The sequence below is a fragment of the Lutra lutra genome, chromosome 3 (assembly GCF_902655055.1).
Source record: "Lutra lutra chromosome 3, mLutLut1.2, whole genome shotgun sequence".
Lineage (NCBI taxonomy): Eukaryota > Metazoa > Chordata > Mammalia > Carnivora > Mustelidae > Lutra > Lutra lutra.
In genome coordinates, this window is record NC_062280.1 from 147,036,429 (window position 1) to 147,104,507 (window position 68,079).

General features: G+C 38.6%; 1 protein-coding gene across 7 annotated transcripts; it reads right to left on the reverse strand.

Moving 5' to 3' along the window:
* Positions 1-5,963: 5,963 nt before the first annotated feature.
* AKAP11 (A-kinase anchoring protein 11) lies at positions 5,964-56,304 on the reverse strand. 7 transcript variants are annotated; one of them, XM_047720015.1, is made up of 12 exons: positions 56,188-56,303; positions 41,998-42,107; positions 37,213-37,329; positions 33,926-33,973; positions 32,374-32,508; positions 30,772-31,036; positions 25,687-30,193; positions 21,715-21,867; positions 16,861-16,944; positions 16,037-16,083; positions 12,708-12,868; positions 5,964-9,878 (listed from the first exon to the last, which is right to left on the reverse strand). In XM_047720015.1, the coding sequence occupies exons 2-12, from the start codon at positions 42,055-42,057 to the stop codon at positions 9,738-9,740; spliced, it is 5,718 nt and encodes a 1,905-aa protein (XP_047575971.1). In that variant the 5' UTR covers positions 42,058-42,107; positions 56,188-56,303; the 3' UTR covers positions 5,964-9,737. The 7 variants fall into 7 exon arrangements, with proteins under 7 accessions (XP_047575971.1, XP_047575976.1, XP_047575975.1 ...); XM_047720020.1 differs by lacking the exon at positions 56,188-56,303 and adding an exon at positions 56,044-56,062; XM_047720019.1 differs by lacking the exon at positions 56,188-56,303 and adding an exon at positions 55,605-55,731.
* Between the last annotated feature and the right edge of the window lie 11,775 nt (positions 56,305-68,079).

Genomic DNA, 68,079 nt, shown 5'->3' on the forward strand with positions numbered 1-68,079 from the left:
ATTAACAAAATCCAAGAAATACACTGACAATAATACAGTAATAATAGGGGATTTTAACACCCCCCTCACTGAAATGGACAGATCATCTAAGCAAAAGCTCAAAAAGGAAATAAAGGCTTTAAATGACACACTGAACCAGATGGACATCACAGATATATTCAGAACATTCCATCCAAGGCAATAGAATGCACATTCTTCTCCAGTGCATATGGAACATTCTCCAGAATAGATGACATCCTGGGTCACAAATCATGTTTCAACCAGCACACAAAGACTGGGATCATTCCCTGCTTATTTTCAGTCCACAATGCTTTGAAACTAGAACTCAACCACAAGAGGAAAGTTGGAAAGAACTCAAATACATGGAGGCTAAAGAGCATCCTACTAAAGAATGAATGGGCCAACCAGGAAATTAAAGAAGAATTTTAAAAATTCATGGAAACAAATGACAATGAAAACACAACTGTTCAAAATCTTTGGGACACAGCAAAGGCAGTCCTGAGAGGAAAGCATATAGCAATACAAGCCTTTCTCAAGAAACAAGAAAATCTCAAGTACACAACCTAACCCTACACCTAAAGGACCTGGAGAAAGAACAGCAAAGAAAGCCTAAACCCAGCAGGAGAAGAGAAATAAAGATCAGAGCAGAAATCAATGAAATAGAAACCAAAAGAACAGTAGAACAGATCAACAAAAGTAGGAGCTAGTTCTTTGAAAGAATTAATATGATTGATAAATCTCGGGCCAGACTTATCAAAAAGAGAGAGAGAGAGGGAAAGGACCCAAATTAATAAAATCATCAATGAAAGAGGAGATCACAACCAACACCAAAGAAATATAAACAATTATAAGAGCATATTATGAGAAACTATACACCAGCAAATTTAACAATATGGAAGAAATAGATGCATTCTTAGAGACATATAAACTACCAAAACTGAACCAGAAAGAAATAGAAAACGTAAACAGACCCATAACCAGTAAGGAGATTAAAGCTGTCATCAAAAATCTCCCAAAAAACAAGAGCCCAGGGCCAGATGGCTTCTCAGGGAAATTCTACCATTTAAAGAAGAATTAATATCTATTCTCCAAAACTGTCCCAAAAAATAGAAATGGAAGGAAAACTTCCAAACTCATTTTATGTGGCCAGTGTTACCTTGACCCAAAACCAGACAAAGATCCCATCAAAAAGGAGAATTACAGAGCAATATCCTTGATGAACATGGATGCAAAAAAATCTCACAAAAATACTAGCCAGGAGGATCCCACAGTGCATTAAAAGGATTATTCACCACGACCAAGTGGGATTTATTCCTGGGCTGCAAGGTTGGTTCAACATCTGCAAATCAATGTGATATAATACATTAATAAAAGAAAGAACAAGAACCATATGATACTGTCAATAGATGCTGAAAAAGCATTTGACAAAGTACAGCATCCTTTCCTGATCAAAACTCTCCACAGTTTAGGGATAGAGGGTACATACCTCAATATCATAAAAGCCATCTATGAAAAAACCATGGTAAATATCATTCTCAATGATATTTTTACCCTAAGGTCAGGAACACAGCAGGGATGTCCACTATCACCACTGCTATTCAACATAGTTCTGCAAGTCCTAGCCTCAGCAACCAGACAACAAAAAGTAATTAAAGGCATCCAAATCAGCAAAGAATAAGTCAGACTCTCATTCTTTGCATATATGATACTTTATGTGGAAAACCCAAAAGACTCCACTCCAAAACTTCTAGAACTCATACAGGAATTCAGTAAAGTGTCAGGATATAAAATCAATGCACAGAAATCAGTTGCATTTCTATATACCAACAGCAAGACAGAAGAAAGAGAAACTAAGGAGTCGATCCCATTTACAATTGCACCCAAAACCATAAGATATGTAGGAATAAACCTAACCAAAGAGGCAAAAAAATCTGTACTCAGAAAACTATAAAGTACTCATGAAGGAAGACCCAAAGAAATGGAAAAACGTTCCATGCTCATGAATTGGAAGAACAAATACTGTGAAAATGTCTATGCTACTTAAAGCAAGCTACATATTTAATGCAAACCCTATCAAAATACCATCAATTTTTTTTCAAAGAAATGAAACAAATATTATCCTAAAATTTATATGGAACCAGAAAAGACCCCAAATAACCAGAGGAATGTTAAAAAAGAAAACCAAAGTTGGCGGCATCATAATTCCTGACTTCAAGCTCTATTACAAAGCTGTAATCATCAAGACAGTATGGTACTGGCACAAAAACAGACACATTGATCAATGGAACAGAATAGAGAGCCCAGAAATGGACCCTCAACTCTATGGTCAACTAATCTTCAACAAAGCAGGAAAGAATGTCCAGTGGAAAAAAGAGTGTCTCTTCAACAAATGGTGTTGGGAAAATTGGATAGCTACATGCAGAAGAATGAAACTGGACCATTTCTTTACACCACACACAAAAATAAGACTCAAAATGGATGAAAGACCTCAATGTGAGAAAGGAATCCATCAAAATCCTTGAGAACACAGGCAAGCAACCTCTTCGACCTCAGCCACAGCAACTTCTTCCTAGAAACATCCCCAAAGGCAAGGGAAGCAAGGGCAAAAATAGAACTACTGGGACTTCATCAAGCTCAAAAGCTTTTGCACAGCAAAAGAAACAATCAACAAAACCAAAAGACAGCCAACAAATGGGAGAAGATATTTGCAAATGACATATCAGATAAAGGGCTAGTATCCAAAATCTATAAAGAACTTATCAAACTCAACACCCAAAGAACAAATAATCCAATCAAGAAATGGGCAGAAGGGCACCTGGGTGGCTCAGTGGGTTAAAGCCTCTGCCTTCAGCTCAGGTCATGATCCCAGGGTCCTGGAATCGAGCCCCACATCAGGCTCTCTGCTCAGCAGGGAGCCTGCTTCCTCCTCTATCTCTGCCTGCCTCTCTGCCTACTTGTGATCTTTGTCTGTCAAATAAATAAAAATAATAAATTAATTAATTAAAAAAATGGGCAGAAGACAGGGGCGCGTGGTGGCTCAGTGGGTTAAGGCCTCTGCCTTCAGCTTGGGTCATGGTCTCAGGGTCCTGGGATTGAGCCCTGCATTGAGCTCTCTGCTCAGCAGGGATCCTGCTTCCCCTTCTCTCTCTGCCTCTCTGCCTACTTGTGACCTGTCAAATAAATAAAATCTTTAAAAAAAAGTGGGCAGAAGACACGAACAGACATTTCTGCAAAGACGACATCCAAATGGCCAACAGACACATGAAAAAGTCCTCAACATCACTCACCATCAGGGAAATACAAATCAAAACCACAGTGAGATACCACCTCACACCAGTCAAAATGGCTAAAATTAACAAGTCAGGAAACAATAGGTGTTGGTAAGGATGCAGAGAAAGGGGAACCCTCCACCCTCCTACACTGTTGGTGGGAATGCAAGCTGGTGCAGCCACTCTGGAAAATAGCATGGAGGTTCCTCAAAAAGTTGAAAATAGAGCTACCCTATGACCAAGCAATCACACAACTGGGTATTTACCCTAAAGATACAAATGTAGTGATCCAAAGGGGCATGTGCACCTGAATGTTTATAGCAGCAATGTCCACAATAGCCAAACTATGGAAGGAACCTAGATGTTCATCAATAGATGAATGGATAAAGATGTGGTATATATACAATGGAATACTATGCCACCATCAAAAAACCCCCAAAATTCTGCCATTTGCAATGACATGAATGGAACTAGAGGGTATTATGCTAAGTGAAATAAGTCAATGAGAGAAAGACAATTATCATACGATCTCTCTGATATGAGGAATTTGAGAGGCAGGGTGGGGGGTCATGGGAGGTAGGGAGGGAAAAAAATGAAAAAGATGGGACCAGGGAGAGAGACAAACCATAAGACACTCTTAACCTCAGGAAACTGAGGGTTGCTGGGGGAATGGGGAGCAGGGATAGGGTGGCTGGGTGATGAATACTGGGGAGGTATGTGCTATGGTGAGTGCTGTGAATTGTTTAAGACTGATGATTCACAGACCTGTACCCCGGGGGCTAATAATACACTATGTGTTAATTAAATAAATAAATAAATAGGAAAAAGGGAAAGAAAAAGGAAATGCAGTTCTGAGAATCTGCTCTCGGTCAACCTATGCTGTCTCTCCTTTATTGTTTACATACATAAAAAACTGTGCCTTTAACAACTATGATGTGTCTTGTGCAAGCAATAAACTCAAGTTTATAATTTCTAGAACCTTCCTCCCCTCTTTGAGTAATCCTGGAGGATGGAAGTGTTGCTAGAATACTGTTCAGATTTTTTCTAAGCACATTAATGATCTCATCAGCTTTCAGTCAGAGACCGCATGACAGAGACTGCTAGGGCCCCAGCAGGCAACAGAAATGGATGAAGTGGATGGAACCGGTCACGCCAGAGGCAAAAAAACCCCCTACTAAGCCCAGACTGAAGGGGTCATCATTATTCAGCTCCTGCCAAAATGTTGCCACACAGGAAGACAGTGTTCTAGAGCTTCTGATTTTTCAAGAGAAGTTGAAATTCAAAATGTATTCAAATGTGAAATCTCCTTCAAGTGTTGATAATGACCTCATGTTGGGCCAAAGCATTTCAATGGGCAGGATTTAGTACCCAGAGATCATCTTCATGGCTCGATTGAAGCTCAGAAGTCTATGCAGGTGTCCTTTTAAAATAGGGTGCCCTAAAAAGTCAAATGTGGGGCTTCGGGTGGCTCTGAAAATATTTGTTTCTTTTAATCTCTTTCCAATCTACAATAGTATCCTCCTTATCCTGGAGCACAAAACCAGGTGATTCCAAAACCTACAAGGAAGGAGAAAAGAATGCTACTGCCATTCCCGATGAGTGAGCTTCACACATTCATTGTTCTCACTATAAATGCAATGCTACAAAAGCTTAGTTTTTTTGTTTTTTTTTTTTTTTTACACTCTTCCCCTTTTTCCACAATAGCACCAACAGCATATTCCTCCTTGGGTATGTGACTTTTCTCCATCTTTCACACTTTGAAAAATCTAAGCTGACTCTTCAAGCCCCATCCCTCATCCTCCTTGCTATCCCAGCTGAGACACAGATGGCAAACAATCCCAATGTGCAAAATTGTTCAAAGGCCATTTGTCACAACTTCATGTTCCTTTTGAGCCCTTTTTCCTTGTGGAATTCCAGGCTAAGGCATCTTGCTTACCTTTTCTCAGCATTTTTGAATTGTTTTCTTGGTGGACTGGGATCCACCACACCCAAGCCACTTTTCCTTTCATTATTTCCTAGTATTTTAGAACATTTACACAAAGCTAGAATATCATTGCCTCATTTCTGGGGTTTATCTACTCAAGACAAGTCATATTCCATCAGCAACAAACAATCAGCACCTAACTGTTAAGTGCCCGATGCTACCTGGCATGACGGAGGTACAGATGCTCTCTACAGCCTCTAAAGGGAGTGCTGCATCCAGGCCAGAACAATTTCCCAACATGCAACCATAATATTCTACCTGGCACTCAAATGCAAAACAGACTGGGCAGACGGCCCTTCAGGTCACTCCCACCAGCATTCAGCATTCAGAGGCACCTGAATATATAGCTAGAGTCCAGCGTTCGGTTAAAAATACCTAGCTTCCCTGGGGCTCCTGGGTGGCTCAGTGGGTTAAGCCTCTGCCTTCGGCCCAGGTCATGATCTCAGGGTCCTGGGATCGAGCCCTGCATCGGGCTCTCTGCTCAGCGGGGAGCCTGCTTCCCCCTCTCTCTCTGCCTGCCTGCCTACTTGTGGTCTCTCTCTCTCTGTCCAATAAAAGTAAATTAAAAAAAAAAAAAAAAAAAAAAAAAACCTAGCTTCTCTAGTTCTCGGAAACCACTTAAGAAGCACAGAGATCATCAGTTCCATTTCTATGCCTTTGTTTAGTTCAGGACAAAGTAGTTAACAAGATACTACAGAAGGAAACCAAGGCCAGGCATCTCTTATGTTTATTGGAGAATTCTTAGTTTGGGAGAGGAAAGATCACAGACAAACAACTCATAAAAGATAAAAGAACAATTAATTGCAAATGATTACAAAGGTAATTTCTGAAATGTTTATTTTGAGCCACTGCAAAAACAAAAGTATAGTGCATCCTGGAGGTTGTATTTCGGTAAATGAACATATCAAAGGACAGAAAAGCCAAAAAAAGTTACTCTTATACAATATCTTAATGTAGTAATTCTGCACAAATAGCTGCAATTACTCAAAGCTGCTCCGGCTATATATATATTAAACAAGAATGTGAAATTACTTTAAACACTGCACAAGTAACCAAAGTTAGCAAATCCAGCAATATTAAAACCTGATATTAAATAGTATTCAAACATTACAACAAAAACAAAACAATGAACTTCTAGAGCTATAATTCTACCCATGTGAAAGGAATGTACATGGATGGTAAAAAAAAAATAATAATAATAATAAATAAATAAAGTGACAAGAGTGACCAACACTGCACCTGCATCTTCAGAGCAGAGATACAGTGAGTAAATGCATGTGGGGTCTTTTGCTAAAAATGGAAAAAAAATGCATTCCACTTTAGTATAATCACAGAATTCCCACTGAAGCTCTAACTGTCTTATGCTGGTGACAGGTGGGCAGGGTTTTTAAATGGAAAAGTATTTTCCCTATACCTTGAGTGTGGATGCGTATTATATATTTTTTAAACTGTGGAAAGTTTCTTTTGAGAAATACAGAATTTAAAGCAACATACTGATGGGAAATTGATAGTTAACCATGAAAGAATACTATTAGCTAAATAATTAACTAAGAAGACATCTTGAGTCTGGACTCTGGTGATGAGTCAGGGTTAAGATTTGCATTTAGGAAATGTGCACATGTCAAAGCCATGTGGATAAATGATCTTTCACTTTATACACGGTACATTTAATAGGTAATTAAAGTCTCCTACCAGCAACACAAAACCCTTATTTAAGCAAAATGGAAGTATTATGAATTGAATTAACTCACATCAAATATCTGAAAGGGTAAGTGGAACATTTTTCAAAGTATAAAGATGTTATCACACATATTCACTGAGTGAATACTCTTAAAGGTTTTATTACTCCATTAAATTCTATCAACCATCCCAATAGAGATTTTAATTTTCATCTGTGATTTATAAATGAATCATTCATTTTGTATAAATCAGGAAATACTTTCAAAATCAACATTAATAATCTCCAAAATATAAATGTATTTAAACTTGGCTTGGGAAAAGAAGAATATGAAAGAACAGCTACATTTCAGTCAAAAATAATGTTCTAAAAAAAAAACCCTTATCAGAGGCCTCATTCACTTTCTTTCCCAAGATCCTTCAAGGGTTCTGAAATTGGTAAACAGAGAATTCAACTCAATGCATATCACAACATGGTAATTTCATAAGGGCCAAAATGCACAGAACGGCAAGATTACAATGTTATAATATAAATATGTCAAGGAGATTTGTAATAAAATGAGATGGGGGTTGGGGAGGGTGGTCCTCTCAACAAACCGAGCAACCAAACAGACATAAGATGTCTTTGGAATAATCACAAAGTGCCTCTGAAGAAAGTAAGTTTAGACTGTCCTTGATTAAGATACTTCTCTCCATGAAAGGAGCTTTACTCACGCTTCTTTTCACATGTGCCAATACTTAATATTTTCCTCTATGCCCCTAAACTGATACAAGGGTAGAGTTCCATTAGAATTCTCACACACATGCTAACACCTAAATACTGGTCTGTCATTACATCGTGGCTACATAAAGGAACTCTGAGTCCCGCACAGCTCCAGGTAAATGCAGAGAAAACAAGGATTGGAGGAAAATCTTACTTCAAAATGATTATTACCATAAAAGATAGAAACATAAAACATTTTCAAGCGCAGAAAGTTTTACAAAATGAATATATTTTCACTTTAGTTTAAAAGAAATTCAGAACTCCATTTGTTGTTAATCAAATCCATACAACGTATCGAAGTTACTAAACACAACTTGATAGTTATATACTTGTGAAAATTCAATCTAAATAATCCATGTTCTAATCAAAAACCCAGTTCCTAGCGTGTACAAACCCAGTCCAGTGCTGCTGCATCTCAAGTTCTGAGAAGCTAAAGACAGAAACCATTCTGGCTAAATAGATCTCCTGCATTTCTCCACCTTAAAAAATACTTGAAGAAACTTTAGGAAAATTTATGTTTAAGGCTTGCTCTATTTCTTTATTTTAAATTGAGAAAAACCAAAGTTTACGCTAAAACCTTAAACTATTTATGTACTTTTGGCATTTTTCTTAAAAGGCAAATTTTACTCTCTCATTATAAAATACACTTCTCTACCATAATGATTAATTCAAATTAATGTAAGTGCCTTATTCCTTGCCCCTAGCTGGGTGCTAGGTCTTCTACACTTTGTGCAGCTTCCAGAACAGTCAGTGCTCAGGAAAAAAGAAAATGTAATGGAGCAAAACCAAAGTCCCCAACAAAAAGTGACTTTACTCTAGATTTATGCTAATGGAAGAACCAAAAATTCACACGGGCATACCCTCACATGTAAAACCAAGACACAGTCTTGGTCCTCTATTCAAGTCAACTTGTGGTTTCTAAAGACAAAGCAGTAGAAAACATGGAGCCCAAAAAACTCATGTCAGGTGACTTTACAAAATAGAGCAGATACCATTTTATTGGGGGGAAAAGGAGGGCTGGGAATCCCCGTTTTCTAGAAAAAGTTTATCCTTGTTAAGCAGAGAGTTTTGTGTGTGTTTTTTTTTTCTTCAAATATCTGACAATGAAAATCATTACTGGGCTTCTTTAAATGCATTTCCGTATTAATATTAATTTTTAAAATTTAAAGTTTTGCACCTTTATTTTCATTTATAGGATAAATTAGGGACCCAAAATAGTCAAAAAAAGAAATAAAAATTCTTACTGCACAATCTTTATAGACATTTTATTTTAAAGCACCTTTTAAACGTCAACAGTGGGTTTCTAACCAAGAAAATAGTAAAATAAAAAAGGGCACAAAAACCCACCAGGCAAGGTTAAAGTACTTCCTTACACACATACACACACACAAATTTCATGCCAGATGGATTGGCAACATTAGCAAATAATGTCATTTGCTGAAAGGCTGGGGAAACTATCACTGATGGCATTTATAGAAACCTAAAATACTAATATGTTTCTAGGAATTAAATATTTTGGGGGATTCAAAAAGCTACTGATAGCTGAGCTATGAAAATAAAATTGACTTCTAAAAATAAGAGGGAAATGCTATGGCAGGGGGGAACCCATTGACCTCAAAGCCCTTTTGTCAGGTTAGTTCTCAACAGAATAGCATGTTTTGCAAAGGAGCAGAATGAGAAGTCTGTCCCTAGAGCCTCCCCTCAGCCACCTCAGTGTGGTCTGTAGCAGCACTATTTGGATGCAAAGAAAGCTGTCAGTCAATGTTCCTGAAAACCTCAGGGTCATACCTTCCTTCATTCAAATCAATGTTCTTAGGGTCTTAACACACTACACAGGTGTAGAGAATAGTGATGAAGATAATATCTGACAGAGATTACAAAAGTATGAACTATATACAACGTGGGATGGCTGAATACGTGGAAAAAGCTCGATTTCCTTCCCTCCCAGTTCACTATCAGTGTTCATATTCAAAGTTTACCCTCTGCACCTGTAACTGTTTCTTCCTCTCCCCAGACGGTAGACTGTACCAGCTGCAGGGCTGTACTACGCGTTTTCCAAGAGCCAGTCAAACAGGGACTGGCAGCTCTCCTGGGTGCCAGGCTTCTCCTGCACTTCGTAATACCGCAACACGGCCTGCAGGACGTCCCCCACCTTCCATCCCTTCTCTTGTAATCGTCGGGAGAGCTGGGGAGAAGGAAAGGCATGTCCCACGTTAACCAAAAACAATCTCCTGACAACAAAGTTCCATGCTTATTTTTAATATCAGAGAACTGTAATTCTCTCATTGTCTGCAGTAAAATATTCTTTCCCAGTTGTATAACAAGGTCTTCTTCCCTAAATTATCATCCCTCTGCACAAATTAAGCATTTTTTCCTTCCTGCCCCTAACAAATACAGCTCCTCCAGAGAATGACACTTGGGATTGTTGAAAACGGAACTGCACAAACCTCCCCCACCTGAGAGTCTGTGTGGGAGTACAGCCTCCATTTCTGCACCAAATTCTTGACCTAAATCCATCTGTCACACCCTCATTTAGGAACATCAAATAATAAAGACAATGTCCATCTTGACAGAAGGATGTGGATTTTTCCTTCCACTACATGCAATGTGGCTTTTTTCTGGAATACACACTCTGGCCTCATTTGGAAACACAGCTAAGTTAAGAAATGTTAATGTTTCAACAAAAAGCCACCAAAAGAGTAAATAAATATTGTGGTGATCATTTCACAATATACCCAATTATCAAATCATGTTGTATACCTGAAACTAATATAATGTCATATTTCAGTAACACCTCAATTTAAAAAAAAGTAAATAAACAAAGGTTTAAATAAGCTCCATTGTCACCAGAATCAGAACATGTCTTCATTCACTTTTTTTCTATTTAGTTCTATAAAAACTACTTTAATTTTATAATATAAATATGCTTAGCCTTGTTAAATACAGTCTTTTTTTTTTTTTAAAGATTTTATTTATTTATTTGACAGAGAGAGATCACAGTAGACAGAGGCAGGCAGAGAGAGAGAGAGGGAAGCAGGCTCCCTGCTGAGCAGAGAGCCCGATGCGGGACTCGATCCCAGGACCCTGAGATCATGACCTGAGCCGAAGGCAGTGGCTTAACCCACTGAGCCACCCAGGCGCCCCTGTTAAATACAGTCTTAAAGAGATACAACTCACAGACCATACAATTCATCCATTTGAAGTGTACTTAGTCAATGGTTTTTAGTAATAGTCGCTGAGCTGAATGCAACCATCACTATAATCACTGTTAGAGCATGTTTGCCACACCAAAAGGAAAGCTCTACCTGTTAGTAAACACTCCCCATTTTCCCAAACCCCTCAACTCTAGGCAATTACTAATCTACTACAGTCTCTAGAAGTTTGCCCATTTGGGCCATTTCATATAAATGTCAACATAAAATGTATGGTCTCTGGTGACATTTCTTTCTCCTAATGTGACTTCAAGATTCCTCCACGGTGTAGCATGTATGCACTTCCTTCCTTTTCAGTGACTAATAGTACTCCATTGCAAAGATAAACCACATTCTATTTATCCAATCTAGGATATTTCTACTTCTGGCCTACTATGAGTAATGTTGCTATGGACATAATGTTTTCATTGCTCCATACCTAGGAGGGGAATTGCTAGCTTACATGATAATGCTAGGTTTAACTGGGTGAGGAATTTCCAAAATGTTTTCCTACTTTACTTGGGGATGTGGATCCCCAGTGGTGGCACCAAGCACCATTACGCTCATGTTCACCTCTGAGCTCTTCCTTAGCCCTCAGTTTATTCAAGACTAAATGACTTGAAAACGTCTGCCTCCCTCCAGTGAGTGCTAACACCTTTCCTACCACCTCCTTCTCTTTGACAGCTCATTTCTTGAGGATCACTTTGTCTTATTTTCTCCTTTTGCCCCAAAACAGAAACATAAACCCAAAAAATCCAAAAAGTCCAAGAAAATACAAATTCAAAAAAAAAACAACATTATTTTTACTGAATATCTTTTTCACATACTTCTTTCAACAATATCTTTGTAAACTCTGAACCAGGAATCAAGAAACTGGACTATTCTTTTTCTGTTATAGATCAATTTACACTGGTTATTCACTGAACTATTTTATATCTTATAACCAAATTAATCAAAATTCTGATAAGGAAGATCCTGGGACAAAAACCTTAAGACTATAAAATGCAAATCTTTTTTTTTTAAGACTTTATTTATTTATTTGAGAGAGAGAGAGAGTATGAGAGTGGTGAGAGTCAGAGACAGAAGCACACTCCCCACTGAGCAGGCAGCCCAATGTGGGACTCGATCCCAGAACTCCAGGATCATGACCTAAGCTGAAGGCAGTTGCTTAACCAACTGAGCCACCCAGGCGCCCCTATAAAATACAAACCTTGACCAACATAAGGTGCTTGGCACACAGTTAAGTTCTCAATAAAATCACCCTATTAGTGCATCGAATCTGATTGTTCTATTATTAGAATCCTACCAAATATTCAAAGTGGTCCATGGTCCCTTATAAGATGTTCAAAGCCTCACTGGCTTTTGAGTATGCTAGTTTCTCCCACTGATAAGACTGGATTAACAAAGTAGGAGGCATACTAATTACCAGGCATAATTATGAATCAATTTTAAAAAAGAATAACGTAATCCTTTCATATGCACACATCTTAGTCATGGAATCTAACTCTGAGTACTTGGGATGTGCCAGGCACTAGATCAAGCTTTTTTTTTTTTTTTTTTACAGTATTATGTTTACTCCTCACAAACCTCTGAACTGTTCTACTCATTTTCACAGTGCAGATGAGGAAACTGACTAGCAAGCCCACCCAAGCTTAGACTACTAGAGTGGCGGAGCTGACGTCCAGACCCACTATGAGACTTTATCGCATAAGCACTTACCCACTCTGCTATCAAGGGGCATCTTACTAGATCAACCATGTGACACAGAACATCATATACGGTTAAACGTGTCCTTACAACCACCCTGTAATGCAGGTACTTACTTGTATGAATTCCTTCTTTGCAGAGTCATGAAGGTAAAGTTCTGCCACTTCGGCTTCAGAAGCAATGAGCCACTGAAGAATAACCCTCAGCTGGGGGTCTACTGCACACGGCTCCATGTCGATATTCGTAATGAGCAGGATCTTTCTGTCTTGCCCCAAACCTAATATTCACATTTAAACAATATAGAGTGAAACTCATCAACTGAACTCTCAATACTCTGGTTTCCAAGGACAGAGAAATATTTTCCATTTCTTAAGATTCCAATCAAAGCTGGGGAAAAAAAATCTGTCTTTTCTTATCCCCACCTTAACTTCAACTGAAACATTTATTTGAAAGGGCACAATAACTCTACAACACAGGAATAACATTGATCATCTACCAAGAGCACAAATACAAAACTCTATTTTGAGGCACTGAATATCAAGTACTATAAATGCATAATTTGTGTCAAATACAGTCCACAGGTAAAGAAAGAGAAAACAAAACTGTAAGGCTATGATTACAATCCAAGTATAAATCTCTTATAAAAATCTCAAATAAATACATTAAATGGACTTGAAGAAAGCTTCTTTTTTTTTTTTTTTTTTTTTTTTTTTTAAAGATTTTATTTATTTATTTGACAGACAGAGATCACAAGTAGTCAGAGAGGCAGGCAGAGAGAGAGGAGGAAGCAGGCTCTCTGCAGAGCAGAGAGCCCGATGCGGGGCTCGATCCCAGGACCCTGGGATCATGACCTGAGCCGAAGGCAGAGGCTTTAACCCACTGAGCCACCCAGGTGCCCCTGAAGAAAGCTTCTTGAACTAAGAGAAGTAACAGACTCCACAAACACTGTAAAGGGCATATTACATCATAAGTATTGTTCTAAGCTCTTCCTATATACAAACTCCTAGAACCCTCACACCCATCCTGTGAAGCCAGAACTACCATCACCTCCATCTCACAGGTGAGGGACGTGAGGCAGAGAGAGATCCAGAGTCTTACTGTGGGGAAATGGCTGAGCCAGGTTATGAACACACGGTCTGCTCCACGTTCTTAATCACTTCATTCTTGAGGCAAGAGAGGGGTAAAAATGTCACATGCAGCTACCCACAACCCAAAAGCCAGACCAGGGAATTTTCTGGTATACCCCTTTATAAATAAGATACTGCTCTCGAGTTTCATTTTCTTTTTTTATGAACATTATGTTCTCAACATAAAGAAGGATGAATCCCTGTTGACTGTAAAACTAATGACGTGGACCGATATCATGTGTTTAACACTCCTGCTTAATAATGGCTGAGCAAAAGGCAGAGCTGAGACAAGGAAGAGCTCTGCCACACAAGAGGTGAGCAGCCGGCCTGCTGGCAGACATCACGCCAATTTGTACCAGTCATGGAAATTTGTTGGCCAATGTCCCTGGTTCTTTTTTTACGATTTGCAGGGCATTCTAGACCACTACTTATCATTTTTAGGATCTGTGTTGGTCCCTAATTTTTTCGCTTAAAAAACGGATCCTCGTCATTCTCTTCAGATAAATGTACTGCCTTCTCCCCCCTCGCCCCCCGACTGACTCTCAATCAAAAATGGGTCTGGTGCACTATGAAAACAAACATGGTCTCTGGGCCATTTTGTAAATCCTGCAGCAGTCCCAGGGTTGGAAGCCACGTCACCCAAGACTTCTCTGTATTACTGGGTTTCTCAGTTCGGGGGGCTCCTAGCTGCCTGGCCTAGGAGAGGTCACTCAACACCAGGGAAAAGGCAAGTGGCTGACCTCCTGCAACTGAAAATACAATGAAATGAGGTTTGTTGCCTTAGGATTTCCATATCTCTGAATCTTTCCATAAACCTCCTATCAATCTCTCCTACTTTACCAATTCCTAATTTAACAAATTTCAAAGCTGGCCAATTTTCTATATAACAAGAGATGACTATGATCTCGAAAGTGGGGGAAGTGACATGTATCTACATACAGTTCATCTGATTTCTATCTACTCACAAAAGAAATCCTAAAGAGTCTGCTAGTGCCAAAAATAAAATTTTAAAATCAATTTCATATTTATATAAACTTTTATTTTCTTTTCTCTTAATTGTCCCTCAGTAAAGTCAGTTAAGTAATGACTAGTTCATTGGAGAAAATACTCACCACATGCATTTACACCATGTACAGTCTTTGGAACAACTTTGCTCACAGGTATTATTTGGAAAAGGGACACAACTTTCCTAGACAAAGTCAACACTCTTTTAGTCAACAAAAAGAAAAGAAATATTACCTAGCTTATCTGTCACTCTAAGAATATTGCCCTACCCCTACTTCATATCTGATGACAAAAATCTACTTCTAAAAGTCTTATATGAAGAATGTTTACTTAAAAAAAAAAGAATGTCTACTTAGCAGAAATATTGGAACTAAAAAATTATCACCTTAAGTCTGAGGATTTTAACTCAGAAACCAGTACATGACTTCCCTAAATAAGAAAGGCATAATTGGCGATAAAACTCATCGGTCACTCAGGTGTTATAAAGTACATTTTGAGAAATTCATTTGGGCAATTTTCTGTTTGTCCACTTCAAAGAAATGATGGGGAAAAAAAAGCACTAGCTCAAAAACAACATCTCAAACAGTATGAATATTTTTAGATGCCACTCTATAGAAGACATTATTGGTATTTACATAATAAAAATAAGCTGTCTAAATACAATGAAAATTCAGCTTCAATAGGGAAAATTTCTACATTCATGCAGACCCTCTAATATTTGAATTAAGGATTACAAAGCATGGTCCAGAACACTCTGACCAAAGGCATCTAGTATTTATATATTTGGAATTATGTTCATCAAAAGAAGAATGAAATATTTTCTTCAAATATGTATATTTATGAGTTTAGGAACAGAAATGAGAGAGGGAAGAACCAATTTTTAATATCTTTTAATTTTTACTTACTAATTTATATAAGATCAACATTAAACACTAATTTGAGAAGTTATAAGTTTAGAAGAAAAAAACTAGGGCACACGCCATAATTATAATAAATTATATCTTATAATGTAAGGGTTTTATGTTTAGAAAAAGATAATTATAGAGAGATTATCATAAATTTCCCTCTCAAATCACTGAATGATTCAGTCTTTACACCAATGGGCACTTCATTAGTTTAGCAATCAAATGGTACAAATAGTTCAACAAAGGACCTGCCGCTGGATTTACTAGTTCAACAATTTCCTGATTTGCAATGTGAATACCCTGATTTGTAATAACCTGGAGCCTCATGAAAACGCACAAAGAGAAGACCCTTCTAGGAAACTGAACAAAAAAACATGCAAACACTTTGAAAAACAAACTGTCAATTACCTTCTCCATCATCCTCGTGATCTTCGTCTTTATCATCTGGCCCATCACTTTTCGAATAAAAGAGCAGAAGCAGTTAAAAAAAGAAAAGCTTTAATTAATAATGGTATTAAAACCAATTCTTAAAATGTGGAAAAGAATGAATGTTACAATATGATATATGGCATTCAAAAAGGGAAGAGATGACAATAAAAAAAAGGAAGCTTTGCTTCTCACACCATTTCACGTTAAAATCTGAATTGTAAATGATGCCTAGACAGGTCATCAATAACCAAGAAGTTCTACCTTACCGTGATAGAAAACGCCAAGTAATTTCATGATAAAATTTATTTTCAAATAATTTAAAGCTAAAATATTCTACTAGTTTGGTTTTGGATAACACAGCATGTGAATTATCATAGAATGCCATGAATAATTATTTATTAATTCCTCTACTGATGCCATGAACATATTTTTAATGCAGTAAAAATACATTTTTCCTACTCTCCTTATATGTGAAATAAAATTACATACAAAAACAACAACAAAAACCAGAAATCCTGTAGGAAGCAAGCTCTTTTTAATGAGATAATAATTGGTAGGATGAAAAATAGCAAGCAGAGCAATACATGCATAGATGGAACATATTTTGCAATTAGAGGTCAGTCTTATCTCAGCATAATTGAAGTTTTTGATTAGATGTAAATTATCGAGCAGAATCATGTCCAAACATAGGAGAAAAGCAGATTGATACATATTGGCACTGTAACCCACGTTCTTTTAAGAATAGGACATCATGCATTAGTGTGAAAGACTCATCAGTTTGTAAGTTTCTGGACTGGACCAACCTGTCTGATGTTGGAAAGGATAAATTGTCCTCATACAAATCTCCTTCTAAACCAAGACTGCTCCAGCTACTGCTGTTACCATTACTGCCAGAAGAAGAAAAGAACAGAGCTGAACCAGAAAACGAATAGTAAAGAAGTCCTCGGTTTATCCTTGGAACAGCTTCTGTTGGTGATAAGTGGGAGGCTGGAAAGCTGCCCGGCGGAGTGGGGCATCCGCTGAGGGAGAGAGACCGTCACTGCTACTGGCTGCTTCGGACATTTGGGAGTTTTCTTACTTGTCCTCCATAAATCAGGAAAACTATTCTCAATTTATATTTATTTTACATACGAACACAACAGAATGACTTTTAGGACAGCAAATGAATGCGTGAAGTAAGAAGTTTCAATGATTAACATCTATGGCAAATCTTGGGATATCATTTGTAAAAAGGCAATATTCTTCAGTTTGGGTAAAATTTTTAAAAAGACCACAGGTTAACATTCTCTCAGCTCTTTAGACAACGCAAACACTGACGGGTTTGGGGGTGGGAATGAAATGACAGGCAGCAAAACATAGTCCCAAATAGACCTTTTCTAACTACTTGGAGAAAAGATGTTTTATGATTTCAAAATACTTTTACTATGTCAATTACTTTCATTTCATACATTATGTATAATTCAGTAGGTGGCAAATAACATACATTTTCTTCAGAATATTGAGTAACCAAGGCTTAACATACCTGTCTGGTGGGCCAGTCACTAATGCCACACAGATACCTTCTTAAAGTACTGAATCAAAAGAAGAAAGCAACTAGATTCTAAAACTGCGGCAAAGCAGGAACAAACAAAAAGCGACTGTGTTCAGAAACAAAACTAAACTTAAATTTTCAGACTAAAACCTAAACATGCAATTTAAAATTCTAGTCATTTAAATAATTAGTAAGCACATTAGTTTGCAGTGTTAAGCAGCTTATATTTCCCCCACATTAGGCAATTATAGAATTATTATAAAATTAGGCAATTATAAAAATTAATATGTACATAAACCAAAATTCTGGTTCTAAAAACTGAATTAACGCAAAATCATCTTCTGTGCATCAGTAAATGTTGACAGGGTTACAAAAAAAGGATGATTATTTAAAAGTTCTAAAGAGTTTCCAAGCAATTTCAAAAATTTACATATCCATGTTTCCTCTGGCACTAGCAAGCTGTCACAAACTACACTGTGTTAGAAAAGTTAAAACTGAGCAGTGACTTTTCAACCTACATTCCAACAAATATAGCTCTATTACAAAACCATGAAAACAGCCAGAGTTTTGCCTATGTAGCCTGTTGTCAGACAGATCAAAGATGGGAAAACATGGAAATACGAATGGACAGACAGCTGTGAGCCAAACAGAAAGGAAAAACTGAGGATCTCAAACATTGCATTTATCTCTATTAACAGAACCTCTATTAATAAAACAGATTTTCTAAACAGACAAAAATACTACAAAATTAAAATTGTTACCCATACGCTGACAACAATAATGATTCCTTTTAATTAATTATCAAAATCTATCAAGTTTAGGTGAACATGCAAAGAAATAACACCTAAAAATCGTGAAGACAAAAGATTCAAACTCCCTCCATTTAACCTCATTCCCCCCTCTTCCTTTTGTCCCTCAAAATGGGTCAGATTTCAAGTCAGTTATTTATAAAACACCACTAACTAGGGTGCCCATATAATTCCTCATTTAGCCAGGACACTTTCGGAAATGAAAGAAGTCACCATTAATTATACCAGAGCAGCGGAAGTAAATCCGGACTATTCTAGGCAAACTGGGAAGTACAATCATCCTCCATTAACCAGACATAAAATAACTTAATATCTTCACTTACCAGTGTTCCTATTTCATTTTTTTTTCCTATTTCATTCTTGAACACTGCCTTGCTTCCATCATTTTCTTTTAAATCTTTTCCTATTTCCTATCTATTCCTATCTGTGTATTTTCCATCTCTTTGTATTTCCTAGGTCTTAGAGCAGGTATACCTCAAGCCAGTGGGGGTCAAGGGCTAGGACTCTTTTTTTTTTTTTTAAGATTTTATTTATTTATTTGACAGAGAGAGAGAGAGAGAGAGATCACAAGTAAGCAGAGAGGCAGGCAGAGGGGGGGGGGAAGCAAGCTCCCTGCTGAGCAGAGAGCCTGATGTGGGGCTCTCACAGGACCCTCCGACCATGACCTGAGCCAAAGGCAGAGGCTTAACCCACTGAGCCACCCAGGGACCCCAAGGGCTAAGACTCTTTATCATGGTTTTCAGTCACATGAAGACTACTATTGATTTTGACATATCTCGTAAATATTATCTCAAAAATTCTGTAAGCCCGATCTCATCTCTTACCTAATCTACTACATAACTTCTAAAAAATTCACAGACCGCTTGAAATGCTTAAGACACACATTCACAGACCAAGTCTCTTTCAGATCAAATAACTATACACTCCTCATAAACACCTGTGAAACTCTGAAATTATTATTTCTTTTTTAACTGTTGCCCTCTACTAAACTTCCCACTTGGGAGTAAAAGCACATGAAGTGTCCAAACCACTGAAGTCTTGTATCTGATCTCTGTACCAGGAAATTGCAGTTCCTACCCCAGATGTCATCAAAAGACAAAACATGTGCAGCCATGTATCTTACATGTGGTCGCTGAACCACCTGCATTAAAATCATCTGAGATTCTTGGGACCTCCAATGACCTACTGAATCTTAATCTCTCTTAATCTCTCGAGAAACTGTATGTTCAACAAGCTACCACCAACCCTGGATAAGCCCTACACTTTTTCTTTGTGCATGAACCTCAATAACCACATAGCATAATCATTCTTATTATTTACTATGTTCAATTAGAACTACAGGTGTTTTTCTGACAAAATGCTGTGAAACCAAGTTATTCCCCAACCTGAATTCAGTTATTTTTCTGAACCAAATCCATTTAGCCATGTTAAACATAATTCTTTTAGTCTCCACCTGATTTGGTCTTTTTGAAACTTAGTTCTGTTAATGAGATGATCTTTTCATCTTTGTTTTAAGTCATTCACAATAAAGAGCACAGCAGCCCCTTCTTATCTGCAGAGGATGCATTCCAAGGCCCACAGTGGATGCCTGGAAACCATGGACAGTACCGAAACCTACATATACTACTTTTCTCTTTACATACATACCTATGATGAAGTTTAATTTATAAATTAGGCACTAGTAAGAGGTTAACAATAAAAACTAATAATAAAAGAGCAATTATAACATTATAATACAAGTTATGTGAATGTGGTCAGTCTCTCTCAAAGTATCTTCTTGTATGTACTTACCATCCTTGTGATGATGTGAGATGATAAAATGCCTACATGATGAGATGAAGTGAGGGGAATGACACAGGCCCAGTGACATAGTGCTGGGCAACAAGTGCCCTTCTGACAACACGTCAGAAGGAGGGTCATCTGCTTCTGGACCTCGACTGACCATGGGTAACTGAAACCACAGAAAGCAAAACCGCAGATAGGGCGGGCAGGGTAGGGTGATTACTTCTTCTCTGTTACTAATAAAATGCTAAAGAGGACAGAACCAAGGACAGAGCCAACCAATCAAACAACATTTTCCACAGAGCTGTTCAACTGGCTACAGACCCCTTAATGCCACCCACCACGAACCCTAGTTCACCCATTTTAATACCAGGATTTCCTAAACAGCAATGTCAACCCTTACTGAAATTCTAGAAGCCTGTGTTTCTCCAAGACAAGAGAAGAATTTAAGTGTTAACATTCTATTCCAGGTAGATTTATGGAAAGGGCCAAAAGATGTTTGTGATATCACCCCTACTTCCCACTACCAGTTTTAAAGATGGTCTTTGGACCCAGATTTTAAGATGTATTGATGGTTTACATATAGCATTTTAAGAAACTATGACAAAATAGATGTTTTATAAAACATTACTACTACTAGTTAATCTAAACATCAGACAAAATGCTCTGAGATGATGTGCTCTAACAGGTGAAAACCCATTTTCTTCCCTTCATTCCTTCCTCCCACAGTTTTCTCACATACTCCTCTTGGTAAGTCAATTCCAAGGGTTCTGTTCTACTGAAGCCTCACAGGGTCCTTTCCAGAGGCTGAAACTACGAAGCCTTTCCTCTCCCTAGACTCAACCCTGGATGGCATTTAGTATTTCCAGTATCAATTAATGTGGATAAAAATTTATGGTGTTTTATAGTTTAGTCAGGAATGCCTTTAGAGAGTTAAGAATATGAGACAAATGTATCAGAATAAAATATGTGGAGGCTGGTATTATAAACAAAATAAACTAAGACAAGTTATATATGAGGTAAGTGCCTTCTGCTGTACCAAACCATATTTTTATAAGGAATTTATATATTTTCAGTCATTCAAATATAAATGCTCCAAGTCATTTCGTTCCTGAATAGCAGGGTAAGTGAGGAATCCTTCCCAAAAAAGATATTACTTTCACTAATAACAAAAAAATTACAGAATCATTTAGATACCTTTTATAGATCACTGTCTTTTTTTTCAGCCTCTAAAGAAAAAAGGTACCCTCTTTAAAAAGTGAGAAATACAAAAGTCCAGGAAAATCCTAAGGGTATAAAATCAAATGTATGCAATATTTTTCATATCAACTACTGGCACACCTGAAGAAGCTTAGCTTGGCTAATTATTGTACCTAATAAATGTGAAAAACCATTAGAACCACATTATGGAGAATAAAATACATTGCACAAATAATGAAAGATTTTCAAATTCATGATTTTTAAACACCCAGTCTAAATTTACTTCTGAGGTCTGAGGACCTGAACTATGCAATCACATGCACAATTTTAGTTACCTTTCACTTAGGTGATGAAAACTGCTACTTTCATCCTGATGCTCATCTTCGAAACTTAAATTGGACCAGCTGCCAGTGCTGTCTTCAATACTGAGATTCATCTGCTGGCTGCCAAAAGACTCCGTTGACTGAAACTCTTCTATTTCTTTTGGACTGAAAAAAAGGAAAAAAAAGAAGGAAGGGAGGGAGGGCAAAAAGGAAAAAAAAAATCAATCCAAAGTCATCAGATTCTGAATTCTAAGACTATCACTTTGATGATAAAGATTATAAAAACAAGAATTGACATTCACAGCCACACCAGTGGCCCATCCAACCCTTCGTGTCTGCTAATAATGAGACTTTGAAGGAAAGCATACTACTTTCCAAGTCAACTGAGCTGTATCTATTATAGATCCATCCCAAGTGCTCTATTATCTAAATTCTCTTTAAAGCAATTCATAGTTTCAACTGGGACCACTACAGAAGAGCACAAATTCCTGTTTATCACCTACTTTGTAAGACAGTACTTTAATCTGTACTGAGAGGAAGCTCCTTCTGGCTTTAAGAACAAAATCAGTAGTTCAAAGAATTCTAGTACTGTCAATCAGGCCTAGAGTCAAACTAGCCAAAATCTCTTTAAGATTTTGAGCATAGGATCATAACCCTTCTTATTTTTTTCTCAATGAAAAAGAGACATTTATATTTTTATTCCATCTTCACAAGAAAGGCCAGTCACTATTCAATTACTGTAACTGTCCCTCTATATTTAATTTTCGACATTGCAGTTTAAAATGATACTTTCAAAGACGAAGAGTAAAAATGTTAGCCTTGTGATCAAAATCTTCTAGCGGCTCACACCAATCAGAGTGAGGGTCCAAATCCTTATAATTTGCTGATATGATACCTTCTCCTCGTCTCCATCATGTCCCACCTATTACTCTCCCCAGCCTACTCACTGCAGCCACGCCTGCCACTGTGCGCCTTCCCCAACACACATGATCCTATCCCTTTGCCTGGAACTCTCCACCCCAATTCCCATGTGACTTATTCTCTCTTCATCTTTGGCTCTTTGCTCAAACGTTATTTTATCAGTGTTGCTTCCCCCTCTACCTATTCAAAACTGCAAACCATCCCCACCTGCTCCCCCCTGCCCCCACTATCCCCCCCCACACCTCCCTACTTGCTTCAATTTTCCTCCAAAGCACTTAGCGCTGTGTGGCGGCACACGCGGCTATTTTACTTATCTTATTCTACCATAACATAAGCTCCAGAAAACAGATATTTTTGACTATTTTACTTATTTCTGTATCCCCAGTGCCCAGAATAAGTCCTGAACTGCCCCACCCCTCTCTGGGGCTATCCTCATTTTATATTTAAGATACAGCAATCAGAATTATCCTGGACAGGCACATTATAGTTTTGAGCTGTAACAGAGCTCAACTTTGTTCTTTTAAAAATTTTTATCACTTTCTGGAATGTGCTGAAATCTAATGGTTTTTTGGCTGAAATGACCCACTAGATGAGGTCCAGAGAAGAGTTTTAATGACTGCTGGGTTATTCTGGCTCAGAAAGAATAGCTCAGAATACAGTTCAGACGTTTGCTCTGCTAAAAATAAACTACCATATAATTCCCCGTTTGACACTCACATACCACCCACATACCACCCTTCTGTACATTACAGCTTTGTAAAATATTTATGGTTATTTTCATGAATCAAACATTTATAAGAAAGGGGACACCAGGAGTGCCTGGGTGGCTCAGTGGGTTAAGCCGCTGCCTTCGGCTCAGGTCGTGATCTCAGGTTTCCTGGGATCGAGCCCCGCATCGGGCTCTCTGCTCAGCAGGGAGCCTGCTTCCCTCTCTCTCTCTCTGCCTGCCTCTCTGCCTACTTGTGATCTATCTCTGTCAAATAAATAAATAAAATCTTAAAAAAAAAAAAAAAAGAAAGAAAGGGGACACCAAATGATACCCTTAAAAATAATCCATCTGAACAAATCCCTCTAAAGTTTGAAAGGCAAACCATTTAAACTTCAGAAATAGAAAATGGGAAACAGGACCCTGAGCGAACCAGAGCCAGCTCTTCATAATCAGCATTTACGGAACCCTACACCATTGTTAAGAAGAGAAAAGGGAAAAGAACTACAAAGTAATATTCTACTGGCCTTGGTAGAAAGTTGGACCAGAACAGCACTAGCTTGTAGGAATACTCCAGAGGCCTACTTACTCACCCAGGGATTAAGAAGGAAAAGTGAAAATATGGAGCAATCAATAGCACCTGCATGAGCCAGGCCCTGGGAGGGATATCTTAGAGAGTCTAATCCAGGGCAGAGTCTTTTTTCCTCCCAGGGCCTTAGGGGAGGCACAGGGAGAAAAAGTTAAAATAGCCTGAGGCCAGTTCTGCTTGAGGAAGGTTGCTTCAGCTGTGGAAAGGCCTAGTTTACTAGCACTTATTCTTTCATGTATTTACTAACCACTTATTATATGTCTGCCATCGTATTAAGAACTGACAGGTAGTTGTGACAAAGAAAATGCAGGTCTGCAAATGTTTACTGTATAAAGGGTCAAACAGGGGCACATGGGTGGCTCAGCTGGTTAAGCAGCTGCCTTTGGCTCAGGTCATGATCCCAGAGTCCTGGGATTGAGTCCTGCACTGGGCTCCTTGCTCAATGGGGAGTCTGCTTCTCCCTCTGTGTCTCTTCCCTCTCATGCCCTCTCTCACTCTCTCTGTCAAATAAATAAATAAAATCTTTAAAAAAAAAAAGGGGGGGGGAGAGAAAACACTTAGGCATTGTTGGCCATGTCTCTACTTCAGCTACTCACCTCTGCCATTAAAGCATAAAAGCAGCCATAGACAATACATAAATGCATGAGAACAGCTGTGTTCCAATATAACTTTATTTATGAACATTAATATTTGAATTTCATATAATTTTCACATGTCACAAAATAGTATTCTTTTGATTTGTCAACCACTGAGGAAATGTAAAAACCATTCTTAGTTCACGGACAATAAAAAACAAACAAATAGAGCCCAGATTTGGCCTGTGGGTTATAGTCTGCCAACCCCTGCTCTAGGAGAAAGAAGGCTACACAATTACAGCAAAAAGAGACCTCCTTTGGTTCACCAGAAACATCACAGGAGGATGCCATGGAACAACTGGCCTCCAGAGTCCTGGCCAAACTCCATCTCCTTATTTTAAGATGGCTAAGAAGAGAGGTGGTCCTTGCCATGGCTTTGACAAAAACTTCTAAAAAATCTGAGGAATCCTGTGACACTGTTAAATTCCACCTCAACTCTAGGAACTTTCTCTGTCGTGGGACTAACAAAATCCTACAAACTAATAACACAAATTGGTTCTGATACTTTCCAGGGAAAAAAACAGTTAAACTAAGGTGTTGGTTGGAATCCCTGAGCTTGAGGCACAGCTACTGAAGAAGAGGACATTGTGAGACCATCGGAAAGAACTTGGATAGGAACCCATCAAGAGAAGTGACAGCAGTAAAGGAAATCTTTGGAGAATTTTTTTTAAAGCTTTCCTCCTCACAGCAGTTTGGTTAAATTATGCTCTTTATAAGAAAACTTATCTTTGTGAAGGGAAAGAAAACACCGTAACAAAAAAATTTTAATCTCAGAGCAGTTAATGATCACAGTAACACTACATTTGCCATCTAAAACTCTCTGGTGTTTCTTCAATCCAGCTTTACTTACTTCCCAGCTCTGCGAATGGGGGCAATACGACTATCCTCCCTAAGCCTCCTCTTCTAGTTCAGGAAATGGTTAACACCTTCCCTCAAAGGGCTGTTGGGGGGATAATGAGACAACAGAGATGGAGAGTAACGTATGGGATATGAAACCCCACACAAATGTAGTAGGGAAAATGTTTTTGTTAACTTGGGGTTAAAAATAATTGCACCTTTCTTAACAGGACCTAAGACACATATGATCGAGTTTAACTTTTATCGTAAAGACCCAGAAGGAATCTGAAACTCACCTGCTGACCGCACGTCCAACATTCGTCATTGCTGACGTCATTATTTCTGTGGTAAGGCTCTCAGCAAAGCTAACGCCATCTTGTCCAATTCCACTATCAGCCGCCAAGCTGGTATTGCTCAGCTCTCTCTCTGCTTTTTCAATAGCTTCCGCAACGATCTTCTCAGCAAGCACTGTCTTCTTATCGAGACCAATGTGAATTTGTGGGACATCAAGATGAAAAATTCTAGATTCCTGACAGACGTTGCTAAGTTTTGAATTAGAAACTGGCTTACTACTAGCAGGTGAATCCTGTCTGGAAGCGTGCAGAGATGAATTTCCAGTGCAATCGTGTAGTTCTTTACGGTCACAGTATCTGCAAGCTTGGTTTATAAGAGGTGACAACTTTTCTGCATACGTGACCCTATCAGCTGCTTTTGTGGACTCAGACCCATGGAAAACTGTGGATCCTAAACTGAGCCCTAAAGTGTCATCCACTACCTTCTTGGCATACTGCTCTATAGCTTGAACAACACTCTCTCCATAACCAGACCCACTTAAGCTGCCCGTACTGTGGTAAAATCTGTGACTTTGTGAGGAAGGCTGAAGAGACTGAAGAAATTCTGGCTCGATGTGAGACTCAGTGTCTTCATCACGTCCAGACTTTTCATAAAGGCAAGAATCTGTTAAGGATTTTGGCAAGCCACCTGCAGACGCTGTCAGCTCTTTTGTAACATCTCTTGTTATGCTGTGAGCAAGAGAGGCTGAAAAACTATACAGTTCAGAGCACTCATTTTTATGTGTGTCCTGCGTCCACTCACCAGTTTGATTTTTACAAAGGTAACCTCCGTTTCTTTTACTTGGCCGTTCTTTATCTGCTTCTCGGTGGTGTTCTCTATTCAAGAATATGAACAGTTCGTTCTTGGTCTTCACCTGTGAGCTCTGCATGGGGAACATTCTTGAGCTGCACTTTATTTTGGCTGCCTTAGCGGCTTCTTGCAATCCTGACTTAACAGACCGATAAGCAAGTCTGTTGGCATACTGGTCCATTAACAACTCACGATTGCCGCCTTCCTGTTTCAGCACTTGGATAATGTGACCTGCATACTCGTCTGTCACGCTTTCACAGCTGGGATACTTGTAGGTCAGACCGGACATACAGGAGCCTGGTGGTAACGAAAGAATGAATGGATCCACTTCTCTCGAGTGGGCTACAGCCTCTCTATCCAGCTTCTCTTCTGATAGATCATCTCGGCCCCCGTCAATGTAACTATTCTTTCTTTGCCTGAAAAGCACACAACTTCTAACTTTTGCTATCTTCTCAGCTTCCGTAATGACTTCCGCTGCCAGATCACCCGCAAAGTTGCGTAATGTTTGTAAATTTTCCTCCGAGCGATTGAAAACGGTAGGTGACACACTTCTTTGACTTTGTGCATTTAAGCAAGGGCTTTTCACCCTGGGATCCTGAATGACTTTATTATCCAGGTGGGAAGCTGCCATTTCCGTGGCAAGAGAGACAATGTGGGTAGCTAACAATTCTGCAAACTGAACTTTCTTCCCTGAGTGCTCAGGCTTCACATCCACTTCCGGATGCCCTTCATCTTCACTACTTTCAACTTCTTCTGAAAGAGATCGCATGAGTTTCAACATGAACTCTTCTTTTTCTATGGTATTTTGTTCATTTTCAGACAAACTGCCCACAGAGGAGTTGTGAGGTGTAGAGGGAGGTGTAGCAGGTGCAAATTCTTTTGCTAATTCCCCCTTGAGTTTTTTGGTTAACTTCTTGATATCCCATTCAGAACCAGCCCGGGATGGTACGAGAGGAGTGGAGGGAGGAGTATCAGGTATTACATTTCCGTCTCTAATTTTCTGTTTGTCTTCCACATGCAAACCATCTACACATGGAAGCACTGTGGATGAGAAAGTATGTGAATGAGGAAAAGGGTGCTCTTGCCCAAAAGACAAGGGCTCAAGTGCTGTATTATTCACATTATGTTTTGTCACAGGTTTGTCTTTAGTAGCTTCCTTCAGATCAGGTTTCTGACTGGCGGTTGTTGGACACGGTGGGAGTGTCTCTACAGAAGAGCCATGAGCCAAAGAACCTTTACATTCGGGAGCACAATCCTTTCCTGTTGAAAGTGAACAGTGAGTTAAGTGATCTTGAGCATCAAGAAATTTGGGGAACTTTTCCAAGGTCAACTGTGACTCTTCTCTGGAAACAGGCAAGCTTTCTTTGGGTCTGGCATTTTTATCTACACTTGGCGTGGTTGATTTGCTTTTATCTATGGAATGTTTAATAACAGATTTAGATAACTGATCGGCAAACATGTCCTTATTGCTAGCTTCGCTCTGTTGCAGTGTTGCTTGATCAGAGTGGAAGGGAAGGGGTTTTCCCTTTACTGCTATAGTTACACAATCCGTGTGTTCATCAACGGTTTTTGTACCTTTGAAGGATGTCATTGACTCTAATGTTTCATTTACAATCGTGTGCACCACTGAGGCGGAAAAGTTGCTAATAATCACAGGATCGCTTGTTAATTTTGAAGAGCTCTGCATTTCGATATCATTAGTTGGTTTAAAATCTTTCTGGTTACCTGGATTATGGTCTGAGGGTAAACAAATATTTCTGAGACATGCTACTTCCTCTTCTTTGCTCTTTGTGGTAACATGTGTCTGGGTAGAATCGCTATTCAAATTACTATCATCAGACGACTGAAGAGACTTTGCCTGATATATGTTAGATGAAATATGGTATGGGAGAAGGGCACTTCCTGCCAAGGGCACTGGTATAGAAGTAACAACTCCAGATGTACAAAACAAGGCCTGCTGTACTGTGTACTCCTTTTTATAGTCCTGCATGGGTCTTGTCGCTGTTACGGTCTGATTGTTCCAAGCAGGGGAAAACGTGGAAGTCTGTGTCGATGGCATTAAATTTTCTGTGCTCACACACTTTATGTTATCTGTAGAAACACTAACTGCTGCCTTGGTCGTGAAGGTCACATCGACTTGTGAAAGCTCAATAAATGCTTCCTGTATAACAGACTCAGATAAGTCTTTTGCATAGGACTTTACTACTCTGTCCTCACAGTCTGACGACCACCACTGTGGAGATGCGGGTGTTGGAGGATAGGAAAACTGACACACTTCCATGATGCCTTCAAAAACAAGCTCTTCAGCAAGATCTGCAGCAAACCTAGCAACCGTGTTAGTGAATATCTGCTTTTTTACGTACTGTAAATCCTGTAAAGCACTTGCTAAAGCTTCACTCACCAAAAAATTAGCCAGCCCGCTGATGGCACGTTCTCTCAGTGAAAACGCACACTGCCTTCTCAGTTCATTAAATGCCACCTGAAAAACAGAGGACGTCAATTTGATGGCTAAGTGACACAACGCGTTGGTACATGAAGAGACTCCCTTCTGTAAGTCTTTAAATGCACTGCCCAAACTTTTTTCCACAAGATCAGATGCAAATTTCTGAATGCTATCTTTAATCATCAAGGATTTATTGTTAGATTTACTTTTTTGCTCAAGGTTTTCGTTCTTCAGAACTATGGTTTTATTTTCTCCTTTTTTAATACTCTTCGTGTCTGGGGTTATGTCAGGGTGTTGGGTATGAAGAACAGAGCTCAGCACCTCACATGAAATGCTATGGGCATAATCCTCATAGGTGTAATAAAGAGAATCATGACTCTCATGAAGCCGAGCTCCACCGATATCTGTTTGGCAAAAACACTCAGCAGGAGGACAGCCTCCAAGAGGACTAAAGGCAGAGGATCGAACAGGGCTAAACAAGCCGCTGTCCTCCCCTGAGGCCTTCACTGGGCGTGGTGAATCTGGAGCATCACACAGGTTGCTGTAAGGGGATTCTGGCTTACGAGGAGTTGGCTTTCTAACATTAGCTGGGAGGGCTGGACGATCAAACTTGAATTTCTGAGGATTCATTGCAGTGGTTACAGAGCAACATTTTGCATGTTTGTGCCCTTTCTTTTGTGATGTCTTTCCTAGGACAGGATCTTTTGGAAACGGACAGGAAGTCTCTAAAGTTGGCTCGAGTTCATCAAACTGATCAAAACTATCAAAAAATTCACTCACTTCTGAGTCCGAATCCTCTATATCATCTTTCATCACAGGAATTTTAGGTAACTCAAGTTTTGCTTTTAAACTTTTCTGATAACCCTCTTCATCCAAGAAAATAACAGGACTTGGACTGGAGCATTCAGATTCAGAGGAGTAGGCAGGCGAAGAAGAAAAAAACGTTTTCTGTGCATTACCACCTTTATCTGAAGCATTACATGACCTGTAGAAACTCTTTTGGATCCAGGGCTCAGTAATTAATGTAGTCACTGAAGTTTTCACAGAAGGTAGTTCTTTATGTCCCAGAATATTTATTAAGGAAGTTGAAGGTTTAGCCAATGACTTCTGCCTCCCAGAGCTGACGAGAATCCTTAAATCATGGGTTTCTACCTGGTGACCAGAAGAAGTCTGAGAAGCAGCATCACACTGGCTCTTTAGTGCGTTAATATTTATTCCTGTAGAAAAAAGAATAAAATGATCAAATTATTCGTGAACAGAATCTTTTAAAAATTAAGTTATATCAGTGGGAATAAGTAGACTTTAAGCATGAAATATTTATTTGTAACATGTCTTCTACACTGTATGGTTTACCAGATTCACCCCAAATCATACTTGAGAGCTAATATACTTTTTACTAAAATAATTTCATTTTACCTGACATCTGGAAACATCTGGTCTATGAAATGGTTAGCTTCTTGTCCTATGTGTTAGAAACACTAATGTGGTATCTCTACCAGGTAACTCTTCTCAAATTTGAACCCAGGATGGTCCAAATACTTAATGTACTGAGATGAACAGTGCTTGAACAGGACAACCAGAGTAAGAACAGAAATAGCAAAACCAAGAACCAGATAACAATGAACTTAAAAATCACAAGAGAATGAATTCCTTGCACAATCAAAAAAAAAAAAAAAAAGTTAAAATGTTTAAATTGCATATAATTTCTAATTGAACAGCTCAGCCTGAAAACTTTTAAAACTGAACGCTAAACTTTAATATCCCTTTTCAAGAAAACGTTTAGAAAAGAACAGACCATCATGGCATGGCTTTGAGGTCTCTTCTTCCTCTAAGTGCTCAAAAGCAGTGACAAAGTCATCCTCTATGGAAGACACGGACTGATTGGTGTCATCATCATCTTCCTTAGCAATCTCAAGTTGGCGCTTCTGATGCAAGTACGTGTCCAGGGTATATCTTATACCAGTAGCATATTTACTTAGGAGACTAAAGATGAAATCAATTCTGAGTCTTGGCAACGTAGGTGACACTCTCATGACACAGAGCATTCCGGAATGCTGACTCTTAGGGAAGATGAAAGATGATAAACATAATTCAACTTTCAAAACATACATTTAAAGCGTATTATCTGGAAGTGAAGCCTAGAAATAACACAATCTGAGGGGAAAAAAAAGAAATGCATGCATCCCAAGAGGCTCCCTGATTTTGTATTGTTAAATTCTTTTCTTCATTGATTCTCTACAACATTTCTCACTTCCCATTCTCTTTCTCCCAATCTTTTTCTCATCAATACTCAAATTCTACCTGTCCTATCTCCGAAATGTTATGGAGCTTACTATCCATATCTCTGGCATGTCTTCCAATATTATTATATAGCCTCATGAGTTTCCTCATTCATTAACTGAACTCACCAACTACACCGTAAACTGCTAGAGGGTAGGAACCAGGTTCTATTCTATTTTTGTATCCCATTTTCCAGTAGCTTCCAGCAGGACACCACATTCCCTTCTACCATAAAAGAATCTTCCCCTCCTTTTACCTAAATGTCCCTAGTATTACAATTTTATAACATTTATAGCTCTGATTAAAAATAGAAATCATCAGTTTTTTGCCATATATATTACCTTTAAAAATGCAAATACTGACAAATGACTTAGTGAAAAAAGGTGGAAATCAAATATAATAGCTAATCACGTCTTGTAATCCTAGCAAACAAATCAAAGTAAATATAAATGAAAAGCATAATGAAGAAAATGAGGCAAGCAGTTCTACTTTTACCTGTAGACCTCATAATGAACACAGTAGTCTTTTATACTTGGGATAAGTAACCCAAACTTTAAACCTACTGATTCAATTTTTAGGAGGTAAAACATGCAAAGCACTTTTCTTTGACGCATTATCAACAAAATAATACTTACTAAAGAACTAAAGGCTGAATGTTTTAAAACTAACTACCTGTCTGAAATGGTGAGAAGTCAACTTTATAATGAATTGTTTTTTAACAGAAAACACGTTAAACTATGTCCTCTAAAACACTGAATGCAATATTCATATAAATTTAGAACTAGCCATAAAGGGGGGAAAGATTCTATAGTTTAAGCAAAGGTAGAAGAAATTCAAGAAATCCAGAAATGAATTTTCAGGAAAAAAATTCATTAATATGCACTTGCATATCATTTAGGGAACTTCACACATGAAAAGATCAAATTTAAAGCTATGGTCAAAATTATTCTATACTTCAGTGATTTCAAAGCCTCCTGAGTTCTGTTTTTTACAAATCATATTTCCTTGAGATAGCATTAAAAAAAACTTCAAGCATTTAAGAGTTTAACATTCTCCGTCAAATGTCACTGTAAAATTTGCCCTGAAAAACACATTAGAAATGATATATAAAAGTTACCTGACTTAGAGGACTACTGTTTGTATCTGATGATTTACTTATATCCTTCATACAAATAATTTCATTTTCATTTAGACTGCAGAAGTGCAGTGAATTCAGAAGATCTGGAAGTTCCAAAGAAACTGCAGCTAAGTCCTAATTTAAAAAAGAAATACAATAAATAACATTTTTGTTTAGATTCCTATAATGTGAGCCTTATTCAAAAACCATAAGGTCTACTGGTTAATATACTTTCAGTTCAAAATAGTTAACATATGTAGTTTATCGTAATTTTTTAACTCAAAAATAAAATGTACTAAAATATTTTAATACCTGCTATTTCTATAGCCTTTTAAAATACTGACATCAAACTCTAAAGTATTTTTACATGGTACCTCATACATTCATGACAACTAGCCTTTTAACAGTTTTTAGCTGCAAATGTCAACCTGCAATCTTCAAGTTAATCATGGAATATTTCCCACATATAGGGATTCTTCCCAGTAGAATGTGCTTCTTAGAGCTTAAGTTTTTATATTTGTAAAATACATATCTGTTTTTCTGCCTTTCCCGTCCAAAGTATTATATTAAACTCTGGCTGAATATTTTGTGAAGATATTAAAGAAACATTTTTTTTTCTCATTTGCCCTTTTTATGTAAAGACTTTACCCAGTGAAAGAATTAATGTCTTTGACCCCACCTAGAGTACTTTCCTTTATAAACATGACTTTATCAATAACTCTTAAATAAGAGGAAGTAGACTAAGAGAAATACATTGTAACACTTCTCTTTGCAGCCTTATGTTCTCAGGAGTATATCTTCTCTTGTGCCTTCTGTCTAAATAGTTTCCTTCAGGCAAGGGCACAATCAAGACACACAGCAATTTTCATTATCACCTGACAGGCATTATTCATAAAGAAATGAACAGTACTACTTTTTCTTTTGGGAGACACTTAACTGCCATAAAAGGAAAAACATGGCAATCATAAATATTAAGCAGCAGCACAAGGTAGGGGGAAAAAAAAAGATGCCTATCACATCTACACGAGCTTCAACCTTCTTTATATAACGTTAACCTCTCCTTTGCTGATCATAATCTCAACTACCAGTTTCTGTGTAAACACCTGCCTAAATCAGGCTAAAAATTTTGTACTGGTTAATCATTATTTCTTACAAATTTCACCTTTTAAATTGAACTCTATCTCAGTTAAAAATATAATGATCTGATGAAGTCAGATTAGGAAAACCATCCAAATTGAAAAAAAAAATGAAGTCTCATTTCCTACATTATGCACAAAATGGAGGAAAGTTAGCTTGTGGTTGGCAACCTTCTCAGATAAATTACTTCTGTGGTCTCCTAACCTAAAACTACTTTCTGTAACAAGAATACTCTGAAAATGCTAAAAGTGAAAATGTCCAAAGCACACTCAAGAGTCATCTTTTAGCTTTAAATAGGAATGATTTAACAGAAGAGTTAGTGTAAATTTTGGGCTAATCAGGCAAATTTCATGATCTCAAAATCTGTTCCAAATAATCTCCCATGGTCTTTCCCAGTTCAATAAATTGACCATACCTGAATATGAGCAGCATCTGTTTCTTCATTAAAACCGAGAAATGTGACCTGAATAAGGAATAAAGCTCCATTAATTTGAGTTTTTTAAGTCTTATCACAATTAGATTATTGACAGAGCGGAGATACAGAAAAAAGCACAGAAAACTTTAAATGCTGACTGTTACATACAAATGTTGAAGCATCATGTAGTGTAGCTGAAACCAATAGGTTACATGTCGATTATACCTCAATTAAAAATAAATACATTTTTTAAATGCTGGCTGTCTTGGACAAAATGATTCGTTTTTTTCAAAATCATCACAAAGGTTTTTCACCAAAGATTTGGTTCCATAATGCAGCTCTTCAACCTTCCCCACATCCACTTCATTAACAAGTTCAATCAATTCTACTCCACAAACCTATCTCCTGTAATATCGCCCTCACTCCACACCCCCTGCCCCCATTTCTCATCTGCATGATGGTCCTATCCCACCTGGTCTCAGTAATAATCATGGCACTCCCCTGTCAAAACCTTTCCATGCTTCCCACTATGAAGTCCTAACCAAGGTCCCTAGGCTCTGGGTTAGCCGGGGCTTTCAACCTTCCCTCACATTTATTCATACACATGGGCCCCCTTTCTGGGTCTAGAACATGCCCAGTTTGTTACTGTTATGCAGTAACGCCCCCACAACCTGTGTCTCTAGACCTTGGATGCTTACACGCCTTGGTCCTCCTCATTCAAGATCCAACTTAATGTCACCCCCTCAGAAAGGCTTTCCGGAGTACGTCTCCAAGACCCCTTATTGACTTCCTATGATATTATCACTTATTTCCTTCAACATCCTTATATAGGGATTTCTCTACAGGAGTTTATATGAATTAAGTTTCTAAAAGAATATCTAACGGCATGAAAAAAAGTCACATTTTAAAATAAAATAGTAAAAAGGCCAAGTTACAGACAAAAATGATACAAGGTATGCACACAATTTCAACCTTATTTTTAAAAACATATGCATGAAAAATAGTACTGGACGGCAATACACCAAGCTATAAGCAGCGATTAATTCTAGATGATGGAATTATAAGTGATGTTATTTTTTTCCTACTTTTTTCATGTTTCTTCCCCTTAATTCATGTTTCTTCTTTTCATGTTTCTTGCCCCTAATTCATAAGATTAATGATAGGCATGTTCTTTTTTTTTTTTTTCTTAAGGTTTTGTTTATTTATTTGTTAGAGAGAGGGAGGGAGAGAGAGAGAACTCGACAGAGCGCGCAAGCACACACAAGCAGGGGGAGCCGGCTCCCTGCTGAGCAAGGAGCCCATCCCAGGACCCCTGAGCTTAACCTACGGAACTACCCAGGCATGCGGATAGGCATTTTCTTTTTGATACTTGCAGTATTTCTTATTTTTCTACAAGCATCATGTACTACTTTTGTAACCCCCCAAAAGTATTATTTTTAAAATTTATATTCCCTTTATGTCTTTGACATCATAGGAAGAAAAATCTTCCATTTGAAGACAGAATGGTAAACTGTCAACTAAGCAAGTACTGTGACTAAAAATACAAAATACTTAAATTATAGCAATATGGAAAAATCCATTCTCAAGAATTAAGGGAAAGCAGCATAGTTAAAATATAAAGAAACACTGACTATACTTTTGATCTCTTTCTGATGACTCACAAACAAGTCAGAATATTACATTAACCCAGGATCGTTATTCTAATTATGGTTATCACTTCCCAAAAGTGCTACAGTTAATTTCCAGGTCTCTGGGTAAACTGTTAGGCTCTAGGAGCCAGTCTCCTCATCTGTAAACCTTGGAGCAATACAACTCCTCTTCCACATTGTAAGTGTTAATTGGAAAACGTGGAGGAAAGTGCCTTGCATATCATAGACAGTCAATGACAAAGAAGCTCAAAAACAAACTTCTTTCTTTTCTTCACAAAACACTTAGAGACAGGCATACCCTCAAGTGAGACAGAAATTCCTTCTATTCTTTCAAGTTTCCTTTTACTGAATACAAAAGAGAAAATAAGCTGACATGCGGTTTTGAAGATGCCAGTAGTTTTATATTTCCCATTGATCGAGGAAGGCCTCACCAAAGAATGTGGGCTCGGAAAGGCACTACGTAAGCAGCTGGAGAGATACAGGCTGGAAAACTGTTCGAGGGCAGAAGGACACAGGAGATCTGTCATACTTGGCAACAACAGAGGAGATTAAGAGAGGCTCAGCTTTACTAAAGTAAAGCAGAAGCGATAACAGAGAAGATAATAGTCAAGAGCCACCGAAATTAGCTGACACAAAAGGAAAAGGCTCAGGTCAGAGAACACTGTAGCCTGAAGGGTCTGCTCACCACACCTCTGGAACTACTTCAAATATAGTTTCACAAGGAAGATGAAAGAAAATCCTTCCTCAAAATAAGAATACTCGATATTTTTTTTTAATTAGATCCTTGGTTTCAAAAAAAAAATTTTTTTTTCAACTAACATACTTAATTAGCACTTTTGAGCTTGAACAGCCTAATACCTTATTTCTCTTATTTGGTGACATGAATGTATTGATGGGACTGTGGCTATATTATAGGAAAAAATGTACTTCTTTTCATATAGTAAGTCCAAACAAAGACTGGAAACACTGATGTCGCACAGAAATAGTTGAGCAAGTACTATATCCTGAGTAGTAAATATGTTAATTTCAAAGTACTTTTATCACTACTTTTTCATTTTGTATCAAAGTACTGAATTTAAATAATCAAGAAAATAAAAACAAACAAAAATAAAAGCATAAAGAAAACAGTATATGACATCTCAGCGGCTCAGTCGTTAAGCATCTGCCTTCAGCTCAGGTCATGATCTCAGGATCCTGGGATCAAGAACTGCACTGGGCTTCCTGCTCAGCAGGAAGCCCACTTCTCTCTCTCCCACTCCCCCTGCTTGTATTCCCTTTCTTGCCATCTCTGTCAAATAAATAAATAAAATCTTTAAAAATATATAGATACATTTCATGTTTAAGAGTAAAAATTTTAGTATAAAAGTATCAATTTACTGAATATAGCAGGAATCATCTAATACAGTGCTGTATGTCCATGACTGTGAACAACAATGCCTATCCACTAAATTAAACTTGCTCACTATAATACACTAAGACAACTAACTATGTTAGCCAATATTTAAAACAAGTACTTCTCATACATGTATTAATACATACAGATTTTAGGCAATTTAAAAATAGATGGCACAGCTGTACAAAGAAGCATGAAAATACACTGTTTTAGTAGGAAGAGATATAGAAAGTATTATGTCAAACCTCAGTCAAATTGGCATGTTCATCCTGCTTTAAGCAATCCTCTGCTGATATACTGCATAGTTCCTTCTCACTCTGTAATAAAGACTTGACAGACTGGAACACATCTTCACTGAAGCTCTGAAAATAAAAGATATTCTTAATTTATTTAATTCTAAGACAAGGTAAAAGATCTTGGAGATATTCTATTTTTAAATGCAGAGTCACTAAATCTCCAATTAATATTCATTTGGCACCTGTGAATATATACAGACCTCAAATGAGCTGAGAGAAAGAACCAGCAAAGGGCTTAATCATGTAGAGTTCCACCTGCTCAAAACACACACATCACAGCCCAGGCATTCAACCTACCAGAAGCTCATGAGGCCCTCACTCTGGGTTCGCTTACTCTTACTCCACACTAAAACCCAACAGACTGCATACCTGATTTCCAAGTCACTAGCAGAACAGAAGCAGCAACTATATAAGGAAGAAGGTGATGTAGACACTGTGATAAAGCATGCTAACAAAAGCGATTACTCTCATAATGAAGGTGGAGATGGAAAAAAGAGATAACAACCTGAGCTAAGACTTTTCAGGGATCCTAGGGCAGCTATATGATAAAATGAGGGAAGGTTTTCAGAATTTCGTAGGGGAGAGGTCACAAACACAAAAGAATAGAGGGAGGAAAAAAATTACATGAAGAAAATAATAAGTATTACAGTGAGACATAAAGAGAACATTAATTTCATTCTACCTTCTTCTCCTTCTACTGATTTACTGATCTGCTCTTCTATTAGAAATGTCCTGATTTCCTAATCTTTCCCTGTAGAAATTCTACCGAGCCCAAGACCTGTGAAGATTTTCCCACCCCTCAGTCTAATAAATCAAAGTTTCTACTGTACTATCTATACACTGAGATCATTTAATCCACATCACAACATACTACCATTTCTGTTTTTGTATATATTGGTCTTTCCTACTATTAAACCAAATTATTGAGCCAGAGACTATATTTGATTCAGTTTGTTTCCTTAGATTTCAGTACCTCACATACTGTAGGATATGAACTCAACAAATGTTTGCTAATTTAATAAGAAGTTAGCAAAACTCTTTGGTTTAAAAGACAAGATACATAAGAAACCAAAGCAGTAAAGAAAAAAATATAATATTAAATTTGAATATGAATTATCAATATGAACTCATGATTCCTTAAACACATTAAAAACATTATTTAAACTACTACATTTTTCCACTGAAACATCACAGAAGCAATGACCCTCAGTAGTAATGCACCCAGATTTTGGTTTCTAAATACCATTTTGCCAATAAAAAGAATTAGCGCTCCTGGGAAAATGGTTGGTTCCAGGCTGGAGGCAGAGAAAGTATGCCATATGGGCGGGGCATCTTAATTGTGACAAAGCAAGGAAGTGCTCAGAAACTAAATGGGTCATTTCAAAAGAACACAGCAGGAACAGGTGAAGCGGATTAAGGGCACATTTACTGCGATGAACACTGAGTAATACAGAAGTGCTGAATCACTGTATTGTATGGCTAAAACTAATATACCACTGTATGTTAACTGTACTAGAATGAACATTTTTGAAAAAAAGAAAATAGAAGCCAACCTGAAGGAATTCCCACTGGAATTTAGGCATCAAAAGAATAAAAATGGTAATGAATTATGATAACTGGATTTTTTTTAAACCGAATCCATTAAAAGAGACAGATAAAAGGATGAGGGAAGAACACTTGTTTAAATAAGAATGCTGAATGACAAATATGGACAGGATGACAAAATTTATAAATGCCATTTGTAAATTCCAATGTAATTACTGATTTAGGGAAAGATTATCAATGTATCCATATCACTGGGTTCAAAGCTACTGGGCAACAGGATGCTCACTCTCTCCCAGCATCACCCTACAGATTACTTATTAATTGTACCAATTATAAAGGATACATGTCTTTATGTTGGCGATATTTGGTGATACTGGGTGGAGATGAAAGAAACACAATACCCAAATAAAGCATGAATCTTGACTAGATCCTAGATGAAGAGCAAGGTAAAAATAACAAAGATATTTGAGACAATTAGGGAAATTTGTATATGAAATGCACGTTAGATGATGTTACTGAATTAACAATTTTTCTGAGGAGCGGTAATGATGCCGATGTTCTTAAGAGATGTCTGCAGCCAATTCTCACGTGGTCTCAAAAGGGAAGTGTGTATGTAGATGCGTGCATGTGTGTATACGTGCACATATGTGTTTGTATACACACACAAATAGCATGGTAATGACAAAATGTTAACAGACGGTGAACCTCAGTGAGGGGTATGTATAGTGTTCATTGAACTGATTTCTTTTCTCAACTTCTCTGTAGGCTTAAAAATATCCTAAATTTTAAATGATTCTGTTTTCATTAATGAGTGAAGGTTTTTAGGCTGAGATACAAACAACTCAAAAAATTAAAAAAAATATGAAATCTGAACCTAAACTATTAATATAAATTCACGACACTGAAGGAGCAGTGGGCACTCCTAGTACCCAGAGTACCTGGCTTCTAAATACTAGAAGGGGTTCTTTGGAGAAAAGCCAATTCCAAGTCTGAGAAAGGGAAAGTAGAAGCTGAAACTGGGTTAATCTGTTATACTAGAAAGTACGGAAGCAATCAAAGAATTAAGAGCCTAATACAAAAGGATATAGGCACCAGCTTAGAGGGGACGATATCTGAGACCCCTTGAGCAACTTAAGTAAATGAATAAATAACTATAAATAAATAAAAGATTGTAAAACATAGAATTTTAAAAATCCATGAATCCAGAGCAATATAAATGAGCAAATGAATGGAAATAAACTCACTTGTTTATTCCACCAAATTATTAATCTGAAAATTGGTAATTCAAAGGCATTTACCCAGGCTTTATGGGAGATACTGTAGTTCATTAAGATTAATGAGGGAAGGCTTTTAAGAATTCTAGCTAATAAATGTAAAAAGAATGATAGCATTAGGAAAATCTTCATTTCGCAGCTTTTAGGAAATAACAGATTCAGGAAAGGGTCATCAAGGATACCAAAAATATTAGATAAAAAGTTACTGGAAAAAAACAAGATATTTACACACAGCAAGTATCATCTCATAGATTATTTAATAACTAGAAAATGGAAAACACATGTTTAAAATGGACATTTCTGGCAGCATTACTACTCTCATCAACTGAGTAATTCTTGCATCACTGATCACAGGAAAACCTGAAATTCTATCTTAACATCATCCTGTAGGGTATTCTTGCTAAAAATGTTTAACCTGAATCTAACCAAGCTTTGACACCTAACTTCTAGAGTCTGTGAAATGTAGAAGGGAGAGGAGTAAGTTAAATATCACAGATCTAGCATGTGGAACATTGCACAAGAAACTGGCCTGGCCTGTTCAAGAAGTCAGTATTGAATGGATGAATAAATAAATAAATAAACAAACAAACAAATAAATAAATAAATAGAAGAAACTCTCAGACCAAAAGTAACATAAATAAGTCAGAAGCATCAAAGGCAACTTAAGGCTTAGGAGTCTAGTCTGAATCCAAAGTGGGAGTGTGGTTAGAGGTGGGGAAGACTGCAAAAGACTTTTTATGGGTAATAAAGGAAGCCTGAGTACATCTGGGTATTGGGCATTAGGGAATTATAATTTTCTTGAATGTGATAACTGTATTATTGTTATGTGATAAGTGAATTATTATGTGGGAGGATATGGTAATCCTTGGGAGAAGTACGCTCAAGTATTCAGGAGTAAAGAGACATTAAGACTGTAACTTTCAAGTAGTTCTGCCAGAAAGTAAACACGTGCGCGTGCACACATAGAGCAAATAAAACAAAGTACAGTCGGCCTTTGAACAATACGGGTTTTAATTGCATGGGTGCACTTACGCGTAGTTTTTTTCAGTGAACAGTTTACTGCTATGTATTTTCTCTTCCTTATGATTTTCTAATAACATTTCCTTTTCTCTAGAATTTACTGTTAAGAATACAGAATATTATACATATGACATACAAAATATGTGTCAATTGGCTGTTTAAGTTATTGGTAAGGCTTCGGTCAACTATAGGCTATTAGTGGTAAAGTTTTTGGGGAGCCAAAACTTACACATGGATCTTCAGCTGCACAGGGGGCTGGCACCCCTAACCCCCCATTACTCAAGGGCCGCTGTATGCAAGTTTATGTTTAGGAGTGCAATGATTTTAACTCTTCTGTATGCTTGAAATTTTTCATAATAAAATGTTAGAAAAAAGAGGTCAAGAAATGGAAGGGTAACCAAATTCTCTTAAGAGAAGGAGAGGGTTCTTCCACAGACTAGAAAGAGGATCGGAATCATATTTAATTTGCTAATTATCCAGTACCTAGCACAGAACCGGTACCTAGCACAGGGCCTAGCATAAAATAAACACTCAAATTTTTATTTGCTGATTGAATAAATGAATAAATGGCAATATCTGGGGGTAAAGGTACATAAGAAAATTCATACCTGCTGCTTCTATTGTTAAAAGATGGGGGAGATTTTGAGATGACAGAAAACTATCTGCTGAGCAGAAATAGGGAGGCACTGTGATCTTTGGGAAATAAAGTTGATTTACTTCATATCACTATTTTCACATATGCCAATCTTACTAATATTATTACAATATTACTAATTACAATATTAAGATTCATTTAAAAACAAGAATATCATACAACTGCTTAACAAGATTTTAAAAAATGATCCACATTTTTATTAAAACTATCACTGAAAGGAATCTAATACAGTGAACTTACTCTTCTGACAGATGTTCTAGTCTTCATGTGACTATTTCTCAAAGTTTGGAAGGTCGCCATAACGATATTGCTGTTGTATGTAATCAATGAAGAATTAATCCATAAAATACCTAAGGAAAACATATTAAAAGAAAACAACTAATTTACTGATTTTAGTGATTCAGGCAGACATTCTGTCCTAAAATAACTTCTTTAAATTCAGTCATTTAAAAAGAAAAACCTTAAAATTCTGAGACATAAAAAATTATTTTAAGCAGTTTGCCTTTATTCAATCTCACTGCCTTTGTGTTTTGTTTTGTCTTGCTTTTTACAAATAAGAAAGTATATGAAAGTCTTAATAAGAAATGTTTGGAAATCCTTTTAAAATCTAAAATAACGAATATCACAAAAGAATCCCAGCCTTCTTGCCTCCCAAAAGGCACTCAAACCCTAGGGCCACTGTGAATGTGTGAATGCTCCACTCCTTATTTCCTGGGCAGAAAGATTTGATAATATGCAAATGACACTACAAAATCTGTATTTATCAAATAAAATCCCATAAACAATAACAAACTCCTTATTTAGGAATCTTAAGAGCACCAATGACTAGAGTTCAAAAAACATCTAAGTTAAATGATTAAGAGTACTTAAAAAATGCATGCACACATACACATGCATGCACACACACAGATACACAGACAAACATATACACAGAGACCTTGGAAGAAACTCTAAAATTAAGAACTTAAACTTTTTATCAATGTCTTTAAAAAGTACCTTTGAAAGTTTAAATCAACTTGGGCATTAAATACTCAGTATTCACATCTAATCACAGTACCTTGCCCATTCAAAATCTACTTGTGCTCATGCTATGGATACAAGGAGAACAAAGCAATACAGCCCTCTTGGGTTCAGAGACTTGGAAGGAAAGTATTTCATTATAGTAAAGAATGAGAATAGGAACTGAATTCGAAATCACTAAATAACTCAAAAATCTGAATGAATAAAATTTAAGAATGGGTTTCAATCAAATTGGCCTTACCAAGAATAACCTAGTTGAGGCTTTTAAAACACCTGATTAATATAAATTTACACTATGGAGAGATACATACGCAAAACCAAACGTGAACCTACTTTCCATCAGGAAGGCAAACCAATTAAATGTTGGTGGAGTCCTAATTTTATATTCTTTCACCGTAGAGAGAAAACTGAAGTGTATATACATGCACCCACACATACGCACCTCCCTCTAGAGATTTCTAGATTGTAATTTTTAACAAAGAATTATGATATCCTATTCTGAACCAGAATTAATTCTAGTTGTCTCCTTAACAATAAAATGTGATTGACTAGGATTGAAACAGGCTTGTGAGAAAGGCAAGGGAGGCTCCAACAGCACAAGATAAAGAACAATATACCAGTTCTCAGAAGAGTACCATTTGTGTCCCTATTCTACCTCTTATTAGCTTTGTTTCCTCTAGGTAAACTGCAGTATCTCTGGATCTGTTTCCTCAAAGTAGATATCAACTTACTTTCTGGAGATGTTTACCATAAGAATCAAATGGAAAATAATTTACAGGAGGTACTTCAGAAACTATACATCGTAAGTAAAAGAAAAGCTAAAATATTTACTTATGGACCAAAGTGATCAAGGGGTCAAATGCTCAAAACAAGGTATAAATATAAAAGTTTATGTGGCCAAAGCAAGACAATAATCTTTTTATTTTTCCCAGGCCAACTCTCTCCTTTTTCCCCACAGAGTTCTCTTCAACTGTCAGAAACCCTGAGAGGCAAAGGGACTTGCCTTAAACGTTACAGAAAGCTTATAAAATACAAAGGCCAACACAAGGGTTCCAGAAAAGCAGAATTCTCAAATGCAGCAGCTGAGTCAAATGGCACCTTCCATGTGGGCAACCATGTAATACAGATCCAAACCTCGAAAATCTTCCTCTGCTATAAAACAGTAATCCTCCTCTGGGAATTCATCAAAGAAAGCAATGATCCTGAAGCATCTAGGGTCCAAATGAGAGCTTATAAAGCGCCCAGTGCTTTGCTATGGAATTTATGCGAACATCTCATGTAATCCCCAGGACGGGTAGAATGGTATTCCAGCTTTACAATGAGACAAACTGAGGCTGGGGGAAGTTAGGCAATTCGCCCAGGCCCACACAGTGAGCAGTAGAGATGAGATTCAAATCCAAACCAAACTCTAACACCCAGGCTTCTAATGACTCCTCTGGAGTGTATAAAGGTCTGAAAAGTGGCTCATCACACTTTACATAGAAATGAGCAGCCTACTAGGTGCCAGAAACAGGAGAGTGACTGAATAACCTGGATGTGGTCCCCCATGATGCGATCGCATTCAAAACACTGAAGGACAGAAAAGCAGCACACACAAAGCATCTTTACTTTCTAACTACTGAAAGGGTGAAATCGGGGAAAGAGATGGGAAACAGCAATCACCTTTGCAGCTGCTAACTAAAGTCCACAGGAGGAAAGATTACACACTGACTCAGAAGAGAAGCGGGCCAATTATCTAGATGAGCCGGTTACAGGAAGCTGCTGTGACAAGCCATGCCCCTGAAGCACAAGAGACTGTGACAAGGAGGCTGGGGACGGGCCAGGGTGCTCGGAGACAACATCCTGTCTGGATTTGACACCTCTAGTTACCCCAGTGCTCTACCGACAATACTCCTAGAGAGAACACTCTCTTCACAGTTGAGTACTAACGCAAATGGAACCCAACGTTCAATAGACCTATGAAGGAACACTAAAAACACAAAATTAAAAAAAAAAAATACATATACACTAAAGAAAGAAAAAAAAATCCAGATAAATATTATCATGCCACCCAAAACTCCTATTATCTATTTTCAGAATGGTACATCAGAATTTATATTAATAAGAAAGAAACTATATTTAGTTCCATATCTTCACTCATTTTGAGTTCTATTCCATCCCTTTGTCTTTAACACATAAGTAAAATACTGTCTCACAAAGGGAAAAATCTATCAGAGAATCATCTTTGCGACAGTCCATTCAAGTGAATCCAACCTGAGATGGTATGACTCATACCCGGTAAAGCGGATCTTTGGAAATGAAGCAAAGACAAACGGGGGAGAAAGAACAACAGAGTAGGGTTACTTCACCATCTTACATAATGAGAGAGAATGTAGTTTTAAACAGACTTCACAAGAGGGGCGAAACTATAGTATTTTCCCCTAAACACCTTTGTGTTATGAGAATAAACTTCCCACTAAATGCTTTTTTGATTTGTGCCCTGTTATAGGTAAACAAACAAGATTCCCTTGTTATGAGAATAACTGTGTTTCTTTACAGTCAAGAAAATTAAAATGAAACTAGATCATTCTTTTGAAAGATCAGAGACAGAAGTACAGATAGACAAGGCAAACAACTGAAAAGAAAGCTGGTAGAGGAGCTCAATAAAAATAGAGCATATACAAACAACACCTTGAAATAGGGGCCCTTAGGTGGCTCAGTCAGTTAAGCATCTGACTTCGGCTCAGGTCATGATCTCAGGGTCCTGGAATCGAATCCCTTGTTGAACTCCTGCTCAGTGGGAAGTGTGTTTGTCCCTCTCCCACTGCCCCTTCCCCTGCTTGTGTGTGCATGCACTCTCTCTCTCCCCCTCCCTCAAATAAACAAATAAAATCTTTAAAACTAAACAAATACGTCATAAATTAAAAAATAAAAATACCATGAAATAAATGAAATCCCCTTAGAAGCAACCAAAAAGCAGAATGGATATTGCTTAAAATACTGAAACGCCAACAAAGTCTTAAGAAATATCACAGGATAAAAACAGATGAAAGCATTAGAGAAACAATTATAGAGAGTATAGAAAACAGACATATGGGACACTTTGAATAAATTACACTTATCTTGGATCCTGTGATTTCCTTTCCTAAAATTTATCCTACATATATACTTGCACAAAATTCATGAAGATATATGTGAAAGAATGTTCACTAAAACAAAAAAAAAAGCTAAAAATAATCTAGAAGTCCATCAATTCAAATAAATTATACTACATTTGTATGACTGATTATTACCAGCTGTTGGAATTAGATCAATACACACTGATGTGATAGCATGTCCATAAAATATTAAGGTAAGAAGCAAGTTGCAGAACAGTGTACACAATATGTGTTCCCTGCATGGCTTTAAAAAATAATTACATACACATGCAACCCTGTGTATATATTTGTACATGTCTAGGAGATACTATAATGGATATAGACTAAACTTATGACAGGGGTCATGCATGACAGCTGGGACTTTTTAAATATTGTGAAATGTCATGTAACTATAGTATGGGAAGATGATACATTGTTAAGTAAAAGAAGACAAGTTTCCACATGTTCACAGTATCCCATTTTTGTATAAAATTTATATGACTACAAGTGTGTATTTATATAAGCAATGTAAAAACGAACATCTACGACCTGGGTAAATACAATTATAAGAGTTTTATTTTTCTGGATGTGCATAAGTTCTTTCATAATCAGAAAACAAATCCTTATAAGTCTTTGCTCCCCTCTTCTGGCCTAAGATATTTTCAAGTTGACATCATCTATTTCCTGACCTTTTTATAGCCTGAGTTAACCAAGCCAAGGAGTCTCTGAAACACCTTCCTTGTCTTCTACCAGCACTCTTATCCTATCTTGACTCTCTTCCGATGGCACTGGTTCTCAAACTTCAGTACACATGTGGGTCAGCTTATTTCTAACACCCCTCTCACCCCCAGTGATCCAGATTCAGAGACCTGAAACCTGGATCAGAAACCTGAATCAGACCTGAAACCTGAAACCAGAGATCCAAAGACCTGGAACCCTGAAATCTCTATCTTTAACGAGTACCCTCTCTAGTTTCTGATTGAGAAACACCATATCTCTCTAGCCACTACATTAGTCTCTTTCCCTAAATTTTTTCACAAGTTGGTTACTCAAATGTTAACATTTCTAACCTCCATCCTTGTCCTTTGTGGTACTCATTCTACCTAGTTTTCCAAGGATAGTTAATCTCTACCTTTGGTTTTAACTGTGCAAATAACTCCCTCATACCTATCTCTAGTTCAGTTCCTGCACCTGAGTTTCAGTTCCTTAGTCCAATTCTCTTTTTTCTTTTTTAAAAATATTTTATTTATTTGAGAGAGAAAGAATAAGAGAGAACAAGCATGAGAGGAGGAAGGTCAGAGGCAGAAGCAGACCCCTTGCTGAGCAAGGAGCCGGATGCAGGACTCAATCCTGGGACTCCATAATCATGACCTGAGACATCCAGGTGCCCCCCTTGGTCCAATTTTCTACCAAATATTTCTGACAAAATATCCCAGTTACTCCAAAATCGGAATGTCCAAAAATTGAATAAAACTTTCTCTCTAAACAATCTTCTACATTCTGTTAGTAAGAGCCAGTAAACCAACTGAGCCAGCAGGCCAATCTGGAAACTGGCTTTTCCCTCAATCCCTATAGATTACCGCATCTAGTCAATCCTCAATCCCTCCTAAACTTCCCGCCAATCTCCCCTCTCTTCCACCAGTTGAACGGCTAGTTACTCTTCATAGATCAGTTCAAGGACTTCCCTCCTTGAGGAAGACCTGGCACATCTCATCTATCCCTCTTTGCCCAAACAGTAGCCACATCCTTTATGTTCACAAAGTGGTTTGTCCTTTATTCCTTTGGTGCCATTGTTTGGATGCTTCCTTCCTTTTGTGAATTCCTTGAGGACAAAAATGTTTTACTGTATTTGTATTCTAACACAGAAGGCATTCAAACATCTACTGAATTAATAAAATAAAAAGTCTTTTAAAAAGAAAGTATATCTTTAAATGTATACACAGGTATTTCTACATTTAATGAATTATTTGTGAAAATATAGAAGTTTTCAAGAATTTCTAATTCTATAATATTTGATAACATATTTATAATAAATGCTCCAAAAACATGTTGGCCAAATTCCAAATGGCCAAGTGTTAAAAATTAATATTCTGTTATATATAAACACAACAAAGTAGGGCAAGATATATGAAACATGAGTTTTCAGATATCAGACAACAGGTAACCCAGGCCTATGACAGCTAAAAGAAGGGTAACACTAGCTGCTGGCTATTTCCAGGTCACAGCACAGAGAGAAGAAGGCCAAGCAGTCCAGCAGTCTCACCAAGTTGCAGAGACAGATCAGAGTCTGGGAAGGCCAAGAAGGCTAGAATTTGCAGGGCAGTGCACTGGAGAGAGAGCTCACAAAGACTGAAAGCATCAGAGAGTTGCAGATGGGTTCTTCTAGGGTCCTTGGTCAGATACTGATCTGTGCCAAGTATCAGAAGTTGGGGAAATAATTAACTACCAAAGAGCAGCAGGCCCAACAATACCTGGAGCCAGACAGGGCTTGGACAAATTTGCACTTCCACCAACCAGAGTGGGAAAAACCTTGTAGTATGTCAGGCAAAGGATGGCCTCCATAGCAGGAAATCATGTTAGTTGTGGGACTAAGTCAGCACTACACCAGAGGCTGTTCTGTCATCACCCTAACAAAGCTTAAAGGCAAGCCTCAACACAATCCAACAGGTTCCAAATAACCTATAAACCCCAACTATATCCAGCACTCTTAAAAAAATACAACAAAATCAAGCAAGCAACAGCATAAAACTCAATGGCTAGCACAAAGCCAAAAATTACCAGTGGAGGAGAAAAATATGACCCATAACCAGGAAGAAAAACATCATTAAGTGCAGATCCAGAAATGACAAAGATGATGGAATGAAGAGAAAAGATGTTAAAACTGTATTACAAATATGTTCCATATACTCAAGCAAGAAGAAAACATGATCATAAGGAGAGAAACAGAAAATACAAGAGAGCCAAACCAAACTTCTAGAGATAAAAATAAATCTAAAATAAAATACATACTGGGTAGAATCAATAGCAGATTAGACAGCAGCAAGAGAATGTGAACTTAAAGACGTAGCAATAGAAGCTATCCAGAATGAAGCACAGAGAGAAGAAACCCACAAACAAAGCAGTCTCAGTGACTGACTGTGAAAGGTAATTGGAATCCCCAAGAATGTGGGGGAGAGAAGCACTACATGAAGACAAAATGGCTCAGAATTTCCAGAAATTGATGAAAACTGTAAACTGACAGATGCAAGGGATATCAACAAACCCCAAGAAAAGTAAACAAAAAGAAAACCACACCAAGGTACATCATAACACAGTTTCTGCAAACTAGTGATAGAAAAACCTTAAAAGAAACGAGAGAAAAGTATACATTACATACAAAGGAACAAAGAAAGACAGCAGACTTTTTGGCAGAAACTATGCTGGGCCATAAATAATTGAGCAACATCTCAAAAAAGTGTCAACTAATGAGGTGTCTGGGTGGCTCAGTCAGCTGAGTGTCTGGCTCTTGATTTTGGCTCAGGTCATGGGTTAGATTTCATCTAGGGTCCTGGGATAGAGCCCCGCATGGGGTTCTGTGCTCAGCAGGGAGTCTGCTTGAGGCTCTCTCTCTCTCTCCCTCTCCTTCTATCCCTCCCCACACTCGTGCACATGTTTTTTTTCTCTCTCTCTCAAATAAGTAAATATTTTTTTAAAGTGTCAACTGAGATATCCATACCCAATGAAAATTTCTTTCAAAAATCGAAGAAAAATAAGATTATTTGAACTAAAAAAGCTATGAGAATTCATCAGCAGCCAACCACCACTAGAATAATAGGCAAGAGAAAAACACCAGATGGATGTCTGAACCTAAACAAGGAATTTAGAATGCTTGAAAGGGTAAATATGAGGGTAATACAAAAGATATTTTATTTTATTTTTTTTTAAAGATTTTATTTATTTATTTGACAGAGAGAAATCACAAGTAGGCAGAGAGGCAGGCAGAGAGAGAGGAGGAAGCAGGCTCCCTGCTGAGCAGAAAGCCTGATGTGGGGCTTGAACCCAGGACCTGGGATCATGACCTGAGCCGAAGGCAGCAGCTTAACCCGCTGAGCCACCCAGGCGCCCCACAAAAGATATTTTATAGAGATGTTTTCTCCTTGTTTATTTATCCCTTTAAAAAATAACTATTTAAACTAAAAATAATAACAGCATATAATGGGGTTTACAACATACACAAGTAAAAGGCATGACAAAATAAAGCACACAGTGTGGTGGGCTAGAGTTTAAAAAAAATGCTGTTCCTACAGTATACCAAAAAATGATATTGATAAGTTAAAGTTATCTCATAAACCCTAGAGCAACCATTGGGGAAAAAAAAAAAAGACTAATACCTCATAGGAAAACAGTGGCATAAAGGTGATGCTATCTCCCGTTTCTGCAAAATCAGGAAGCTAAGGCTCACCTTCACAGATTGCTATAAGAATGCAATTACATAATATATGTACAAACAGAACCTGATAAAGCAGGAATTGATACAGCAGGAATTCAAATGTTTGCTTCTTCCTTAAGAACAGACTTGCCGTTTGACATAAAACCTAAAATACCACAGCTATCAGTTATTACTTTGTTTTCTCTTTCAAAACAATAATCAATCATAAAAAAAGACCTAACTTGTTTATGATCTAAATGATTACCTATTAAGATCCTTGCTTCTCTAGTTTCCTGTATACCAACAATAAACACAGCTTTAAAAAAAAAAAAAAAGAAAGAAACCCTAAAATCTTCAGGCTGTGCTTTTCAAAGTGAATACACAGCTTAGAAGTTTAAGTAATATTGTTAATCTTCTATAAAACCCCCAATTACAAGATTATTTTAACAAAAAATATGTTCAGAATTTTAACCCAGGAAAACATCTCTTTATCATTGGCATCTACGGCATTATGAATCAAAGAATATACTGTTGAAAAGACATTTAAGTAGCTCCTGCAAATAGTAATAAGGCTCTACCCTAATCTGCCAGTAGCAGGTATGAGTGAATGGGTCTGCTTTGCCAATGGTCCAGTACTTGGTACCTATGAGGCATTCCCAAAACCCTGTGCAAAACCTATTAACTGATGGGATATATAAAGCATAAAAAAGAAAGAAGAGTGTGAAAGATAATTTTGAAGTTTCAAGCTTGGGGAGCTGGAAGAAAAGTGGAGCCTTTACCAATTACAGGGTAACTGGAAGATAGTTTTATGTTAACATAGTATCGAAAAATACCTAAAATACATACATTTAGTTGGGGGTGGTCAGAGCTACAGTTGTTATTCCAGGAACCATCTATACATACAGAACTTGAAAGCTGATCCTACAGACTAGGAAAGAAGATCAAGAAAGAATGTAAGGGGACAACCATGATAAAGGGTTGCTGGGCAGGTAAGCAAATACCACAAATATGGGGCAGTTGGAAAAGCAGAAGAAGTAGAGATTTAGAAGATTTAGTATCACTGGAAACAAGAAATAGTTTTATGTCTGGAACGGTCAGTATTAAAACTTCCAAACTCCGGAGGGTAGAGATGATATTCTTCCATCTCTGAATGCTGCAGGAAACTGAACCACAGCACACAGTCAGTAGAAGTAACACCACATCCTTACATTGTGCCATGCAGGCACTGCTTAACTGCTGTTAAACAGAATTAACATTTCTTTTTTTTTAAGATTTTTTTTAGTTATTTGACAGAGAGAGACACATCACAAGTAGGCAGAGAAGCAGGCAGAGGGGTAGGGGGAAGCAGGCCCCCGCTGAGCAGAGAGCCTGATGCGGGGCTCGATCCCAGGACCCTGAGATCATGACCTGAGTTGAAGACAGAGGCTTAACCCACTGAGCCACCCAGGCACCCCCAGAATTCACATTTCTCACAACAGAAATTGGTGTTGTTACACCCACCTTACATATAAAGAGACTGAGGCACAAAATGCTTACATAATTCACCTTAACTTACAAACCTAGAAGATTGTCTTGAAGGAGATCATTACTGAGAGCACGTTCAGTGTAGTACTGGGGGGAAAACTCAAACGGCAGGATGTTAAAGTACACCAAAGTACATTAGAGTACAAAGTACATTTCCTGTCTGTCCCCTCTGTTAAAAACTTGCAGTAAGTTCCCAGTCTAAAAAAGTACAAACTGGGGGCACCTGGGTGGCTCAGTCTTGGTTAAGTGGTTAAGTGTCTACCTTTTGCTCAGGTCAAGATGCTGGGCTCCCTGCTAAGCAGGGAGTCGGCTTCTCCCTCTGTCCTTCCACTCCACTGACGTTCTCTCACTCACTCTGCTTTCTCTCTCAAATAAATAACTTCTTTTAAATCTTAAATGAAAAGTACAAACTGAGGCACACCTACACTTCTTTCTCATCCATTTTCCCATTCCCATCTTTCTCCATCCTCTGCCACAGGGACTACACAAGTTGATACCTGGGCCACAGGGCTATCTTTTCAGAAATTCAGAATGAAGATAAGGAGACACCTGTTGAGAAGCATGCTGCAAACACAAAGTGAGCTGCCACCACAGCAAAGCAAAGTTTTATGCAAACTGAAGTCAGAGGGAAGCAGGAACCAAGAGCTTTAAAGAGAGCCAATTTAAAAGAAACTGGAACAGATAGAGTCCAGAGTAGCAGAGACAAGACCATGTTCCAGAGAAAAACTGGAACAGTAACTAACTGCCTAGAGATTTTTCTAGTTCCCAGGATCCTGAGCTGGACTTCATGCAAGGGACTTCAGAGGCAGTCCTCCGACGGTTATGACAAATGCTTTTTTTAACTAAGTTCATTCAAATGGATTTCTGACTCTTGCAGCCAAATAATCTTAAAGCCATTAAAAGAGGTCAAAGGAAAAAGACTGAATAAGCAGCCACTATGTGCTTCAAAATAACTTTGAGGTATTTTGACTCTTCACCATCACGGGTGAGGAAATGGAGGCTCATCTATATTAAGTAGTAGTCTGCCTTACTCCAAAGCCCAAACTCTATATTTTGCCTTATTTTCATTCAAGTTACATCCCATCTATTCCAGACGACCATACCACTTATTTTTTTTCTCATGAAACATTCTCAGAATAATCCAAAAATGTTAACTTTTCACCTTTTTTTTTAAGATTTTTTTTATTTATTTATTTGACAGAGAGAAATCACAAGTAGGCAGAGAGGCAGGCAGAGAGAGAGGAGGAAGCAGGCTCCCTGCTGAGCAGAAGCCCGATGCGGGGCTCGAACCCAGGACCTGGGATCATGACCTGAGCCGAAGGCAGCGGCTTAACCCACTGAGCCACCCAGGCGCCCCAACTTTTCACCTTTTAACCTGTTCAGCCTCTATACACTTCAACCACCTTTACTCTATCTAGTAAGTATTTAACAATAAAATGATGTTGTATATGCAAATATGAGCAGCAGAATAAAGACATTCGGATCTTTTTGGTCTGTTTCGAAACTGATAGAGTATTTTTTCTTTCCTTTCCCTACCTTACCAGTTGATACTTGACCCTTAAGTCAAGCCTAAGTGTAGCTCTTTTCCTGACCTGTCCCACCTTCCCTCCCTCCAAGTGGTTGACGTTATTACTAAAATGCAGGCCACCTAACAGAAAAAGAATACATTCGGCTTACCTAAATAATTAACCTACCTAAAATTACTTCATTACTTTTCTTGTTTAAAGATTTTATTTTTAAGGAATTTCTACACCCAATGTGGGGCTCAAACTTACAATCTCGAAATCAAGAGTCACATGCTCCACCAACTGAGCCAGCGAGGTACCCCCCCTTCAATTATTTTTCAAAAGCAAGACAAAACCGACAAATATCTACATGCTAAAAGCTTGAAATCCTTACCAAAAGGCTATAAAGACTAGCAAAAAATTCTATTTTTCTCTCCCTGAAAATCAGTTTGCCAAGATGGAATGGTAGGGAACTTTTAAAATCTAGACCAGTCTCTTTTGCCCATTCTCAAAAAGATGTTCCGTAAGTTTTCCACATTTTCTTCGAGAATGTATCAGAACTTCACTGCCTATTTAAATAAGTGGAAATTTCCCTAAAAATGACCTAAAGTGTAACATCTGGCTTGATTTCTTTTACAAGACAGTAAATTTCTGGAATTAAAAAAAAATTTTTTTAATGTACTATCCTTCTACCAGCCTCTAAAGGTAAAGAAGGATTTTTTTTTTTTTTTTTTAAGATTCTAGATTTATCCCAGAATTTAGAAACTAAAGAAGCTCTTACTGTGGGTTCAGGGTCTTCGGCAAGGCCCCTATCCTCAACAACTCAGAAATATCACTTGCCTAGGAGTATACATCTAGGCCCTTAGCAATACTGCAGTTATCTGGATACATCCACTAATCACTAGTTACCAATTTAGCCTGGGAATCCATTTGTTCTGACTGCCTTAAATTCTTTGATCTCTCATAAATTGCTCTGCTACTCACAGCCACAACTAACAGTGAAATTCACTGTCAACCGTGGGTATTTCTGCCAGAAGGAACATAAGAAAGTAAGAAAAACCATGGTACTACTCAAAAAAGGTAACTAGATGTTTAAAAAGGTTCATTAAAATGCACTATTTTAACTGACACTATTCATGCCAGGAACTGTGTTGCCAATTACTCTGAAATCATAAACAAGACATTAAAACAATCTTTGCATTACTGAGTACCTTATATTTTGAGTACTCTGTATTTTCTGAGTATTTCCAGACATGCCAAAATCAGTGTCAGTCAATGTAACTATAACATTCCTCACATGGTGAGAAGAAGCCAAGGAAACCTTACATGTTTTGCGAGGGACTGAATAATTACGAAGCTGAAAAGAGAACTAGAATTTTTAACTCTGATTTGCACTAAAGCCATTAGGTACGTGTTAACTGTATTTCTCAGCCTGAAATTTCCTTAACATCTTAAGCCTAAACCACCTCCAGTTTAATAAGATTTTGGAAGAGACGGAAAGCAGAATTGCTACCAAGCTATACCACTGCCATGGTTTAGACTCCACTGCCATTGCCATTTTACGAACGTGTTTAATACTTCGGTCACATCCACATATTTTCGTGCAAAGCCAGAGTAGGTGCCTGGTATAATAAAAGTATACCCAATCCATTCAGGATATGGATGGCCAGCATTTAACCATTAACAACAAACAGCCCCAGAGAAAATGTGACAGCAAATCCAAACACCAACATTCCGAGGAGCTGCTTCTCGCCTTCCGTTTCTGTCACAAGATTTGGGTTGCGCTTGGTTCCAAGGCTCTGGGGTTCTGACAGCGAAGGATGCTGCTCGGGGACAAAGTGCAACGTCCTCCTCCGGCATTAGCTCCGGTGCGCGCACCACCAACACAAACTAAGCACACGCTCCGCGACGCACCGAAGATACCCGGCTCTGAAGACCGTCCTGGGGATGGGAACTGAGCTTGTCATTCAAAGGGGCCGCAACTCCGCCACTACACTCTGGACCCCAGGGGACCCGTCTCGAGCCCGAGGACACCCCCTCCCCCCAGGCCCGGTGCTGCGGGCTTCCTTCCATCGTCCAGCTCCTGCCGCCCTCCTCCCACCCCCGAGCCAAGGCGCAGCTCTGGGCAGCCCCGAAATCAGAGCAGGGACTGCGGGCCGGCGGAGAGGCTGGGGCACCAGGAGCCGGACCGCTCCACCGACCACGGCCCCGCACCATGCCGCCACCCCAGCCAACGCGCGGCTTACGCGGCAGGCGGATCCGCAGCCGCCTCACCTGGGGCCGCAGCCTCCGCAGCTCACAGGCATGTCACCGGCCCGCAACGACCAGTCGCGCGAGCCGCTGAGCAGGCGGGCACCCCCTCCCGCACCGGCCCCGGCCCCCCCCCCCCCCTCCCCTCCCCGCGGCCCGCCCCCGGACTGCCCACCCCCGGCTTCCGCCGCCGCAGTTCCAGTAGGCAACACCACCTAGTCCCCACGCCTCCCACTCACTCTCGCGAGAGGGTGCGGCACCTCTCGCGAGAAGAACTCTGTGACCAAGCCCGCGCAAAAGTGGGTGGGCTTTTAAAAAATGAAAGGAGCAGAAAAAACCTTCCCACGTGCTCTGGGGCAGCTAGCGGATCGGCCCCGCGCGTCACGTGAAGGGAAGCCGGCCTCTCTATTGGCCAGAATCCGCTCAGCCGTGGGAGCTTTAAACGCCTGGCTGACCTACGAACCTGCGGCGAACGTCTTGCGCGCTTCCTGATCCGTTACCTTGGAAACGGTTTAACCCTTTCCTCTGGCAAAATACCCAATCGTTGGCTGGCCCTGCAAGTTTGGTTTCAGGCCCTTCCTCCTTTCTTTGGACCCCTTGGTCTTACCGCCTGGGGTCTGCTGGGCTTCTTCGCCACAGGCTAGCTTTGCTGTCTTCCGACTGCCAGGGCTCTTCCCAAAGCTGCAGCCCCGGCAGATCTGACGGCCCAAGGAAGGCTCATCCTTTGGAGTAGCTCCGCCCCTTCTCCCCAGCATCTCTAGGGAGGACCACTCACAGCGCACCAGGCCGACCGCCCCATCCAAACCTCAACAATTAGCATCAAGGGATCTCCGGGCCCTAGTGCTCACCCTTACCAATTCACGCGGTATTGGAATCAGGAAGTAAAGTATTGGTCACGGAGAAACCAAGCCCCAGACGATAAACTAATATGTGATTATTTACATTTAGAATCGTAAGGCCTAGCCCAGTCAAGGTGCACAGTCTCCCCATGAACATCTATTCAAGGGTGGAAATACCCGATAGATGAGAAAGACGTTTTGAAGTTTATCCTCATTATGAGTTTTGTACTGTTTGGGGGCTAGGGGGCAGGGAACAACGGGTGCATTCTTACGTTCACGTCTTCATTCAACAAATTTTTGTTGAGCTACTACAAATGTTAGACACTACTCCAGGCCGTCGATTGAGCAGTGATGATGACAAGTGAGTCTAGGTTCTAGAGTGCTTATGGGGAGGAGGGGAGAAAAAAGAAATGTTTGTTGGCGTTAAGCTCAATGAAGGAAAATACAGTAAATGATGTGATGGTGATTGTGATTGGGTGGCTGCTTGAGGGACGGAACTTTGGGAGAGACACTTAATGAGTAATTTGCATAACAGGCTTGCAAACCTCAGAGGGAAGGGCATCCCAGGCAAAGGAAACAGCTAAGTCAGAGGCCTTAAATTGGCTTCGAGGGGGAAAATATGAGAAAGTTAAGAAGAAATAAACTTGGAGAAGTAAACAAACATGGGCCACAGCCTGCAAGACTTTGTAGGCTAAGAAGGTAATAGTTGGGAATTTAAATGCAGGGAATCTTCGGAAAATTCTGAAGGAGGGAAGAGACACCTACGCTTTACCCTTTTGTGTTTAAAGCGCTTCCCTGCAGAAAATTGATTTTAAGAAGGTCACAGAGGAAGCAAGGAGATTGAGACTTGTAGTGCAAGAGAGCCCAAATCCTGAAAGGCTTAATTTCCAATGACCTTGACATTGCTTTTCTAGACTCCCATTAGGTCAGAGCCCTGGTGCTGTTTGCTCCCTTTTGTTAAAAACATCTGGATACATCTTCAGTTACTGCTATTTAATTACAGTAAGAGAGATAAATGGAAATTTTTTTGTTACTTGGGAGAATGAACTTCCCAAAAGGAAAGTCACGTTTGATTTTTTCCCTCCACATACACCACTCAGATAACCATCTCTTCTGTCTATTCCTAAAGTTGGTTCTAGAGAAAAAAGCAACATAAAGTGGTGTTCAGTGCAGATATTTATTTCTAAGTATAAGATTTTAAAAGACAGAGGTTGAAGGCTAGAAAACTGAAAATGTTTCCCTACAAGAAACAGAAATCAGGGGACAAATTCCAACTGGAAGACCTCTCATTAACTGGTAAAGCAACCAAATCAAGGTTCCTTATCATTCCTAAGTGTCAGCTTCCTCATAAATAAAACAAGACAATTTAACTAGCCTACACACGGAGTGGTTAAGCTTGAATTACACTTTGGCATGCAGGCACCAGTAAGACGGAAGCTGGAAAGGAAAATGAAATTTTTGTAAAATCTAAGAGTCAGCAGCACAAGCCAAATGAAATTGGATGCGCCTGTACTTGAACACACACACACACACACACACACACACACACACACACCAGCTGAGGAACTATGAGACTGGTTAATACAGATACCAGGAATGCTTCCCTAAGAAACCTTGGCCTTCTCAGAGTGTGAAAACGGAAGCATTGCCACCTGCTCAACCTCATATTCCCTGTAGCTATTTTGAATCTAAGTAGTATTTAATAAATAATGGTTCACATATTCCCGATCGAGATTGAAGAAATAGAAAATAATTCAAGGATCGGAGGCAACATTTTAAAGTTAAGCTAACACTTTAATTTTAATGAAAATAAGATTTCAAGAAACATTTTGGGGTTACTTTTCAAAAGGAAAAATGCTAAAAAGAGAAAAGGCATTATTTTAGCAAATTAAGACCTTTTTTTAAATGCTGGAAAAAATGGAGTGCTCTTTTCAGTTCTGTTTGCAGTCCTCATAATGATTAACCGAAACAGCTGCTTGGTACTGCTAATTTAGATGAACAATGGGCTCAATTCTATCATTTTAACATGTATTAATAGAGCCATAAATCCTCCCAACTCACCCGAGCAAGACAGTCATTGTGGTGTCTTTTGCTAACTACAATTATTTGGAGTACAATGAATATGAAGCAAGAGAAATTTAGGATTGAGATGCATTTCTACATATGTCCCTAGTGCCTGGATTCTCTTTAAAATTATTTTCTGTTTTAACAGCTTTATTGAGATATAATCCACATATATCCATATAATTCACCCTTTTTAAAGTGGGCAATTCAATATGTTTTGGTATATTCCTGGAGTTGTGCAATCATCACAAAAATTTAATTTTAGAATAGTTTTGTTTCCCCTAAAAGAAAGTCCATACCTATTAACAGTCAATCCCCCACCTCACACCTAGCCCTGAGCAACCACTAATCTACTTTATGTCTATACATTTGCTTATTCTGGACATTTCATATATACGGAATTATACAACATGTAGTCATTGGTGTCTCCATTCACTTAGCATAATGTTTTCAAGGGTCATGCATATAGCTTATGTCAGTATTTCATTTCTTCTTATTGCCAAATAATGATTCCATTGTATAGATAAAGTGCATTTTATTTATCCTTTTATCCATTAATAGACCTGTGGATTGTTTCCACTTTTTGGCTATTATGAATAATGCTGCTTTGAGCATTTGTATACAAGCTTTGTGGGGATGGTGATCATTCTTTTTTAATACTTGAAAATAAAATTTATCTAGTTTACAAAATCCGTATTTCCTTTCCCAGCACAGTTACTTCGCTCCTAGCTTTGTCTTTTAGATCTGCTATTTGAAGTACGTGCTCTCTCCCCACTGGGCTGGCATTTCTCCTTGGGCAGCTCCTATCTGACAGTGTCACTCCTGTTTAAAAACCTTCGGTGGTGTCTTATGATTCCACCTGTGATCTACTTTATTCTGCTATTAGTTCTCCCTCTCAGAAAGTCTTTCTTTCAGTTTCTCAAAATAGGGCCAGACCCTCTCTGCTTTGGAGCCTTCCCAGGAAGTTTTCCTTCAGCATCAGTGTCTTCCTCTGTCTACCCCCTGAGCCTCTGGATGCCTGTGACTCCTTCAGCATTCGGCTGTATTCTCTTTTCCTTAAGAACTCTTGTCCTAAATCCCCAGACTAGGTAAGCTCCTCCCCATCTGGACTCTACTTTTTCTTCAATGCATTTATCAACTTATAATGATCTTTATTTGATTGATTATTTGGTCTTTTCCCTCTGCTAGACCATAGAATCCATGAGCAGGAACCACATCTGTTTTTACTTACACATGACTGGCACATAGTGTTATTAGTTACTTAATAGCTGTTCGTTGGAAAGAAGGAAAGAAGAAAGGGAGGAAGGAGGAAGGGAAGGAAGGGGAAAAAAGAAAAGAGGAAGAGAGGTAGCCTCACAGCTTATTCCATGTTCTATTTTTCTCTCCCTTGCTAGGCGGTTCAAATAAATTTCTAGGCCCAAGATGGCACTGCTCCTGGCCAGGGTACCACCTCAGCAAACCAAAACTTAAATAACTTTCCTGTCTATGTAAATGCTCCTCAAGACCAAAATGACAGTATATCTGGTCAGCCAATCCCCCCAAACCAAGCCAGCTCTGGGCTCTATCCTTATTTCTTTGTTCTTTCTCAACTCCAAACAAAGTTGACCATGTGGCCCCAGCCAGTACGATATTTTCTATTTTTCTTGTCCTTGTCCTTGTCCTTGTTTTGTTTTTGTTTTTGTTTTTCCTTCATTCTAGAAAAGCTTCCTGATGTCTGCCCTACTTCGCAGCTCTGGAGACTGTCCACTTAATGAAGTGGGAAATAAAGTTTCTTTATATCACCTAAATTGTTTCCTTTAATCATTTTCTAACCTTAGGAATCTTCAGTAAAGTCTTGATAAATCTTATAAATCAAATCTGCTCTGTGGCAAGGGGGTTTAATGGAAGGCCTGTTCTATGCCTGGGATGGTGTCGGAGCCCGTGCTCTCTATAGAAGGGGGTGTGGAGAGAGAAAAAACAGTGGTGTACTAGAGAGCCAAGGCACCAGTGTGACAAGTCAGAGAACACAGGCTCTGTCTAAGTGCACCTAAAATTGTGCTGGGGAACATCTCACATGTCCCCAGGGAACATTTTAGTGAGCTAATTTCTAGTAATCATGTTGGTAGTGTTTCCTCCAAAGTAATTTTGCTATTTAATGGAAATGTTACTTTCATTTGTTTACATAGTCTAATGGAGCCAAGACACTTGGGTTATATGCACACAAAAGAATTATGGCCTGGCAAGTTTGAATGATTTGTTCTAGATCATGTAGGAGCACTAAATGCCATAGTTCAGACTAAAATTAGCTGGTTGTCTGGTTCTACCTATCAGTGGAACTAAGCATACTACACAAAGCTAGCCTTTCAGCTTAATCCCCCCTAATGACCTTTCGACTACAAAGGCAGGCATCATCTTTCCCCAGGAGCTTTACACAAGCAATCTCTGACAGCCAGAAGCAGATTCCATGTCGCTTCCTGTTGGAAAACTTGAGTCTCCCTTTGGCCCACTCGCTGAATTCCTGTTTCCTGCCTGAGTGATGGCCCCAGCTGGCAGTTCTTATAAGAGAGGGAAGTGGAGTCTTTTTGTCACAATGCTCAGTTTTTGGATTTTGGTTTTTTCTTTTGTGATGATAAATCCATACACACTCCTGCTGCAGAACGAGGGGCAATACGGGAAAAGATAATGGGGCAGACCACCTTTTTGGGAGGATGCTTACATTCATTATTTAATAAGCTAATGTAAAACATTCTGAAAATGGAAAAAATGTGGACATTATAATTTCATTAGCCTTTTAATTGTGTAAAATGCTTTTTAAATGTAAAAGATAAATTATCTCATCATGCCTTTGTCTTAAAAGTATGTATATTATAGCACGGTCTGATATACTTCCTAACTTACATAATTTACCAAATTATTTTGTAGTGAATCTCTTGAAGGACAAAAGCATATCTCAACCATTATAACATGATACAAAGTGATGGTTTTGTATATCGCAGGTCTTCATTAAATGCCCAGTGACTTCTAAAATCACAACTATAGTTATTAGCAAATAGTACAGATGGTAATTCAGAAGTGCCACTCCAAATTAAAGACTTCTGAATTAGCAAAATAAGTTTGAATGCTACTGTATATCATGCTCAAATAGAACAAGTTTTCTGATTTAAATAGTCAGTCATAGCTAAAATTACTGACTTAACTTCCAATAAGTAAAATACAGATGTGCTGTATTTTAAGAAAATGTAATATATTATTGCCTGAAATTCAGAAAGAATCATGCATAAATATAATTACTGAATAAAAGAGTCCTAATGATAACACTGCCCTACTGACTTCAAATTGTTGGTACAGAGTTAGTTATAAAATAGAAGCACCGGCGCCTGGATGGCTCAGTCGTTAAGTATCTGCCTTCAGCTCAGGTCATGATCTGAGGGTCCTAGGATCTAGCCCTGTGCTGGGCTCCCTGCACAGTGGGGAGTCTTCTTCTCCTTCTCCCACTCCCCCTGCTTGAATTCCCTCTCTCACTGTCTCTTTCTCTGTGTCAAATAAATAAATAAAATCTAAAAAACAAAAAAAAAAAAAAAGAAGAAGAAGCACACAATTTTATAAAAAAGCTTATGTTATAGGATGCCTGTGACCTATAGTTGGAGGAGCATGTGATTTTTTCACTCATGACCCAGAAGTCCTGAGTTCAAGCCCCACATTGGGTGTAGAGATCACTTAAATAAGCTTAAAAAAACAAACAAACAAACTTATGTTACAGACATTTCTAATTCAAAGCAGAAATGTAATTGAACATTTCAAAAGCCTTTAGTATAAGTAAATTGTAACTGCTTTAATTTACAAAAAAATATTATACACAACTTCAGAGAAATGTCTTTTGCAAAGGTGAAATACACTTCCTTTTCGTGTAAGCCAATGGCATACATGCTTACTACTTAAAAAAAGATATTAGATAACTTCCCCTGGATTAGGTATCCAAAAGGCAAGGGAAGTCCTTTGAATATTGTCTTAAACTTATGACAAGATAACACAGATCCTAGAACAAGCTGTTCCCAGGTCTCTCATTCCTCATTGTTTGGCTGCTTTGCTTTTCAAATGAAACATTAACATGCAGATAAGAATGTCTTTATTTATTAGTTAATTCACATGAAATTCAATAGAAATGTCCTTCTGTGATTAGATCTTTAAAAGTAGGTAATACTCAACTCATGCGGAGCATAAATATTGGATGCCACTTATGGGTCAGGAAGCATTAAACACTGTGATAAAAATCTAGGCTGTAAAGTAGCAGAACTTTTAAGATACCTTGAATTCTTCCTGGGCTTTAAGGAGTCCGTCTTCTACTTGATGTTTTAAGATGTTTAAGCCCTTAAACTATGTTAGAGAGGTCTAGTGTAGCCCCATGCTAATGTTGATTCTTATTTGTATTTATATGTATATTTCCCGGGATACAAATTGGAACATCCTGGAACAAATTGGCACCCCTTCCCCACAATGGAACTTGTGATGTCAGCAACCTTGTGCAGGACAAAGTTGGTTTCTTCGGAGCCAGTCCTCATGAGCTCTCAAGTAGCTGACTACCTCTGGTTTCTGCTTCACTGGCCTACATCATTTCATGGTTAGGACGATCTCCTTCCTTTGTAGTATGTGGCTGCCAAAGCACAGCAAGAAGTGAAACCTTAGGCCACATGAAAGCCAGGATGCTTGCAGAACAAAAGAGGCGGTGGCCCTCCCTTAAGCTTGTTCAGTCCACATCTGCATTCACCAACTGAAATGTGACCAGAGGGGTGGGGACTAGAAAACACGAATAGGTTAAACTGAACCTGTGTGGATTTCACTGGGAGAAAGGAAAACTCACAGGGATAGAATAAACTCCAGTTGAAAGGCTACAAAAAACATCTTAGGCTTCTGTTCTTCCAGAGGAAAGGATGTGAATTTGGGTTCACGTATCAAAGGGGGAAATAATCAGCATTGGCTGAAAATGAAAAAGGTTATCTTTATGAACAGTGGGTATCAAATTTCTTAGCATCTATACAATTTATTTTTAAAACACCCTTTGAGAGCTCAAATATTTAAGGTCCTAATCTCTTTTTCATATTCTGCTCCTACCTCTAAATTGATTTTAAAATTCTTCTTGTGAAAGTGTGTCCTTATCTCACATTTGATGATACAGGTTGCTATCCTTATCAGTTGCTGTAATAAGATTCTTACAAAGATCTTGTTATCTTGAAACATCACACCTATAGGCAGAGTAGAATAGGTGTAACAAGAGTCCTACAGAACTTCCATTTAACAGTTTAATGGCCTATAATTTTCTCTCTCTCTTTTAGCTGCTCAGTAGCTATTTTGAAATTGCCATATAAACTCCTGATGAAAATAGGTGTGCCATAAAATAAAGTCTGATAAATCTTTGTGTCGGGTTTGAGGAAATGTCAATTTTGGGGGGGAAACAGAAGTCAACATTTTACAAGGTGCTGCTTGGGTTTTGGTTTCAAATCCTGTGCCATTCAAACTTTAATATTTGCCTGCCTTTTTTCATAACTTTTAAAATTATCATGAACAGTTCTTCTTCCACTGTACTCTTTATGTAATTCTAAGAATTCTCAACTAAGTTCCAGGAGGAACTAAAGTCCTCAGTTGAAGGCTGCTGAAATGTACATTGTGCTATCCAATTTTTTAAAAGTTTATTATTAGTAGTATTATTTAGTAATCTCTATATCAAACGTGGAACTCAAACTCATGACCTCAAGATCAAGAGTTGCATGCTCTTCCAACTGAGCCAGCCAGGCACCCCATCCTATTTGATTCTTAATCATCATTACCTCTCCACACCAGACACACTAAAGTGCTTGCATTTTACCTGGTCTCAGTAAGGTCAATGTTGTTTTCTGCTAGAACATCCTCTCATTAAAACGTGACTGGACAATGCCATTTTGCAAAGAGACAACTTTCTCCAGAAATAACACTTGTTTCTTAGATACTGTACAGAATCCATCAGTCCCTCCTGCCAGGACATGGCAAATGTGTCCTCTCCTTGTTCTCAATATTCTGATTCACCGTCTCCCTTGGGAACAGGGTTTTGTGACACCACAATGTTCCATCCTCTGTTCCAGTTTGTATTGGACTTCTTGTCCCTCATCGGAAATGGCAAGTAGCATATGAAAAGGCCAGGTAGAACCTCCTCTTGCCCTGAAAGGGAGGTTTCTCTCAAATCACCTGCATGTCATAGAAGATTACTATGAATTTTGTCCTCTGTTCACTTGTTCACTTTGGCCAACTTAAGGGTCTATTTTTTTCTTGTGACTTTTTTTTTTAAGATTTATTTACTTATTTTATTGAGAAAGAGAGAGAGAGAGAGCAAGCCTGGGTTGGGGAAGAGGCAGAGGGTGAGAGAGAATCCCAAGCAGACTCCACACTGAGCACAGAGCCCCTCATGGGGCTTGATCTCACAACCCCAAGACCATGACCTAAGCTGAAATCAAGAGTCAGAAGTTCAACCAACTGAGCCACCCAGGTACACAATTCCTTGACTCATGACTTTTGATGACCACAGGTCAAAATTGAAAGTGATGGAATGTGATGATGTACAACTATACGCAAGAACAAATACCTGCTGGGAGAAGCCAAAGGCTCCCTGTGCCCCTGCCAAGCATTCAGTTCCCCTGGACCACTTTCATAATGGATTTCCTCACTAAGCTCCCTGCCTTTCAGTAATATTAAACCAACTTCATGGCGGTTCCAACAAGTGGCTGGCTCACTTCCACCTATGCCAGAAGCCACTGGGATACTCGTGTTGGTCATCTTTTACCTCCACAAAGGCATCAACAAGATTGCTCTGGTCTGGAGACTCCCCTGTATTTATATTCAGGGCGGCTTTATATCCTATTTTTATCTGGTATGATCACATACAATCCTGGTACACTCACAGTTTTTACCTATTGTTAGCACCTCTTTATCAAAAATATCTGTTTAGAAAATAAATTATAATGACATTTATATCCTGCCATAGACAGAGTCTCTTCTTTACCTGGCCAGGTCAAAATGGGCCAGGGCCAGGATACCACCCAGACGGCTAACTGGACAGAAATAACCAGCCAAACCCTAAAGCTATTATCTTCAGCTCCACTCTCCCCACTACCAAGATAACCAACTGGTTGTTTTTCCTTTCCACCATCTAACTCATGTCATCCACTGTTATCTCAGAATACCAAATGTGCATGAGCTACATTTTCTAACTAAGGAACTTCTTGAGCTTTCTTCTCTTCATTAGTGTTTGTGGTTGTAGAATATGTGGAGAAATTCTAAGCCACAATGGATAGTTGACAGGCTTTCTCAAGGAAGCCATATTGACCTCAAAAGGATATGTCAGCAGTGGACCCCAGGATATCCCTACTGTCTGCTACTAGTCTCAATCACATCTTTGTAACTTCTCTCACTGAAGACTTTCACTGAACTGCGGAGCACCCTTTTTACCGTCTCAGCATTATAGCTATCATATTGGTGACCTAGAACTCTAGCTTCCAAATGCTCTCAGATTCTACAGCTCTCAAATTCATTAGCCTCTCCATTTTGCCCAATTCAGCTCCTACCCTTCATACTAACAAAGGATATTTAGAAATATATAGTTCATGTCATACTAAATTCATGGATGCACTGGAAAAAAACCAGCAACAGTACTTTAAAAATGAAATAAAAGCAGAAGAGCCTGTCACCTCATCTCAGCCTGCCATCTGGAGACCATGGCCACCACCCTGCAGAGATGAGGCGGAGACCTGTAATGCTGGGATTTCTATCACCATCTGGCCCCTAGAAAAGGTCAGTCCACTTAAAGGAGGTGGCATCACCTCCTATCCCCAAGGATCTGACACCCCCTGAGAATTCTTAAAAAAACCATGTGGCAGGAAACCTTCATAGGATACTTTTCTCTAGGCTGACTCTGCCTGGCTCCTCCTTCACCTATCACTTTGGCTTCTATACAACTGATTTGACAGCTGTGCCCCTTGAAGGCAGGCAAGGACCATTTGCTTTTTCCTGTCTGTGACAGAATCGAGCCATAAGCATCAATCCAGCAACAAACACATCTCTGTTGCTCCACTCTATCTTTTAATCCTCTCTTCTCATTTGCCTGCCTGAGGAATGAGGACAAAATAGCAGTGAAGGTCTGGGGTCAGTGTCCATAGATTTGAAGATAATGGGGCTTCAGTTTGGGTGTGGTCCATTTGCTAAAAAAGCTAAATCAGATGTGAGCTGTAGAAGTCTCTAAAAGGACAATGAACGATGAGTCCTAGGGAGAAGCAAGAAGCCCATCTAAGTAGAGTCAGAGAGGAATCCTCAGATAGCAGAAGAGCCAAGCTGTTCCAAGGCAGAACTATTCAGGAGAACTAAGGCAAAGCATTGCTTACAGATGTTGTATTTCACAAGGCAAGTAGTTTGGGAATATGCCTTGGTGCACATTTAAAGGACTCATGATGCCCTAGTCATCTCTAAGACAGAGGGTTGTATTTCTAAGGAGTACTTTATCTCTAAGCTGAGGAGTGAGGGAAAGTAAAGAGAGACAGCTGTGTTCTAATAAATGGGCTTCTATTTTGAGGATCTGGATCTCGAGTGTTTAATTTGATCAGTCTGACACAGGTTAGGAAGGAAGTCTGAAAGCTTAGCAAGTGCTGAGAGCTGTAAAATTTCATCACTCTTAGTGGAGCTATCTATTACACTCATCCACTAGGTTGGGACAGGTTTTAGGCAACAGAGCTGAAGGAAATCCAGCCTGGAGCTCAGAATTTCATATCCAAAAAATAGTTCATGAATGCAGCAGGTGTCAAAAAATCCTATACCAAGTATAAGAGGTGATCCAAAGGCAGAGAGAATACAACATTGAGGAATCTAGGCTCAAGAGACACTCAACAATCCAGGCTGACAACTGGCAAGCACTAAGAAAGTATATCAAGAAGTGAAATGGCCGGGACGCCTGGGTGGCTCAGTTGGTTAAGCAGCTGCCTTCGGCTCAGGTCATGATCCCAGCGTCCTGGGATCGAGTCCCACATCGGGCTCCTTGCTCATCAGGGAGCCTGCTTCTCCCTCTGCCTCTGCCTGCCATTCTGTCTGCCTGTGCTTCCTCTCTCTCTCTGACAAATAAATAAATAAAATCTTTGAAAAAAAAAAAAAAAGAAGAAGTGAAATGGCCTCTAGCCATATGGGTGTAAGAGTGGGACATGAGTTGGGGAAGAAAAATGGTCAAAACAAGGGAGGCCTCCAATCCCCAGTTAATACCTCAGTTACCACATACCTCAGGTTCAATCAAATGAGAAGAATTACAACCTATGAATAAGGAAACTAAGTTATTAGACTTGGGGCATAAGATCAGAGTCAAAACTAGGATATTTTGTGTGTCCAAAAGAAGTTTTGAAGTAAGGATAAATCCTAAAGCCTCGTTCAGGGTTGTTCTGCAGAGAGAAGATGGAATCACAATGTGAATGCTAGTTTTAAACTGTGAAACATTTAAAGCAAACTGAAAATAATATAACAGATTGTATTTGAAGAAGCAAAATGTTCCATCTAAAGCTTTATTCTCACTATCTTTTCTTCTTCCTTTCTCTCCATAGGAAACCACCCTCCTGAAA

Excerpts from the sequence above, each read along its gene's own strand:
- AKAP11 (XM_047720018.1), bottom strand. Across the intron at positions 30,194-30,771 it reads CTCAAAGCCATGCCATGATG|GAATAAATATTAACGCACTA; the intron begins GTCTGTTCTTTT and ends TTTTTTCTACAG. Across the intron at positions 16,945-21,714 it reads TTTCATCACCTAAGTGAAAG|TAATGGTAACAGCAGTAGCT; the intron begins GTAACTAAAATT and ends TTCTTCTGGCAG.